This window comes from Aulostomus chinensis, chromosome 1 (genome assembly GCF_037954235.1).
Source record: "Aulostomus chinensis isolate RoL2024-O1b breed Wild chromosome 1, RoL_Achi_v1.0, whole genome shotgun sequence".
In the NCBI taxonomy this organism is placed as follows: Eukaryota; Metazoa; Chordata; class Actinopteri; order Syngnathiformes; family Aulostomidae; genus Aulostomus; species Aulostomus chinensis.
The window spans coordinates 42,405,209-42,477,297 of NC_141320.1; the positions used below are offsets into that span (position 1 = coordinate 42,405,209).

Consider the following 72,089-nt stretch of genomic DNA (forward strand, 5'->3'; position numbering starts at 1 on the left):
ATCACTGAGTTAATGAGCAACTATCACTACATTACTGTTAGCATCATTTTGAGTTCATTAGCAATTCTTCCGACATCACTGTTGCAATATTTTGAGTTTCGCAGCAATTCTTACTACATGACTGTCAGCATCACTTTGAGGTTATTTGAAACTTTCACTCCATTACTGTTAGCATCATTTTGAGTTCATTAGCAATTCTTACTACATCACTGTCACATCATTTTCAGATCATTAGCAATTCTTCTGACATCACTGTCGCATCATTTTGAGATCATGAGCAATTCTTCTGACATCACGGTCACATTATTTTAAGGTTCGTAGTAACTCTTACTACATTATTGTTGCATTATTTTAAGGTTCGTAGCAACTCTTCCTACATTACTTTCAGCATCACTTTGAGTTTATTAGCAACTATCACTACATTACTGTTAGCATCATTTTGAGTTTATTAGCAATTCTTACGACATCACTGTAGCATTAAATTGAGTTCATTTGCAACTCTTACTAAATGACTATCAGCATCACTGTGAGGTTGTTCGAAACTCTTACTACATTACTGTAAGCATCACTGAGTTGTTTAGCAACTATCACTACATTACTGTTAGCATCATGTTCAGTTCATTAGCAATTCTTACGACATCACTGTCCCATCATTTTGAGATCATTAGCAATTCTTCTGACATCACGGTCACATTATTTTAAGGTTCGTAGTAACTCTTACTACATTATTGTTGCATTATTTTAAGGTTCGTAGCAACTCTTACTACATTACTGTCAGCATCACTGAGTTTCTTCGCAACTATCACTACATTACTGTTAGCATCATTTTGAGTTCATTAGCAATTCTTCCGACATCACTGTCGCAATATTTTGAGTTTTGCAGCAACTCTTACTACATGACTGTTAGCATCACTTTGAGGTTATTCGAAACTTTCACTCCATTACTGTTAGCATCATTTTGAGTTCATTAGCAATTCTTACTACATCACTGTCGCATCATTTTCAGATCATTAGCAATTCTTCTGACATCACTGTCGCATCATTTTGAGTTCATTCGCAATTCTTCCGACATCACTTTTGCAATATTTTGAGGTTCGTAGCAACTTTTACTACATTATTGTCGCATTATTTTGAGGTTCGTAGCAACACTTAATACATGACTGTCAGCATCACTTTGAGGTTATTCGAAAGTTTCACTCCATTACTGTTAGCATCATTTTGAGTTCATTAGCAATTCTTCCAACATCACTTTCGCAATATTTTGAGGTTCGTAGCAACTCTTACTACATTACTGTTGCATTATTTAAAGGTTCTTTGCAACTCTTACTACATTACTGTCAGCATCACTTTGAGTTTATTAGCAACTATCACTACATTACTTTTAGCATCATTTTGAGTTTATTAGCAACCCAAACGAGTAGTGAGGGTTTGTTGGGAACGCCTGGCAGAAGAACCAGTCAGAACGATCTTTAACTCCCACCTCCGGCAGAGCTTTGATCACATCATGGGGGTAGTGGGGGACATTGAGTCCGAATGGGCCATGTTCCGCTCTGCCATTGTCGAGGCGGCTGCTGTGAGCTGTGGCCGCAAGGCTGCTGGGGCCGGCCGCGGGGGTAATCCTCGAACACGCTGGTGGACACCAGAGGTGAGGGGAGCCGTCAGGCTGAAGAAGGAGGCTTACAGGGCATGGCTGGCCTGTGGGTCTCCAGAGGCAGCTGACCGCTACCGGCAGGCCAAACGGTGTGCAGCTGTGGCGGTCGCCAAAGCAAAAACGCGGGCGTGGGAAGAGTTCGGTGAGGCCATGGAGAACGACTGTCGGTCGGCTCCAAAAAGGTTCTGGCAAACCGTCCGTCGCCTCAGGGGGGGAAGGCGGACACTTGCCCACACTGTTTACAGTGGGGGTGGGAGGCTGCTGACGTCAACTGGGGAGATAATTGGGCAGTGGAAGGAATACTTTGAGGAACTCCTCAATCCCACCAGCACGTACTCCATGGAGGAGACAGAGTCTGGGGAGTGCTTTGGGGGGGGGGGTCATCCAATCTCCGGGGCAGAGGTCGCCGAGGCAGTTAAACAACTCCGCGGTGGCAGAGCCCCGGGGGTGGATGAGATTGTTCGAAACTCTTACTTCATGACTGTCAGCATCACTTTGAGGTTATTCGAAACTTTCACTCCATTACTGTTAGCATCATTTTGAGTTCATTAGCAATTCTTCCGACATCACTGTCGCAATATTTTGAGGTTCGTAGCAACTTTTACTACATTACTGTAGCATTATTTTGAGGTTCGTAGCAACACTTACTACATGACTGTCAGCATCACTTTGAGGTTATTCGAAACTTTCACTCCATTACTGTTAGCATCATTTTGAGTTCATTAGCAATTCTTACTACATCACTGTCGCATCATTTTGAGATCATGAGCAATTCTTCTGACATCACTGTCACATTATTTTGAGGTTGGTAGCAACTCTTACTACATTATTGTTGCATTATTTAAAGGTTCGTAGCAACTCTTACTACATTACTGTCAGCATCACTTTGAGGTTGTTCGAAACTCTTACTACATTACTGTTAGCATCACTGAGTTTATTAGCAACTATCACTACATTACTGTTAGCATCATTTTGAGGTTAGAAGCAACTGTTACTACATGACTGTCAGCATCACTTTGAGGTTGTTCGAAAGTCTTACTACATTACTGTAAGCATCACTGAGTTAATTAGCAACTATCACTACATTACTGTTAGCATCATTTTGAGTTCATTAGCAATTCTTCCGACATCACTGTCGCATTATTTTGAGGTTCGTAGCAACACTTACTACATGACTGTCAGCATCACTTTGAGGTTATTCGAAACTTTCACTCCATTACTGGTAGAATCAGTTTGAGTTCATTAGCAATTCTTACTACATCACTGTCGCAACATTTTGAGATCATTAGCAATTCTTCTGACATCACTGTCGCATTATTTTGAGGTTCGTAGCAACTCTTACTACATTACTGTCAGCATCACTTTGAGTTTATTAGCAACTATCACTACATTACTGTTCGCATCATTTTGAGTTTATTAGCAATTCTTACGACATCACTGTAGCATTTAATTGAGTTCATTAGCAACTCTTACTTAATGACTGTCAGCATCACTTTGAGGTTGTTCGAAACTCTTACTACATTACTGTAAGCATCACTGAGTTTCTTAGCAACTATCACTACATTACTGTTCGCATCATTTTGAGTTCATTAGCAATTCTTACGACATCACTGTCGCATCATTTTCAGATCATTAGCAATTCTTCTGACATCAATGTCGCAATATTTTGAGGTTCGTAGCAACTCTTACTACATTACTGTTGCATTATTTAAAGGTTCGTTGCAACTCTTACTACATTACTGTAAGCATCACTGAGTTTATTAGCAACTATCACTACGTTACTGTCAGCATCGTTTTGAGTTCAATAGCAATTCTTACGACATCACTGTCAGCATCATTTTTAATTTACTCGCAACTCAAACCACATGACTGTCAGCATCACTTTGAGGTCATTCGAAACTTTCACTCCATTACTGTTAGCATCATTTTGAGTTCATTAGCAATTCTTACTAAATCACTGTCGCATCATTTTGAGATTATTAGCTATTCTTCCGACATCACTGTCGCATTATTTTGAGGTTGTTTGAAACACTTACTACATGACTGTCAGCATCACTTTGAGGTTGTTCGAAACTCTTACTACATTACTGTAAGCATCACTGAGTTTCTTAGCAACTATCACTACATTACTGTTAGCATCATTTTGAGGTTAGAAGCAACTCTTACTACATTACTGTTGCATTATTTAAAGGTTCGTAGCAACTCTTACTACATTATTGTCAGCATCACTTTGAGTTTATTAGCAACTATCACTACATTACTGTTAGCATCATTTTGAGTTCATTAGCAATTCTTACTACATCACTGTCGCATCATTTTCAGATCATTAGCAATTCTTCTGACATCACTGTCGCATTATTTTGAGGTTCGTAGCAACTCTTACTACATTACTGTTGCATTATTTAAAGGTTCGTAGCAACTCTTACTACATTACTGTCAGCATCACTTTGAGTTTATTAGCAACTATCACTACATTACTGTTAGCATCATTTTGAGTTTATTACCAATTCTCACGACATCACTGTAGCATTAAATTGAGGTTAGTAGCAACTCTTACTACATGACTGTCAGCATCACTTTGAGGTTGTTCCAAACACTTTCTACATTACCGTAAGCATCGCTGAGTTAATTAGCAACTATCACGACATTACTGTTAGCATCTATTTGAGTTCATTAGCAATTCTTCCGACATCACTTGCGCATTATTTTGAGGTTCGTAGCAACTCTTACTACATGATTGTCAGCATCACTTTGAGGTTATTCAAAACGTTCACTCCATTACTGTTAGCATCATTTTGAGTTCATTAGCAATTCTTACTGAATCACTTACGCATCATTTTGAGAGCTTTAGAAATTCTTCTGACATCACTGTCGCATTATTTGAGGTTCGTAGGAACTCTTACTACATGACTGTCAGCATCACTTTGAGGTTGTTCGAAACACGTACTGCATTACTTTAAGCATCACTGAGTTGATTAGCAACTTTAAGTACATCACTTTTAGCGTCATTTTGACTTCATTAGCAATTCTGACTACATCACTGTCGCATCATTTTGAGATCATTAGCAATTCTTCCGACATCACTGTCGCATTGTTTTGAGGTTCGTAGCAACTCTTACTACATTACTGTTGCATTATTTAAAGGTTAGTAGCAACTCTTACTACATTACTGTTAGCATCACTTTGAGTTCATTCGCAACTATCACTACATTACTGTGAGCATCATTTTGAGTTTATTCGCAATTCTTACTACATCACTGTCGCAACATTTTGAGATCATTAGCAATTCTTCTGACATCACTGTCGCATTATTTTGAGGTTCGTAGCAAATCTTACTTAATGACTGTCAGCATCACTTTGAGGTCATTCAAAACTTTCACTCCATTACTGTGAGCATCATTTTGAGTTCATTAGCAATTCTTACTACATCACTGTCGCATCATTTTGAGATTATTAGCTACTCTTCCAACATCACTGTCGCATTATTTTGAGGTTCATAGCAACTCTTACTACATGACGTTCAGCATCACTTTGAGGTTGTTCGAAACACTTACTACATGACTGTCAGCATCACTTTGAGGTTGTTCGAAACTCTTACTACATTACTGTAAGCATCACTGAGTTTCTTAGCAACTATCACTACATGACTGTTAGCATCATTTTGAGGTTAGAAGCAACTCTTCCTACAGTACTGTTGCATTATTTAAAGGTTCGTAGCAATTCTTACTACATCACTGTCGCATCATTTTCAGATCATTAGCAATTCTTCTGACATCACTGTCGCATTATTTTGAGGTTCGTAGCAACTCTTACTACATTACTGTTGCATTATTTAAAGGTTCGTAGCAACTCTTACTACATTATTGTTGCATTATTTTAAGGGTCGTAGCAACTCTTACTACATTACTGTCAGCATCACTTTGAGTTTATTAGCAACTATCACGATATTACTGTTAGCATTATTTTGAGTTTATTACCAATTCTCACGACATCACTGTCGCATTAAATTGAGGTTAGTAGCAACTCTTACTACATGACTGTCAGGATCACTTTGAGGTTGTTCGAAACTCTTACTACATCACTGTAAGCATCACTGAGTTTATTCGCAACTATCACTACATTACTGTTAGCATCATTTTGAGTTCATTAGCAATTCTTACTACATCACTGTTGCATCATTTTTAGATCATTAGCAATTCTTCTGACATCACTGTCGCATTATTTTGAGGTTCGTACCAACTATTACTACATTACTGTTGCATTATTTAAAGGTTCATCACAACTCTTACTACATTACTGTAAGCATCACAGAGTTCATTAGCAACTATCACTACATTAATGTTAGCATAATTTTGAGTTTATTAGCAATTCTTACGACATCACTGCAGCATTAAATTGAGGTTAGTAGCAACTCTTACTAAATGACTGTCAGCATCACTTTGAGGTTGTTCGAAACTCTTACTACATTAATTTTAAGCATCACTGAGTTTATTAGCAACTATCACTACATTACTGTTAGCATCATTTTGAGATCATTAGCAATTCTTCTGACATCACTGTCGCATTATTTTGAGGTTCGTAGCAACTCTTATTACATGACTGTCAGCATCACTTTGAGTTTATTAGCAACTATCACTACATTACTGCTAGCATCATTTTGAGTTCATTAGCAATTCTTACTACATCACTGTTGCATCATTTTTAGATCATTAGCAATTCTTCTGACATCACTGTCGCATTATTTTGAGGTTCGTAGCAACTCTTACTACATTACTGTCAGCATCACTTTGAGTTTATTAGCAACAATCACTACATTACTTTTAGCATCATTTTGAGTTTATTACCAATTCTCACGACATCACTGTAGCATTAAATTGAGGTTAGTAGCAACTCTTACTACATGACTGTCAGGATCACTTTGAGTTCATTAGCAACTATCACTACATTACTGTTAGCATCATCATGAGGTTAGTAGCAACTCTTACCACATGACTGTCAGCATCACTTTGAGGTTGTTCCAAACACTTACTACATTACCGTAAAATCACTGAGTTAATTAGCAACTATCACTACATTACTGTTAGCATCATTTTGAGATCATTAGCAATTCTTCCGACATCACTGTCGCATTATTTTGAGGTTCGTAGCAACTCTTACTACATTACTGTTGCATTATTTAAAGGTTCCTAGCAACTCTTACTACATTACTGTTAGCATCACTTTGAGTTTATTCGCAATTCTTACGACATCACTGTAGCATTAAATTGAGGTTAGTAGCAACTCTTGCTACATGACTGTCAGCATCACTTTGAGGTTGTTCGAAACTCTTACTACATTACTGTAAGCATCACTGAGTTTATTAGCAACTATCACTGCATTACTGTTAGCATCATTTTGAGTTCTTTAGCAATTCTTACAACATCACTGTCACATCATTTTGAGATCATTAGCAATTCTTCCGACATCACTGTCGCATTATTTTGAGGGTAGTAGCAACTCTTACTACATGACTTTCAACATCATTTGAAATTTTTCGAAACACTTACTACATTACTGTAAGCCTCACTGAGTTTATTAGCAACTATCACTACATTACTGTTAGCATCATTTTGTGTTCATTAGTAATTTTTACGACATCACTGTCACATCATTTTGAGATCATTAGCAATTCTTCCGACATCACTGTCGCATTATTTGGAGGTTCGTAGCAACTCTTACTACATTACTGTTGCATTGTTTTAAGGTTCGTAGCAACTCTTAGTACATGACTGTAAGCATCACTTTGAGGTTGTTCTAAACTTTCACTTCATTACTGAAAGCATCACTGAGTTTATAGCAACTATCACTCCATCACTGTCGCATCATTTTGAGATCATTGGCAATGTTTCCAACATCACTGTAGCATTATTTTGAGGTTCGTAGCAACTCTTACTCCATCACTGTCAGCATTACTTTGAGGTTATTCGAAAATTTCACTACATTACTGTTAGCATCACTGAGTTTATTAGCAACTACCACTACATTACTGTTAGCATCATTTTGAGTTCATTAGCAATTCTTCCGACATCACTTTTAACATTATTTTGTGGTTAGTAGCAACTCTTACTACACGACTGTCAGCATCACTTTGAGTTTCTTAGCAACTATCACTACATTACTGTTAGCATAATTTTGAGTTCATGAGCAATTCTTATGACATCACTGTCGCATCATTTTGAGATCTTTAGCAATTTTTACAACATCATTGTTGCATTATTTTGAGGTTATTAGCAACTCTTCCTCCATTACTGTTAGCATCATTTTGAGTTCATTAGCAATTCTTTCTACATCACTGTCGCATCATTTTGAGTTCATTAGCAATTCTTCCGACATCACTGTAGCATTATTTTGAGGTTCGTAGCAACTCTTACTACATCACTGTAGCATTATTTTAAGGTTCGTAGCAACTCTTACTACATTACTGTCAGCATCACTTTGAGGTTATTCGAAACTTTCACTACATTACTGTTAGCATCATTTTGAGTTCATTAGCAATTCTTACGACATCACTGTCACATCATTTTGAGATCATTAGCAATTTTTACAACATCATTGTAGCATTATTTCGAGGTTTTTAGCAACTCTTCCTCCATTACTGTTAGCATTATTTTGAGTTCATTAGCAATTCTTCCGACATCACTGTAGCATTATTTTGAGGTTTTGAGGTACCTTTGTTTGTAACCGATCTGCTGACCAGCGAGACGCCACCACGCACGGCTGTCAGCTCTGTAAAGGAGGGAGAGGAAGTGGAAAGGACGGAGAAGGGTCGGACCAGGTCTATTTCTAGGTTACCACTCACTATCGTCTGCCACACTGCCCCTCATGGTGGGGAGTGTAGCGCTATGCTGCCACAGTACATTTGTTTCATTCTTTTGCTCTTGCACTATAATTAAAATGGACTTGACTTGAGAATGTTTTGTTTCAAAATATAGATGAATTCCCAGATTTATAGGTAGCATGAGTATGAAGTTGCACTTGCACCCGGTGGGAAAATGTCCTCTGCATTTGACTCTAACTATTTAGGAGCAGTGGTAGCAGTGTCAGCCTGGGGGCTTGGTCAAGATCAATGACAGGAGTAGCAGACAGGTAATATCCATAGCATGCATGTTGTTTGAGAGGAGTAAGGGTACACTGTTGGTCTCTCACCTGATGCGCTGTCATCAGCACAAATGATCTGTTCCTAAACATCAAAATCTACCATCCCCCTGATTGTTTTTTACAACTGGAGTACTGGTTAACACTTTAGAAAGCCTTCATTCAGAGCTGTGAAGAACCTTGAACCTGATATCCCAGACATCAAAGTGGGCCACTAACTGGCCAGATGAAGCTATGCTAGGCTGCTTTATTCTGAAGAGCTAAAGTAGCAGCTTCTGAGAGGGATGCTAACCTGGATGTGTTCATCTCCTACTTTAATATCAGCGGCCCAACTTGGAGCTCTGACCGCCTCCAGCTTGTTGTTCCTGTTTCTGCTTCAGTCAACAGGGAACTCCAACCTGCAGTAGAATCTTCAACAACAATGGAATAGAAAAGTGAGGAAGAAAAACTAGAATAAACTTACAAAGCTGAGAAATGTTCATGAAGAAGAAAGGCACACGTTATGATTGAGGCCAGAAACTAAAACTCCACACCAAATGTACTTTGACTTGTAGGATAATGAACTTGAATGTGTTGAAACAGCAGATCAATGAATCCACTACCACACAACAAGATGATGACCCCCTACCACAAGATGGCGTCACAGATCCTGACGCTCTGAGCAGGAAACACAGAGCAAAACATAACAACAAAGCTCCTGTTGTTCCCTCCAGGAAAAACTGTGGCTCTGATGAGAAGAAGGATCCCAGCCTCCTCTGAGGATCCATGGCCGCACCTTTGGGTAGAAGGATGATGGGGTCGGCACCAGGAGGAACCCTGGTGTCTCCGATGCAGGGAAGATGGAGCAGTGAAGAGGCCACATTGTGGCGTCCTAAAGAGGACATTTGGTGGAGCCTGAGACAGCAAACATCACGCCCCCTTCATCAGAAGAACCACAGCACCAGAAGAAAGAATCCTGGCAGTGACGACAGGGAGGATCAGGGTGACCTCCTCACCTCCACCTTTGAACCTTCAAATGAACTTTAAAAAGCTTTAGAGTGGAGAAGGTTTTTAAAACCTTTTATTGTTTTTTCCTTTCATTCTCATTTGTGTGATTGTCTGATTTATTAGAAATAAACACTGTTTGCTGGGTTTCCATCGACTGTGATTCTCTTTTTGCATGCAAGTTGAAAGTTCTGCCAATAAAAACACAAGTATTTGAAGACCAAAGGAAGAACCCCCAAAGTCAGGACCCTGAGATCAAAGTAAGAGCTCTTATCTCAGAGGTCTGGGATATTTCCCATCCCATGGCCCTTCAAATAAGAGCCCTGTGTCACTGTGTCAAAGTTTTCAACCGTATTTGTTTGTTAAATTAAAACCAGACGACCACTGTGGTCCTTTTTACACGGTAAGTAAAGCACAGATGCCCTGGTGGACCTGTTGGCACCCTGGACTTTGAATCCAGTGACCTGAGTCCAAGTCTCCGTTCCAGCAGGTTTCCTGCAGCCTTCAGCAGAGCTGCCATGTTTCTCTGTAGAGAACTAAGTGATCCTCTCAGCAGGTTGAGGGCACCACCAACAAGTGAGGTATGAACCTCTGACTTCCTTCTTGTCAAACAGGAAACTCCTAATACCTCATTTGAGTAAAGTACCTCATATTCCTGACATCCAAGTAGTCGTGAAGTGGAGGAAGAAGGGAGGAGATCTCCAACAGGATCCTTCTTTCCTCTGTCCTCCTTGATCTCATGGATCACCACAGTCAAGGGGAGACCCAAGCTCCCGGATGGATCTGGCACTCAGGAACTGCTGAGTTTTCCAGTGGACTTTGTTCCATCCATGGTTCAGGAGCAGGACTCCTCCTGGTTAACCTGGTATCTTTCCACCCAACTGTGGGTTCTTGGAGAGTTTTTCATGTCATGTCAAGAAATCAGGCTGGTGGGTTTTTCAATGAGAGAAATTCTGGTAACTTAATTAAGTGGCATGTTTGTTGAAGCAGTAATTAACTGATAAATTAAGGAAGGCCTGGCCAGTCTTTGCTCCCAGGTCATACGATGGAGTTAGAAAGTCCTGAATCAATCTGGAGTTCCATGATTTCCTTGTGGTTCTTGTTCCTTTTGCCAATGTAGTCTGGAACAAGAGCAAGATGAACCTCCAAATAGCAACAGGTTGATTGCAGGTGATGTCAAGTGGTATTTAGAGGATCCTCCTCTTCGTGTTTGGTTCCATGGTGGAAGGGTGAGAACTCTGGATCCAGTGATCAGAGTTCAAGTCTTGGTGGGACCTTCCTGTCTGGAATGTGTCCCATGTAACAAACTGATCAAGAGATGCAATGTGGCTCTAATGTTCTGGTTCATTTCTTACTGCCATGAACACAGACTGTGTGTTTAATGTTAACAATAAATGCAACAACTAAGGAGCCAGTAGCTCCTGTGGAAAAAAATTCTACTTTGTCAGTGAATTAATTCAGTCTGGAACTGTCAGTGTCTGTCAGGATGGCCGAGCGGTCTAAGGCGCTCCGTTCAGGTCGCAGTCTCTCCTGGAGGCGTGGGTTCAAATCCCACTTCTGACAAAGGACATTTTCTCCAGATTCCTATGCATCCACAATGGTACATTCCAAACCCAGTTGAAGCTGCTCTCCACTGATGGGAGTGAGTGGTTGAACTGGCAGCAGAGGAGGCAAAGGAGCTTCCCTGTGACGTCCGAACATTGCCTGGTTTCCTCCAACATGGAGCAGCCACCAAAATCTAACTTCAATGTTGGATCAAAGTCTGGAATGGTGAGCACTCTGGACTCTGGGTCCAGTGATCCCAGTTCAAGTCTCAGAAGGACCTTCCTGTCTGCAATGTGTCCCATGTAACAAACTGATCAAGAGATGCAATGTGGTTCTAATGTTCTGGTTCATTTCTTCCTGCCATGAACTTAGACTGTGTGTTTAATGTTAACAATAAATGTAACAACTAAGGAGCCAGTAGCTCCTGTGGAAAAAATTCTACTTTGTCAATGAATTAATTTATTTGATATTGAAGTCTGTATCTTTCAGTGTCTGTCAGGATGGCCGAGCGGTCTAAGGAGCTGCGTTCAGGTCACGGTCTCCTTTGTGGAATGGTGAGCACTCTGGATCCAGTGATCCCAGTTCAAGTCTTGGTGGGACCTTCCTATCTGGAATGTGTCCCATGTAACAAACTGATCAAGAGATGCAATGTGGTTCTAATGTTCTGGTTCATTTCTTGTCCTTTAGAAAAATGAAATTAATTTTTTACTGCCATGAACTCAGACTGTGTGTTTAATGTTAACAATAAATGCAACAACTAAGGAGCCAGTAGCTCCTGTGGAAAAAAATTCTACTTTGTCAGTGAATTAATTCAGTCTGCATCTAAGTTTCTGTCAGGATGGCTGAGCGGTCTTAGGCGCTGCGTTCAGGTTGCAGTCTCTCCTGGAGGCGTGGGTTCAAGTCCCACTTCTGACAAAGGACATTTTCTCCAGATTCCTATGCATCCACAATGGTACATTCCAAACCCAGTTGAAGCTGCTCTCCACTGATGGGAGTGAGTGGTTGAACTGGCAGCAGAGGAGGCAAAGGAGCTTCCCTGTGACGGTCCAACATCGCCTGGTTTCCTCCAACATGGAGCAGCCACCAAACTGTAACTTCAATGTTGGATCAAAGTCTACTGATCCACCTGTCTCATATTGATGAGGTCATCCAGCCTGATGATCTCTAGGTTCTCCTTTGAGTGGTTCCCTCTGGGAGAGTTCTCTCTCATGAACTTGTGTGTGTGTTTGCTCGTATCCTGTTTCTCCTTGACAGCACTTTAGTGTTTTTACCACTGGTGTGTCATCTGTGGTTCATCTTTTATTTGACTTCTTTGTCAAAGATGAAGGTGTTTGTGGTCATCCATCAATCATGTGATGGCTCATGTGACTGTGAGTCTGATGGAGAGCTTGTAGCGTCTCTCACTCTGATCACTTCAGGCTATTGAAGCTACTCAGATGTAGCCTGACTAGCTCAGTCGGTAGAGCATGAGACTCTTAATCTCAGGGTCGTGGGTTCAAGCCCCACGTTGGGCGTTCATCTTGAACATCCCTGCTTGTCCTCTCACTTTCTGCAGCTGTGATTGGGAATTGTAAGAAAAATCTCTGAATGAACAACACAAACACAGACTGTGTCTGAAGTTCCACACCTGCACCCGACTCAGAATGAAAAACCAGTGTGGAATCAATTGTATCCACTGTCAATCCTGATTCCGGAGAAATTTCTTTGTGTGTTTTGATGGACGCGAGCCAAGCAGAAATTTCCCACAATGCAATAGGGCGGCGTTTGGTCAGTGTTGAGCAGGCGTCAGTCTGACAATGATGTCATTTTATTGTGTCATCACCTGACCAGACCCAAAAGTAGGCTCAGGTATCAGTTTCTTCTCAATGCTAATGTCTGCTAGCTTAGTCTGCTACTTTGATGGCTCTGCCTGCTCAAAGGTCCAGACCCCTGGATGTGGTGGTTCCTACCTGAACGTAGATTCTGTCAGCTCATGTTGTTAAATCAACTCACCAGGAACACCAGTAGATTTCAATGGACTGACAATGAGTCTCATTGAATGGGTGTCTCGTCCAACGAGAAACAATCAGTCTCAGGTTGAAGCTCATCAATGAGGTCTTGTGGATCAGTGGCTTGCATGAATGAATGAGTTGGAAGACTTCTTGGAAATTAAAGAGGATTTAATACAATTAAGAAAACCCTTAAGACAGAGTGATAATTCCAGCAGAGCAATTAAGGCCCATATTGAGTAGCAGGTATGAATTAGCCTTGATTTATCTGAGCTTCAAGTAGACGGCTAAGAGGCAGGTGGAAAGGTGTGTAGGATGAACGATGGTGACCTCCAACCAAATGAAGAGGACTGAGTGGAAGCTGACCAGCTCTACGGAGTCAGGCGGAGTTTGGCAGCGAGACAGGAGTCCAGGCCTGAATCGGTGAAAACCAACGTAACCGGCTTACGTTCTCAGCTGGATTCTCCCATCGATGTACGACGCCTCTCCAACGAACTGGTGGGAGGACGGCCTCCAAAGCCTCCACCTCGTCGACCGTGGCTCCCGCTGAGATTCGCTCGATGAAGAAGGGAAGCGCGTTGATTGGCTACCCTCTGGTCTCAGGCTGCTGGCTGCCTGGACTAAGCTGCTCTTCTCCGACACAAAGGTGGCTTCTCTCTCTTCAAGGCTCACAGGAGGTCAAGAGTGTAGCGACCGTGAGCCGAGATCGATGATGAATTACAAAAATAGAAAATCAAAAAAATAAATTTGTGGAATAGAAAAGAAAAGGGGAGGAGCCGGACCAGCTGCTCTAGGAGCTCACACACAAAGGGCAGAAACAAGAAGCACTGAAGAGAGCGCCAGCAGTGGATGGTGCCACCACTGTTACAGTAAACTGGTCCGCCTCAGAGCAGTGACCTTTGACCTGTGAGGGGTTGTTGGCCAATTAGCACACTTTGCTGTCTTCAGTCCTTCTCAGATATCAACAAATGAAGCTGGTTGAACAGACAGCAATCATCATCACTCAGAGACATCACCTGGAGAGGAAGACTGCTCCGAGTTCTGACAATGACAGTGAAGAGGCAAGGAGAGCTGGACAACCACAGACAGTGAAACATTCGGAACATCATGTTGATACACGCGTGTGTGTGTGTGTGTGTGTGTGTGTGTGTGTGTGTGTGTGTGTGTGTGTGTGTGTGTGTCAGAATCGGAATCAGAATCTTTTATTTTCGTTGTACGGGGGGGGGGGGTACAGTGACAATAGTTAGAGTGCTCTTCCAGAGCCACTGTGCACCACAGAATGCAGATACAAAGAAAAGATAGAAAACATAAAAGCAAGATAAAAGACACTGTTAGAACAGAAAGATCCATAAACCCACCAACCAGAGGTGTGTCTGGTACAGATGTGGAATTATTGGCTCACACAATGTTGAGGACACTGGAAGAAGACAAACAAAAAAGGCTGGTGTGATCCAGACCTTCATCAAAAATGGTCCTGGAGAACTGTTCAATGTGTCAGGACTTCTGTCCATTGTCTTCTGCTTATCCTGTTCAGGGTCATGGAGGGGTGGAGCCTATCCCAGCAGCTTTTGGGCGACAGGCCGTGTTCACCCTGGACAGGTCACCAGTCCATCACAGGGCCAACACATCCACAGACAAACATTCCAAGCCAGACTCAGGAGGATCTCTCCACCCTACAGACTGTAAAGGAACCATCAAAGATGGCAGTTGGAGTTCTGTGGATCTGTGCTGGATTCCTCGTCCTCACGGACAAGAAGTCTGTCTGAAATACGGCACTGATTGATGATCTTTTCATGAATCTGGAAAAGCTTCTAAAATTAAGAGGAAAACAATCCTATCTTCTTCATGTCTCAAGCCAAATCAAACCAAGAGTTCTTTTATCATATTTTTTTGACTGGTTGGTTGTTGAAAGAGAGCAGGACAGGACAGACAGCAGAAGACAAATATAGAGAAGGAAAGACAAAAGACAGAGAGAAAGGAGGGAGAGAATGACAAAAAGATGGGAACAAGATGAGGGTGAAAGACAAGCAGAGAGAAAGACAGAGGGACAGGGGGATGGAAGACAGACACACAACCAACAACAGCAGCAGCAATAATAGTAAACTAGCTGCCAATGATAACGTCTCCTGGTCGCTGAAGCAATCAACTTCATAATAGGAGGATTGAAGAGCCAGGAAATAAAATATTAGCACAATACTGATGTGAATGTTCGTGCAATACTGAGAACACTGATATGAAGACGACTAGTAGGGGCGGCACGGTGGTGCAAGAAGACAAACAAAAAAGCCTGGTGTGATCCAGACATCCATCAAAAATGGTCCTGGAGAACTGTTCAATGTGTCAGGACTTCAGAAGCTCCAATCCTCTCTAAGGTCCAGTGAGAGTGGAAGAGATTATAAATGAGAGAAGCAGGGCCCTCACTCAGAACTGAACCAGCTCAGTTGGGAGAGCCTTAGACTGAAGATCTAAAGGTCCCTGGTCCGATCCCAGGTTTCAGCAGAGGAGCAGCATTGACTTTACTTTCCAGTGGAGGAACTGCAGACATGAAGGAAACTAACATCTTGTCCTGTGCATTCTTGTGACATTCAGGACATTTTTGGAGCCTCTTGTTGGATTTTGCCACAGAGAATCAGAGCCAATCAAAAGCATGGTGGACTTCAACATGGAGGACTGAACAAGTCAAGAAAGCATCAGTTTGACCTTCACAGGTGTTTCTGTTCCTGTCTCAATGCTGTAGAAAGAGCCTGAGTAGCTCAGACGGTAGAGCATCAGACTTTTAATGTGAGGGTCCAGGGTTCAAGTCCCTGTTCAGGTGCTGTGGAGGTTCCAGTGTTTGACAACATGGTACTAGATGAAGTTTAGTGTTGAACAAACTGTCAACATCAAAAGTAGAAGTGTTCTTGTCTTGCCACTGTGAGACAGTCGCTAGAAAACTGACCAATAATAATTTCATGTGGCATGCAATTAACAAAAGACCTACATTGATGGTCGAGGGGGGCTGGAGCCTATCCTAGCATCTACGGGCCGGAGCCTGGACAGGTCGCCAGTCCATCACAGGGTCAGCACACAGAGACGAACAACCATTCATACCTACGGTCAATTTAGAGTGTCCAATCAGCCTCGTCCCCAATTACATGTCTTTGGACAGTGGGAAGGAGCCGGAGTACCAGAGAGAACCCACGCATTCAAGGGGAGAACATGCAGGCTCTACACAGAAAGATTCCCCACCCGAGCCTGGACTCAAACCCAGAACCTTCTTGCTGTGAGGCCACAGTGCTCACCACTGCACCATCATGCTGCCATGCTCTCTTCTGCTTTTCTCAATTGTCTTTCTTTCATGTCCTCCTGAGATCAAAGACAGAATTCTAGCTACTGTCAAAGCCCTGATGACATCATCAGGAATTCTGACTTTGATCTGGAGACTCTTGCTTTAATCTGAATTTGATCTGACTAATGTTTTAGTTTAGGTTGCATGATACCGACCACCTCATTTCTCCTGATGGACTGGTGACCTGTCCAGGGTGAACCCTGCCTCTTGAACAATGTCACCTGGGATCGCCCCCCCCCCCCCCGTGACCCTTAAAGGATAAGAACAGAAAGTGGATGGAGGGATGGACTCAACACTGAAATCAGCTGATCTGATCCACATTCTAATGTTTCCTGTCCCTCTTTAGGAGTCAATGAGAATAGTAGTGTATATAATAATGTATATCCAGGCTTGTAGTATCTTTCCAAAGCTTTTAGTATTTCTTGTTTCTACTTGTAGTTTTAGTGTCTGGATCTTTTCTTTTGATGTCCTGCTGTCTGCTCTTTGCTTTTGGAGCTTCCTTCAACAACTACCAGGCCTCCTGGGTACTGTAGGAAACATGGTCAAGTTCTTCTGACTTCTCCAGGAACGTCCTGCTCACATTGGTCTGTCTTCATTTTGACTCCTCCCACTGCCACAATGACCAGCCTTTATACTCTTGGTGACTGGGGCCCTGGTTGCTGCAGGCCTCAACACCAGCCTGTGGTTGTGAGCAGGGCAGAACAGAACTGACAGTATCTCTCATGCAGGACCTGGGTCAGCGCCTGGTGCCAGCTGGGGCACCGCTTTAACCTGGACCCCTGGAAGATCTTCTCCAGGAACTCGCCTTTTTCAATTGAAACAGCGTGAAACTTCAAGTAAAGAATTAAAATTATTTAATTCACAATGAGGCCTCTGTCATAAAACAAAGGAACAACTGACTACCTCACCATGACTTCACCCTGATAACCAGGCGGTAACGTGGTAGTCAGAGCAGCGATGCTCAGGTCTGTGGACTCAGAAGAGGGTTCTTCTTTTGGTCACAGGTTTGAAGATACCAGTGGAAGAGAAAGGAAAGGCTGTGAGAGACCTGCCACACCTCTCCAGTGACTTGGGACATGATGGCAGTGGTGGGATTTGAACCCACGCCTCCTCAGAGACTGGAGCCTTAATCCAGCCCCTTAGACCGCTCAGCCACACTACCTCACTGTGCTGCTCTCTGAGTTGGTCTGCTAAAGGCATGTTGAAGAGCAAGTAACATCATGATATAAAACTGATTCTGAAGGGGGACCCCTTCCCTCCACAGTCACAGGAAGTGACAACAGCGCTGCTAGAGGCAGGAAAGAAATGGTAAAAGGACTCAGTTTGTACAGAGCCTTTCTACCTCAGCAGCACTCAAAGAGCTGAACAATGTCCTCTCATTCACACACTCACACACTGATGCTGAAGGCTGCCATGCAAGGAGCCAACCTACTCATCAGAAGTATTTAGGGGTTCAGTATCTTACTCAAGGACACTTTGACATGGTCACTGGAGAAAGTGAGGATCAAACCAGCCACCCTTTGGTTGCCAGATGGCCACGCTACTCCTGAGTCATGTGACCTGGATAAGATGGTGAACTACAGCTGATCGCCATGCTAGCAAACCCTCTTTTGTTTGGTTTGGTTGTTGTTTAGTGACTGTGGATGAATACACAGGAGAAGTTGTGCATAAATTTGTGTTCCCTGTTCACTTGAATATCTGCAGGAGTGTGAGGTGGAAATACTACTTGGAGGAGAATGAGAGTTCAGTCTCAGCGCTATGACCTGTGCTGACACTAAAACATGTCAGCCCACAGAACAAAGATGGCAGTCCTCTGGGAAAGCAGGTACACCACACATACATGAAGAAACCCTACAGGAAACAAAGATGTTGCCAGAGACTTTTACTCTGTTTTTGTTGTTTACCCAAGAACAGGATTGGAGGGAGACTGATGGTCGCTGTTTGGGTTTTTGGAAAACAAGGAGGCTGTGGGTTCAAGCTGGATTCTCAGAGACTATTTCCCCAACCTCTACATTGGTATCTACTCTGTCATCCAGTCATGTGATTGAAGTCATCCAGTCACGTGACTGAAGTCATCCAGTCACGTGACTGAAGTCATCCATTCATGTCAGTGATGTCACTTGGCAGGACTCTCATTGCCGTCTCATTCCAGAAAAGAATCCAGACTCCACCTGTGGCTCCATGATAACTGATGGACCTCTGGTTGGAGGCTGGACGATGATGTTTGGACTGGAAGGAAAACTCCTTGTCCAAATTCCATTGTGTTCAAGTTTAAAGTCCCACAATAAGAAGTAGCTGAATCTGACAGGTGAAGGTTTGGAACTCCAAGATGGTGATGTTTCCTTGACTTGATGCTCTGACTGTCAGGGTAGATGACAGCTTCTTCTGCTGCTGCATCTGAGTGGCTATGATTGGAGCTTTTACCTTCCAAGGTTGTCTGGTTCCAGGTGAAATTCTAAAATTCCAGTCCCCAACCTTGGCTGTTCTGAAACTCTTCTCCTGAATCACTCCTGAGCTGCAGCAAGAACAAATACCAGTGCCAACCAGATCAACTTCATGGCTGCTAACAGCCTCAGACACTTGATTTCCATCAATCTGGAGCCAAGAAGGCCCTCACCTGTGGTTCTCCTCCAGGAGGGTCCAGGTTCTGCCATTGTGGCTCCTGGTGCCACTGCGAGAGAGCCTCAGCTGCACAGTGCAACATTTCAACAGGAGATTGACATTCCTCCAAATGTCCTGACATCTGATTCCAATGGTTCTGTTCCATATTTATATTTTAGAATAAATCACACAATGAAAGCTGCCTCAGCTGCTTTAAGAGAGAGAACAAGCTAAGAGATCTGAAACCAGTAAAATATGCTTTTCTGTGTGCAAACTAGTGAGGGGCATGGAAGGATATTTTACCACCAATACAGAACACAGACTTTAGTCATGTGATGAGATGGCGACTCTGATTATGAAGTTAATGGACAAAATGTGACTTGAAAGAAAACACATTAAAAAATACTAACTAAACTACTAACTAAGCAGCACAAATAACGTTTTCTTCTGCACAAATTTACTGGTATTAGACTGCATTTTTGTTAATGAGTGAATTGAAGGATGAACACAAATGGGTTTTTGAACCAAACACATTTCTTCAGTAGACTTTGATCCAACATTGAAGTTAGAGTTTGGTGGCTGCTCCATGTTGGAGGAAACCAGGCAATGTTGGGATGTCACAGGGAAGCTCTTTTGCCTCCTCTGCTGCCAGTTCAACCACTCACTCCCATCAGTGGAGAGCAGCTTCAACTGGGTTTGGAATGTACCATTGTGGATGCATAGGGATGTGGAGAAAATGTCCTTTGTCAGAAGTGGGATTTGAACCCACGCCTCCAGGAGAGACTGCGACCTGAACGCAGCGCCTTAGACCGCTCGGCCATCCTGACATACACTTAGATGCAGACTGAATTAATTCACTGACAAAGTAGAATTTTTTCCACAGGAGCTACTGGCTCCTTAGTTGTTGCATTTATTGTTAACATTAAACACACAGTCTGAGTTCATGGCAGGAAGAAATAATTTTCATTTTTCTAAAGGACAAGAAATGAACCAGAACATTTGAACCACATTGCATCTCTTGATCAGTTTGTTACATGGGACACATTCCAGACAGGAAGGTCCTTCTGAGACTAGAACTGGGATCACTGATCCAGAGTTCAGAGTGCTCACCATTCCACCATGGAACCACACACAAGGAGGAGGTTCCTCTAAATACCACTTGACATCACCTGCAATCAACCTGTTGCTATTTGGAGGTTCATCTTGCTCTTGTTCCAGACTACATGGACAAAAGGAACAAGAACCACAAGGAAATCATGGAACTCCAGATTGATTCAGGACTTTCTAACTCCATCGTATGACCTGGGAGCAAAGACTGGCCAGGCCTTCCTTAATTTATCAGTTAATTACTGCTTCAACAAACATGCCACTTAATTAAGTTACCAGAATTTCTCTCATTGAAAAACCCACCAGCCTGATTTCTTGACATGACATGAAAAACTCTCCAAGAACCCACAGTTGGGTGGAAAGATACCAGGTTAACCAGGAGGAGTCCTGTTCCTGAACCATGGATGGAACAAAGTCCACTGGAAAACTCAGCAGTTCCTGAGTGCCAGATCCATCCGGGAGCTTGGGTCTCCCCTTGACTGTGGTGATCCATGAGATCAAGGAGGACAGAGGAAAGAAGGATCCTGTTGGAGATCTCCTCCCTTCTTCCTCCACTTCACTACTACTTGGATGTCAGGAATATGAGGTACTTTACTCAAATGAGGTATTAGGAGTTTCCTGTTTGACAAGAAGGAAGTCAGAGGTTCATCCCTCACTTGTTGGTGGTGCCCTCAACCTGCTGAGAGGATCACTTAGTTCTCTACAGAGAAACATGGCAGCTCTGCTGAAGGCTGCAGGAAACCTGCTGGAACGGAGACTTGGACTCAGGTCACTGGATTCAAAGTCCAGGGTGCCAACAGGTCCACCAGGGCATCTGTGCTTTACTTACCGTGTAAAAAGGACCACAGTGGTCGTCTGGTTTTAATTTAACAAACAAATACGGTTGAAAACTTTGAGACAGTGACACAGGGCTCTTATCTGAAGGGCCATGGGATGGGAAATATCCCAGACCTCTGAGATCAGAGCGTTCACTTTGATCTCAGGGTCCTGACTTTGGGGGTCCTTCCTTTGGTCTTCAAATACTTGTGGTTTTTATTGGCATAACTTTCAACTTGCATGCAAAAAGAGAATCACAGTCAATGTAAACCCAGCAGACAGTGTTTATTTCTAATAAATCAGACAATCACACAAATGAGAATGAAAGGAAAAAAAATAAAATGTTTTAAAATCCTTCTCCACTCTAAAGCTTTTTAAAGTTCATTTGAAGGTTCAAAGGTGGTGGTGAGGAGGTCACCCTGATCCTCCCTGTCGTCACTGCCAGGATTCTTTCTTCTGGTGCTGTGGTTCTTCTGATGAAGGGGCGTGATGTTTGCTGTCTCAGGCTCCACCAAATGTCCTCTTTAGGACGCCACAATGTGGCCTCTTCACTGCTCCATCTTCCCTGCATCGGAGACACCAGGGTTCCTCCTGGTGCCGACCCCATCGTCCTTCTACCCAATGGTGTGGCCATGGATCCTCAGAGGACGCTGGGATCCTTCTTCTCATCAGAGCCACAGTTTTTCCTGGAGGGAACAACAGGAGCTTTGTTGTAATGTTTTGCTCGGTGTTTCCTGCACAGAGCGTCAGGATCTGTGACGCCATCTTGTGGTAGGGGGTCATCATCTTGTTGTGTGGTAGTGGATTCATTGATCTGCTGTTTCAACACATTCAAGTTCATTATCCTACGAGTCAAAGTACATTTGGTGTGGAGTTTTAGTTTCTGGCCTCAATCATAACGTGTGCCTTTCTTCTTCATGAACATTTCTCAGCTTTGTAAGTTTATTCTAGTTTTTCTTCCTCACTTTTCTATTCCATTGTTGTTGAAGATTCTACTGCAGGTTGGAGTTCCCTGTTGACTGAAGCAGAAACAGGAACAACAAGCTGGAGGCTGTCAGAGCTCCAAGTTGGGCCGCTGATATTAAAGTAGGAGATGAACACATCCAGGTTAGCATCCCTCTCAGAAGCTGCTACTTTAGCTCTTCAGAATACAGCAGCCTAGCATAGCTTCATCTGGCCAGTTAGTGGCCCACTTTGATGTCTGGGATATCAGGTTCAAGGTTCTTCACAGCTCTGAATGAAGGCTTTCTAAAGTGTTAACAATTCCATAAATAACACAAGCATTCAGTGACCCTTGATAAAAGGAGACTCACCATCAAGGTGGACCAGTTGAAGAACAAAAGGACTTCTCCACTATCACATTTCTCCTCACTGGTCCAGACTTGGGGGACCTCTGGACTAAATGTAGAGTTGAGGAAATGGGCTTGTGGTGGCCCAGCGGTCCACAGACCTCCTGTACAGTCACCAAGCGCTGGCAGACTCAATCCTAATGTCACAATAAGATGTTGTCTCTTCTGGAACAGCAGTTTAACGTTGTTGGCAGGACTCGAACCTGCGCGGGGAGACCCCAATGGATTTCTAGTCCATCGCCTTAACCACTCGGCCACAACAACTGCACTCCCATGAACATTAGTAGAGGATTGATATTCAACAATTTATCTTCACTGAAGCACAGTAGATTTTTTTTAAGGAAAAGAAGACAGGCAGATAGACACCTATGGTCAGTTTAGAGCAGGGGTGTCAAACTGATCCAGTAAAGGGCCGTGTGGCTGCAGGTTTTCATTCCAACCAAGCAAAAGCAACACCTGGTCCAACCAATGAGCCATGTGGACACAGCTTGATTGATTTAAGTAGATTTTTTGCTTGGCTGGAATGAAAACCTGCAGCCACACGGCCTTTTACTGGATCAGTTTGACACCTGTGGTTTAGAGTATCAGTCAGCCTTGTCCCAATTGTATGTCTTTGAATGGTGGGAAGAAGCCGGAGCACCCAGAGAGAATGGGGAGAACATGCAAACTTGCTATCCACTCCACCACTGTGCAGCTGCGAGTAAAACCTTCCTTTTAAAAAGGTGGGAACTTTGAGCAGATCCAGGATCAGTGGGAACAGACATCTGCTTCGACCAGTTGGGGGGAAGAGAGCAGGGGCCTCATGTATCAATACTTGCGTGGATCTCATACTAAAAACTTGCGGTCGCAAGAATGCAAAGTTGCTTACGCACCAAAAGATCCGGATGTATCAATATGTGCGGACGCCGGAATCCATGCACGTTTCCTTGATACATCCCAATCAGTGTGGAATTGAGCGCAGATGTTGGAGCAACCTGGCCCGCCCCCGTTACGCCCACTTAGAAATACGCAAATTCATTTAAATAGGGTCTCCGCTGTCGGCACTCACAAAATAATGTCAAAGAAAAAGAGGGTCACTGCGTGGAGCTGGAGGTGCTGGTAGGAGAGGTGGAGGAGAGACAGCAGATTGTGTTGGTCAGCCTGTCCAGTGGTGTCAGGATGAACAATGAAGGTTGAGAGTGGATAAGAAGTGAGAGGGTGAACGAGGTGGGTTCAGAGCAACACACCCCCACGGAGATGAAAACAAAGTGGTGGGACCTGTTATTGGCTGAAGTTCAACACTGTGCATCACTAAATGAAGAACTACAATAATCAGTTGGCTTCAATCTAAATTTAAATAACAATGTGGAAAATGGCACTAACAGGACCTCAAGGTGGAGGTCAAGCGGCGTACAGCTGCCCTCCGGAGGAGCGCCGGCCAGACAGGTGGGGGTCAGGGAGAGGGGCACCTGACGGAGTTTGAGCAGGTGGCGGCAGTCATGGGCAGCACCTCTGTGGGGGGATTGTCACCACCACCCACGCTGACTCCAACAGCCTGGAGGAGAAGTGGCAACTCCTTTTCTTAGCAACATTTCCACCTGCTTTGCCACAAATGTAAAGGCAACAAATACACAAAATCAGACATTAAATAAACCAATAAGTTTAATAGAAACTGATCCGTCAGCCATGCCGCCAACGTGCAGCACCCCTGCCGGCTCCCGCGCCAGCCCGTCCACGGGCTCAGAGTCATCCGCCAGGACCAGCGGCATTCGGGCAGCCCGTCCCCCGGCCCCAGCACCAGCACCAGGCCAACAAGCGGTAGACGGTCCTCCCGCCCACCTGGACCCAGCGGCACATCCTCCGGCCCACAGGGATCCAGAGGGAGGGTCCTCACACAGGCAGTCCTGCAGTCGCACGAGGACATTATTAGGGGAATAACGGGGATCATGAGCAGCTCGACCGCCTGATAAATGTTCTGGAACGTTTAGTGGACAAAATAAATTAATCTGGCTTCAGGAATCGTGTGGTAGCTTCTTACCCTTTCACACTGTGGAAATGAAATTCTGGCATGCGAGAACGGCTGCCCGGCCGGGATCGATGTCCATCCCTCCAGCCTCTGCGCATCGATGATCTGCACATTGGAGTGGAAACCCTTACGATGAACGTAAGCGTGTTCCTCATGGGACAGCATTTTTCTGGCAACATGAGTGCAGTCATTAGAGAATCCGGCTCTTGCTGCAGATTAATATTGGTCTGTTCAACGATCAGGTCCCCCACCCAGGGCCTGGCCCGGCCGAGGGTCGACTGACTCACCCCGGAATGGTCCGCCATCTCCCGCTGGAAGGCTTTTTGGACCCAATGTATGTGCGGTTATCAAAAAATGCCAGTTACCAAACACCGCCACAGGGTGTCGCCAACTGACCAAAGTGCAGTTAACGCAAGAATCGGCTTTCCGCCAACTTCTACGGCAGCTCTAGAGTTCGGGTGAAACAACGCAAGAATCGCAGAATTTTTCGCATTGATACATCTGAACATGAGCGTCGATCCTGGTTTACGCAAGTTTTTCTTGCGTAAACCTCGTTGATACATGAGGCCCCGGGACTGCTCCAAGCTGAGAGGGATCCCTCCTTTGAGCTCCATGGAGCTCCTGTTCCTGCTGTCACTCCTTTTGGTGGCCATTCTTGAAAAAACCCTTTCCACATATCCAGGGATGCTGGGATGCTCCAGATGTGGCTGATGATAGATCCGCCCCCTGTGTGGGTGGAGCCAAGAGAGTGGAAAAAGACTGTGAGACCCAGAAATCAGGGCTTCTTCTCCTCCATCTTAAGGTGGTTGGACTGAAGTCTCAGGTCTGACTCTGCATCTGGTCTCTGTGAGCCAACATCAATATTCTTGGACCAGAGAAACTGATGAGTATTTAGTGAACCTCTCCCCTGAGGTGGAACCATCCTGGGCAGAAGGAGAGGCAACAGTTCCTCCTTCAACACTTTACTGTGTTGTGAATAATCTGCAATTCCAGGGAGAGACGGTGTTCAGGAAGCTGCTGAAGGGTTTTCTTGTTGGCCTCACGTCTCCATTTGAGACGTCAGTTTCTGTCAGTGACACTTGGCAGTCATTAAGAGGGCCAAAGCCGTCCCGCTGGTCGCTACACGTCGTGTGCAGAGCCCTGGTCGTTTAGGTTGTCTCTTATTTTCTTCTTCAAAAAGTGAATCATTTCATGTAAAATAATTCATGTATGATATATTTTGTAAATGATCATGTTTTTATTACTGAATTCTCTCCTCGTGTTCCAGTGATAACTTGATGATGTAAACTTGATATTTAGACAATCTGGCAGCACAAAACCAGAAAATGCCACCCTATCATTTAAACTTCCTGTCAAATCAAGTACAAATGGACATGTTGCCTTTCTACTATTCAGACAAACCTTTCCTGTAGGGCTGGTGGCATAAAGGAGAACGCGTCTGACTTCGGATCAGAAGATTCTAGGTTCAACTCCTGGCCAGCTCGGTTGGAACTTCCTACTCAAGTGGGACCTTTGATAAAAGTCACTGAAATCCTCCAAGGTGGCTTCTCTTTGGTGCTTAAAGCATGTGACCAGGACCGCCTTCTTCCATCTGCGAAGTATCGCTAAGATTAGGAAGATCCTTTCCCAGAGTGATGCTGAAAAACTGGTGCATGCATTTATCACTTCTCGGCTGGACTACTGCAACTCTCTCCTGTCAGGATGTCCTAAATACTCTCTAAAGAGTCTCCAGCTGGTCCAGAACGCTGCAGCGAGGGTTTTGACGGGAGTTAAGAAGAGAGAACACATCTCTCCACTGGCTTCCTGTAGGATCTAGAATCGACTTCAAAGTCCTTCTGCTAACTTATAAGGCTCTCAATGATAAAGCTCCATCCTATTTGAAAGAGCTCATTAGTCCCTACTGTCCTACCAGAGCACTCCGCTCCCAGAATGCAGGTCTTTTAGTGACTCCCAGTATCAATAAAAACAGACTGGGAGGTAGAGCCTTTAGTTACCGGGCTCCTTTACTGTGGAACCAGCATCTCTCCATGGGTCAGAGAGGCAGACACTTTAACTACGTTTAAGTCCAGGCTTAAGACCTTCCTCTATGACAGAGCCTTCAGTTAGGACTGGTTCAGGTAGCTCTGAACCATTGATAGCTATGTTGCTATAGGCTTAGACTGCTGGGGGACACGTCAGGTTACATGGAGCCCTTCCCTCCTCTCCTCTCCTCTCCCCCTCTCTCCTCCTCTCCTCCCTGCACACTTTTGGAACTGTCATTACCATTACTTGTTGCACTTTGTAGTTTGGCCTTGGTTTCTCGCAGTCTCTGTGTTTCCACAGATCCACCAGAGCCCCAACCGCCGCCTGCATCGCCCCCCCCTCTTATTCCCTACTGTTACACTGGCCTGTGCTCCCCTTCCATGAACCAGTCTGCCATCCAGTCCCCCATCAAGCTGGCTTGCTCTCCCTGCCTCCCCTACCAGAAGCTTCCTTCTTCAGCTGTTATTAACATTTCCATGTTTCCCACATTCTGCATTGTAAACTGTTTTCTTGTCTGTAACAACATCTACTGCACGTCTGTCCGTCCTGGGTGAGGGAACCACTCAGCCACACTACCTCACTGAGCTAGTCAGTGAGTTGGTCTGCTAAAGGCATGTTGAAGAGGAAGTAACAATGATATCAAACTTATTCTGAAGGGGGACCCCTTCCCTCCCGCGGTCACAGGAAGTGACGACAGCACCGCTAGAAGCAGGAAAGAAATGGTAAAAGGACTCAGTTTGTACAGAGCCTTTCTACCTCAGCAGCCATGCTAGCAAACCCCCTTTGTTTGGTTGTTGTTGTTTAGTGACTGTGGATGAACACACAGGAGAAGTTGAGCATGAATCTGTGTTCCTGTTCACTTGAATACATGCAGGAGTGTGAGGTGGAAATACTACTGTTTATTTTTGCATCTCCACCTTCCAGATGCTGGTCTCCTTCTGGGGTCCTGACTGACCTCCACCTTGTGTTCTGGATCCACCTGAACTTATGGTCTTTCCAGCTTGTCCATCTGTTCAGCCTCACGTCAGTGTCCAACTTGACCCGAGCCTACTTGCACCCACAAACTCAGCCAGAAACCTGGGTTTCATGATTGATGACCAACTGACCTTTCAGGTTCATGTGGCCTCAGTTTCTCGGTCTTGCCGTTATGCCCTTTACAACATCAGGAAGATCAGACCCTTCCTGACCCAACAGACCACACAGATTCTGGTTCAGGCTCTTGTCATCTCACGCATTGACTACTGCAACTCTCTTCTGGCAGGTCTGCCTTTATGCTCATTCAAGCCTCTGCAGATGATCCAGAATGCAGCAGCACATCTGGTCTTCAACCAGCCCAAAAGGACACATGTCACCCCGCTGCTGGTTTCTCTTCACTGGCTTCCAGTGGCAGCCAGGATCAAATTCAAGGCACTTCTCTTGGCTTACAAAACAGTCACAAGAACGGCTCCAGCCTACCTGGAATCCCTGATCCAGGTCTACTCTCCTTCTCGCCCACTACGCTCTGCATGCGAAAGACGCCTGGTGCTTCCAGCCCAGCGCTGCTCCAAATCCCTAGCCAGACTCTTCACTTCTGTTGTTCCCAAATGGTGGAACGAACTACCGAACTCTGTGCGTTCTGCTGAGTCCCTCTCTACTTTTAAGAGACAATTGAAGACTCAATTGTTCAGAGAGCACCGAGGCACTTAACCTGACTCTTCTCCTCTTTGTCCTGTGGGGTAGAATCAGTCAGAGGGTCCAAGACCCAGCACTTAGTGATTATGTAGCACTAACTGTGTTGTATGTCTGTTATATTAAAAAAAAAAAAAAAAAAAAAAGGGGGGCGACACTTCTTCTGCCACTAGATGGCGGTACCTGTGACCAAGTCACCACTGTAGTACTTTTGCGCTTCCTTTGGACTTTTCCTTAATTAGGTCTAAATTCTTGCTTGTGTTGTACGTCGCTTTGGACAAAAGCATCTGCTAAATGAAATTGTAGAAAGGCAGTGACAATGACATCAAGACAAAACCTTGTCCTTACAAAGGTGATGGTCACGTGATTTAACCTTCCTCCTGTGTGAGGTTTTAAATGCAGCAAAGAACCTCATCAATTTGTTTATTGTATCAAGGCTTTTTGACTTTGTCAGGAACCTCTAGTTCAACCAAATCAAACCAACAAATGTTGTTCACTGAATGATCAAATAGTGAGGGTCTGTCTGGACCAGTGATCAAAATATGATAAAGCAACAATCAGAGCCAAACCTGAAGTCAGAAGTGCACTGTCAGCAACACTGCCAGCAGCTCCTCTCCCAGTCATGGGAGCTTCAGGGACTCTCATCAGCCTCGTTCTCCCATCGACCTGCACAACAACACAACAAACAAAGACGGCAGGTCCAGTGTGGTCCTGATAAGACCACTGGACTGCAGGGTCCCAGTATCACTGGTGACAATGGTTTTACCAGCTGGGACCTTGGACAAGAACTTCTCAGAGGAAACTCATCATGGAGGCTCAGTGAAGAAAACTAGACCTGAGCTGCCTGCTGGAACCTAGCAGGTGAAGGACAGAGCTCCACCTCTTTAGAGACACCACCACTGTGGGCTCATGTTGGCAAAAGAAGTGGGTCAGTTTTTGACACACGTATGTTGTTACACACGTAGACTTTTCCTCTGTTTTTGTTTTTTACTGGTTTTGAACCAGTAACTGGTTTCTGTTGGTTTGATTTGCTTGACTGGTTGTTGCTTGTTGACCTTCTGTCACACCCCAGACACGGGTATGGGTAGTGTGAGACCCAGACATTAAACCATTGATGGCAAAACACAACAGAGTTGCATAAGTTGTAACAATATTTCCCCAGTTGTGATACACAAATGTAATAAAGCAGCTATATACAGAAGGGACCAGAGGTCTGTAATAAAAATCATCAAAACGAAATAACGAGCTCAAAACAAAAGCATAATAACTCAGATACAAATCAAAATATTTAACGATGATCAAACATGTACAGTCTGTTTTAGCAGTACACTTTCAAGAATAAATCAAATATGCATATTCTGTGTTTTAGCAGTCACAATACTTTCAACAAGAATAAGTCAATGCGCATATCAACCATGGTTTACTCTTATCTTAATCAATAGAAAGAACATCATAACTTGGAAACAATAGAACTTTTGAGAAACAATATTCACCTCTGGACCTCAGCAATGAGCACCTCACCCCAGCAGAGTTAACAGCAGACTGCCTTGTAAGCCCACTCTCACCCCGTATATACTCTCATGGCCCCTCCCACCAGACAGACCAAAGACCAGTTAAGGGGAGTTGTATTGTTTTCCCAAATTGTTCTGTGTACCTTAACATACAGCAAAGAAACACCATGTCCTTCAGTGACCATATATATCTACTACTTTGCAATAAACAAATGTCCAGTGTCCTTCATTGACCAAACCCATTCACATGTCCATGTACTGTTCGAGTTCCCCTGTCTCCGGACAGGGAATGGTTCGCCCCAATTTGGGCGTAGCCTTCGACGCCTACTGAAAGGCTCCAGCCCCACCCTGACTCTTTTAGGATCCAGTTCAGAGCCCTGGTGAAGGAGAAGGTTGTGATTTGTTTGATGCATGGTTTTGTTGAATAAACGTCCTTTTATGTTGCTGGTTGTTTCCGGGTTTGTCCATGTTATCCCACCAAACAATTGTGCACTTATTGAGGTGGGTTAGGGACAAACAGTGACAGTGGGGTCTAGACTGTCACACCTTCCAAATCCATATTTTGGGTTCTGGCTTGTTCTGCTTTTCATTTTGTGTTTGTATTAAAGTTCTGTTGCTGAAAAAGAGACTTTTTTTCTCTTTTTCTTGAAGTAAATATATGAGGGTCTAAACTGACCCATAACACCATGGATGTTCCAATAGTTAATGATATTAAAATGAATACTAAATCAAACCAATCCATGTCAGAGATGTGTTCTAACACCCTCAGTAACGGTCAGGAAACACAACAACCTTTGGTTCATTTCTAGGATTTTCTTGAGGTTAATTTTACCATTTTTTTAACTGAAATCGAGGGTTTAGTGACTAAAAAAAGGTCCAGAGGCCAACAACTAAATATTCAAACCAATATTTCCATGGATAAGGAAGCCTGACAAGGTCACCAAGAGATGGAAACAACTTGGAGGATAGAAAATTGTTTTAGTTTATTTGACAGCTGATTGAAGACGTGGGTCAAAACTGACCGTTACCATAGAGATGGGAACAGAAAGCTGACACAAGAGGAAGGTTCCAGCTCTGAAAAAGGAGTTTGATCAAAATCTTGAACTGCCAGTAGAAATGTCCTTTTGTATGTTGACCTTTGTTGACAGAAGTCACTTTAGCTTGGCAGTGAAAAGAATGGCTGCTAGCTTGACAAAGAACTGCACAAACCAGGTTCAAGCTGGACTTTGGACCCTGGTATCTGCAACGACTCCATCAACTCCTAATCTAGCAGCTCTGCTGGGTCCAACTATTTTACAGAACATTTGACAGACCTGTGGAGCAGTGAGGACACACATGAGTTGATCACATGATCCACTGAAGTGCCATTTTATCTGCCACTGAGGTCACCAACATGAGCTGGAGTTGGGAATCTTGAACTGAACCTGGTATCACAGCGACACCTGCTGCTGCAAAATGGAACAGCAACACTGAACCAAGTACAGGATTGGAGGGAGACTGATGGTCGCTGTTTGGGTTTTTGAAGAACAAGGAGGGCGTGGCTTCAAGCTGGGTTCTCAGAGACTATTTCCCCAACCTCTACATTGGTATCTACACTGTCATCCAGTCACATGACTGAAGTCATCCAATCATGTGACTGAAGTCATCCATTCATGTCAGTGATGTCACTCTGCAGGACTGTCATTGCCGTCTCCTTCTAGAAAAGAATCCAGACTCCACATTTCCTCTTATCTATTATTGTGTTCCTCCCTCCTGGTCTTTCCTCTGAATTCTCAGAGTTTCCATCCAGTTCAGTTCTGACAGATTTAGTCATTAGTGTCAATAAATTTCCTTTTCTACACTGATTATATGTCAAGGTTTGTGTGGGGGGGTGGAGCCTATCACAGCTGACATTGGACATGAGGGTGGTTCACCCTGGACAGGTCACCAGTCCATCACAGGACCAACACATAGAGACAGACAACCATTCACTCTCACAGTCACACCTACAGTCAATTTAGAGTATCAATCAGCCTCGTCCCCTCTTGATGTCTTTGGACTGTGGGAGGAAGCTGGAGTACCAGAGAGAAACCACACAGGAACAGGGAGAACATGGAGACTCCACACAGGAACAGAGAGAACATGGAGACTCACACAGCTGGGGCTCCAATCTGGAACCTTCCTGCTGGGAGGCAGCAGTGCTCACCACTGCACCATTGTGTCCCCTGAAAATGCCACCAGATCGTTTGGATTCTCTGTAAAATGAAGTACACATGAACATGAAGAGGTTTTCACAGGGCTGGTGATCCAATGGATGGCATGACCATGGGCGCTGCTGGGGGGGGGGGGTACATGGGAACGATTCTAAGGGCCCGAGCACTGACAGGGGCCCTCAGTGGGGCTGTAAAGTTAAAAAAAAAAAGATACTTTAAAATGAGCTAATTAAACATGGTTGTCGATTTCCATTACTTTTTTCTTGAGTTCTTCATCACATTGTCATTTAACCCCCCCCCCCTCTTGCACAATGGTGCAGTCCAATTCAAACCCGCGAATGCCGCTCTGAGCTCCGTCACTCTGCCGCTGCTGCAGGTGTGCGCTCACTGCCGCTGAGTCGCTGATGGACGGTGTGAGAAACGAGCGGTAATAATGAAGTCTGGTTGGCTCAAACGAAGAGGAAGACGGGAGAAAGAAGAGAGGAAGAAAAGAGGCAGACAACTGGTCCCTCAGTTCTTCTCCAAGAAGGTAGGCTCACTGGCCTTGAGAGTTCTAAACGCTCGTGAATGAGAACAGGGTTCTGATGAACGCGGCCCGATGAGCCAACCAGGAGAACAAGTTTACAGCGAGCGGTGCAGTGCCAGTTCTCATTTAAAAACGCTGCCTTTGTCGTCACGGTGAACAAACAGCTGAAGTGGGTGAACTTGCGAGATAAACTGGACTCAGTACAAGATAAAATACTACGTTTTGCTGGTGCTGAACTCATGACTAATGGGTGCCTTCAATATGCACAGATTCAGCTTCAGGAGGACACGCCCACCCAAACTACTGGAACCAGGTTTGGAGAAGGAGCTAAGCAGTACATAAAGGCTGTAGGATTCTAGTTTTTAAGGCCCCGGTCCATCAGTGCTCTGCCACAAACCCAACTTGTGGGTTGGAGGCGTGTGGGTATCCCTATGTGGGTCTAATCTGTCACACATTCTTTATAGTTGATTTCTTTATTGTGTTACTTCCAGCCTTTATCACAGTTCAGTTAAATTATTGACTGTTAGGGGAACACATGGAAGGCTGAGTGTGAGTTCACTACAATGCATCTCACTGGCCTGCATCCCTGAAACAGTGCAGTCCATTCTGCCACTCTCCCTTCTGACTGCACTCGTCCTGATCTGCTCTATGCAGTCTATCAAATGCAACTCCAGAGCATTTTTGGAGAGGTTTGTGTGCACTTTGGATTTTTTTGCCCTCTGCCCGTTACGGTTGCTGGTGGAGGAAGGGCATTCAGTGAACTCAGACTGATCCTGAGTCACCTCAGGTCGACCATGGGGCAAGAGAGCCTGAAGGGTCCTGCAACACTTTCAGCTGAAAGGGAATTGGCTCGCTCACTGGACTTCAAATATTGAATTTGTGACTTTGCTACAAAGAAGACTCGGCGCCTCGACCTGGGCATTGAAGTCTTTACTGTGTGAGCAGTGTAAGTGAAGATGTCTTCATGTTGTTTGTATGTAGTGGAAATATTTTGGTGATGAACTTGAAGTACAAAAAGGCAGCAAATGGCAGGGAAAAGACAAAAAAGGATTGGAATTGCTTTTATCTCTGCACAGACTGGGACAGAAAAAAAGGCAGCCACTCAGTGAAAGCTGGAACCCCATTGAGACGCATTATTTTGAAACGTGGTGAAACCTCAACGAGCTGGTGGGAGAGGTGGGGTGGTGCTGGTGCTGGGGGCTTGTCTCACATGTTTTTGCCCCTCGACCCTCTGCCTGTACGTTGGGGTTTACCCTCGTGGACGAAAGGGTTGCTTCCCTGCGCCTTCGGGTCGGGGAACGTGTCCTGACGGTGGTGTGCGCGAATGCTCCGAACACCAGTTCAGAGTACCCACCCTTTTTGGAGTCCTTGGGAAGGGTACTGGATGGTGCCCTGGCTGGGGACTCCATTGTCCTACTGGGAGACTTCAACGCTCACGTGGGCAACGACAGCGTGACCTGGAGGGGTGTGATTGGGAGGGACGGCAGGCCCGACCTGAACCAGAGTGGTGTTCAGTTATTGGACTTCTGTGCAAGTCACAGTTTGTCCCTAACGAACACCATGTTTGAACATAAGGATGCCCACCGGTGCACGTGGCACCAGGACACCCTAGGTCGCAGGTCTATGATCAAGTTTTGGTCAGATTCTTAGTTCAAATCAACACAACATTCAGCACTTCAGAAAGTTTTCCACGCTTTGTAATTAAGTAACTTGTAATAAGTTTATACGTTTATTTAAAGTCACACAAACTCATGGTCCATGAACAGGCAATGAAAAGTCTGACAAAAAATGCAGTGATGATGATGGGGGGGGGGGGGGGGGATTTGGGGGGCAAAATTTGAATCTTTCAAGGGGCCCAAAATTTCTGGTGGCGCCCCTGGTCCGGTGGATGAATGCTGCTGCATTTTTCAAATTTATTTCTGTGCAGAAATAAATCACACCACCTGTTTGGGCGAATACCAAACACTGAGTCTCCTTCTCCCACTCAACACTCAACACAACGCAGAGCAGTAGCAAGGGTCTGCTGAGATGTAGGCCCAGACCGGCTCCATGTACACGAGGTGGTAAAAAGACTAACGCCGTGCAAGTGAAAAAAGCGTGATGCAACAAACAAAAACAAATGCATCATCACATTTTGCGCCGCAAACAGAGAAACGATGCATAGCACAACAGGAAGCGAACCAAGAAAGCGGCTCCAAAATGAAAACGCTGCAAAACCAGTTGCCCCCAACGGAAGTGCACCGAACCTGCAGGGGGCGCTCTCAGCCCAACAGCTCAATGCAGAGACGCGTAGGAGAGGAGACGAGACGGCTGACAGACGTTTGGTTTCCAAGAAGAGCGGGAAGAAAATCAAGTTACGGCATTGCGTGGTAATGTGATTTTATTTGACTGTTTACATAAAATTAACTTAAAATGCTAATTCAAAGATATCACGGTACAACGCCTCACATTACGGGACGTTCATGTTATTAACATGTTCACGCTGCCCCTTTGCTTGTCTATTGTGAGCCTGCTTGCTGGTAGCGATGAGATAAACTGAGATTAGAGACTGATTATCGTTCAAATACTACATTCAACCCTCTATCCCAGGCGTCCAAGCCTGTCCTCTTCTTTCTAATTTCAGATGTGCTGTCCATTCTGTGGCGCCGCAGGTAGTGACCACATTAATCAGAGCCAGGAGGAGTCCTGACGCCAGTGTGACACCAGAATAATCGGTCATCACGTCGGCCAACTCTTTCCACCCTGCTGGGAGTCTGAACCCTGACGTCTTCAGGAGTGGAGCACATGCAAATCAGAGAGATATCCTTTGACTGTTGGTAGATGAGCTGCTATCTGCTGCTGCTGCTGCTGCTGCTGCTGCCTCACGCTGTGGGGGCGGTGCTATGCTGAATCTCCATTCTTCTGTCAGGGTTTATTGGAGCCATAAGAGCACCTCAGTTTGTAGGAGCACCCTAAAATGCACATTTCTTCTACTGGTCTTAGCACACAGCTGTTTTGTGCTGATGTGAGGAATGTTTGTTGTTATTGTTTAGAGAACAAGTCTTCATGTAAAATGGTGTATTTTATGCAAAGAGAGAAAAATGGGGATTTATTCGCATATTTATTTTATTCTGAGTTAAAACACTAAAAATGTTGATTTCACCAAAAACTGGTGAGGTTATTGATTTAAAGCATGTTAAACATGTGAAATAGTTGATATTTTTATTGACACGTTGGTTAAACAGGAGCAGTTTCATATTTAATGGTATTCTTATTGTGTCAAAATATGCTGAGCGTATTTTTTTTTGTGTGAGTGTAAAATAATTTTACTGTGAATTCATTCAAGAATTGAATTCAAGAAATTGAACCACTAGAGAGAATCTTCATACAAGTACTTGCATTCAGCAGGACTGAGTGCTTTGCTAATCAGGTCTAAAGTTGTTCAACAACAGAGAAACAGAAGAGAGATCAGTCCTGAATGAATCACAACAGAGACTGGAAGCCTGTGTCTTTAGATCAGTGGGGGCGGTCCACAAGATTCCAGTAGATTCCAGAGATGGTGAGCCACCCAGCTTGATTCCAGACACCAGTGTCTACATGCTCTGGAATAGCAGGTGAACCATCTGCTCTGTGGTAGGATCACGCCAGGCATCTGGATTAGCACCAGCTACAGTTTACGGTAGAAAGAATGCACTCATTGCTACTTTCAATCTCAGGGATTATTAGCTTTGGAACTCACAGATCAAACCCCACTTGATCTGAAAGAACTCTGACCTGGAGCCCACGAACTTTCAAGGTTAACAAAAGTGAGAAAACTCACATGAGGACACTTTATTTTCTTAAAGGGCCCAGTTCATTATTGTTCATATGAATGTATTTTTGTGTTTTATGTGGTACAATCTTAGAATTACAAACCAAAATTAAAGTTGCAATCAACTGTAACATCTGGTGATAAGGTGGAGATGGCACTCGAACCCCTGCTCCACATGAACCCAGAGAGACATGGATATTCCAGGATTGGGTTACAAAAGCAAACAGAAACCTGCATCAGGAGGTTTTATCAGGGTCTGGGGTCAGAAGGAATAAAAACATGAGAGAATCAGGAACAACCTTCATCAGGAGGGTTACCAGGGTCAGGGGTCAGCAGGAATAAAAACATGAGAGAATCAGGAACAACCTTCATCAGGAGGGTTACCAGGGTCAGGGGTCAGCAGGAATACAAACAAGAGACAATCAGGAACAACCTTCATCAGGAGGGTTACCAGGGTCAGGGGTCAGCAGGAAGACAAGCAAGAGACAATCAGGAACAACCTTCATCAGGAGGGTTACCAGGGTCAGGGGTCAGCAGGAAGACAAGCAAGAGACAATCAGGAACAACCTTCATCAGGAGGGTTACCAGGGTCAGGGGTCAGCAGGAATACAAACATGAGACAATCAGGAACAACCTTCATCAGGAGGGTTACCAGGGTCAGGGGTCAGCAGGAATACAAACATGAGAGAATCAGGAACAACCTTCATCAGGAGGGTTACCAGGGTCAGGGGTCAGCAGGAATACAAACACGAGACAATCAGGAACAACCTTCATCAGGAGGGTTACCAGGGTCAGGGGTCAGCAGGAATACAAACAAGAGACAATCAGGAACAACCTTCATCAGGAGGGTTACCAGGGTCAGGGGTCAGCAGGAATACAAACATGAGACAATCAGGAACAACCTTCATCAGGAGGGTTACCAGGGTCAGGGGTCAGCAGGAATACAAACAAGAGACAATCAGGAACAACCTTCATCAGGAGGGTTACCAGGGTCAGGGGTCAGCAGGAAGACAAGCAAGAGACAATCAGGAACAACCTTCATCAGGAGGGTTACCAGGGTCAGGGGTCAGCAGGAATACAAACATGAGACAATCAGGAACAACCTTCATCAGGAGGGTTACCAGGGTCAGGGGTCAGCAGGAATACAAACAAGAGACAATCAGGAACAACCTTCATCAGGAGGGTTACCAGGGTCAGGGGTCAGCAGGAATACAAACATGAGAGAATCAGGAACAACCTTCATCAGGAGGGTTACCAGGGTCAGGGGTCAGCAGGAAGACAAGCAAGAGACAATCAGGAACAACCTTCATCAGGAGGGTTACCAGGGTCAGGGGTCAGCAGGAATACAAACATGAGAGAATCAGGAACAACCTTCATCTGGAGGGTTACCAGGGTCAGGGGTCAGCAGGAATACAAACAAGAGACAATCAGGAACAACCTTCATCAGGAGGGTTACCAGGGTCAGTGGTCAGCAGGAATACAAACATGAGACAATCAGGAACAACCCTCATCTGGAGGGTTTATCAGGGTCTGAGCGCTGAATCATGGCTTAAGAATCAAAGTGGCCTCTTATTTAGGGACTCATTGATGTCATCAGTTTGTTCTCTAGCAGTTGTGTTGACTTTTATCCAGGAGATCATTGTTGCTCCTCTAGTTCTTTATTACTTTCTGGGACTTTGTGTTCAATATCACATCTGAGGGGGAACTTCTTACCTCATGGTTCTTTTAAGTTGGTCTTTAATTGTTCTCAGTGGTTCTGGAGTTCCTGCTTGAGTCTCATGCCTTCACCAATGCTAGCAAGCTCTGCTCTCAGGGGTTCTGCCTGATGTCTTTTCTGCGCTGCGTCAGCCTCAGGTTGTCTTTCCTCGTGGTCACTGGCCTCTTCAACTGCTATCCCAGCGTCTACGGGTGAGAGGCGGGGTGCATTTTGTTTTCAGAATCTTAGCTCAGTTCTTGTGTAGAATCTTTGGTTTGTTTGTTTGTTTGGTTTGTCTTCTGTGAGAAAATCCAGTAGTTGTCGCTCACTTCGAGGAAAAAAAACAAATATTTTTAATACTTCATCTTTTGATTAATAAGACAATCTACAAATTCATTTAATTTCTGGATTTTTATTCTACCTACGAAGTCCATTTGTCACCATTATAGATCGACCAATCAGCATTAAGAATATAAACAATGACTCAAACTAATGGCGGTCTGCTGACGTCACATCCGTCACAGAGGCTCACTCCTGCACTCAGAGGTGGCCTTTTAGTTCCATCACTTCACGCTGTATTTACAGATTTATGATTGAGGGGAACAAACCACTCTGATGTCTGGGTTCATCAAGGATATCATTAAAGAAGTCCTAACTATCTGGCCAGTTAAATTGATCCTAACTGTTCTTCAGATGTTGTGCTGGTAATGTCATGTAGTTTCTTTTCCAATGTAACTTTGTCGTTCTGATGTGTGTATTTTTACTGCTCCAACAAATCTGTTCCTCTTCTGGGTAAATCAATCATTCAGGCAATCAATAACTGAGTGTCTCTGATGCTGTACTAAAGTATTGCAGTACAACAACACTCTGATCCTTCCTTTTCAAATGTTTTTATTGTGTTTCTCTTATCAGGTGTTCAAAATGATGACAATAAAAATCAAAAATTGATATTCAGCTTTGTTTCAACAATAATAACTGATCAGAAATGAGGCCTGATGGCTGCAATAGCAGCTTTGTGCTGTTCAGTGACTCCTGCTATAAAAAGGAGTCAAGGCGGTCTTAAAGATGTGAAAATGTTCCAAAGATCCTTCTTCATGTTGGTCCTGAACAAGATTGGTGACAGGCCTTTTTTCAAAGGAGCTCCAAAAGGCTCACTTAACCCTTTGAGGCCTGGCTGAGACACGAGGCCTGTTGACCTTTGACCCTGTTGCTCTTTTGCTCTCATTGGCCTCTCCAGTGGATACAGACCTGAAACTTTATGAAATCCTAATCTGGTGGAATAATTCTAGAACCCCCTCCCAAACAGGAAGTAGCTTCAGGAAGGAGGTGGGGCTTCAAAATTTTAAATATTGGTTTCTGGCAGAGGTGTGAACTCCTCCCAGAAAGCTCATCTCATTTGGAGCAACTTTGACCAGTTATGATGCTTAAGTTAAAGACTTTACTGGACTTTGCCACGCCCTTTATGGACAGCAGAAAGGACTTAGGGGGGTCAAACCAGCACAGATGTGATCCTTATGGAGGACAGAACAACACACTAAAATTTCAACTTCCTAGGTTCAAAGAGAAAAAACTATCCCCTTGTGAAACTGGGCAAAATCAGGGTCTGGGACTTCTGCACTCCGAGAGCCTTTTGGAGCAGAATTGAGGATCAAATCTGGGTTCTGGTGTTTGTACTTGGGCTACATCCACCAAACTTTACACACATAGTGTGATGCCCCAGAGTAGCATGTGCTGGGAATTTCAGCCATCTAGGTGCTAAGGGGCCCAAGCACGGTCCCGGGGCATCCACTAACCCTAAGGGGCTCCTCAAAGTCTGGCCCCTCTTCCCTGGTTTCATTTGAGCTGAAGCCACCAAAAGTCACACCAATGGTTGATGTCAGTGAGAGGACTGATTCTGACATTTTCAGCCATCCAGAAGTTACAGAGCTGAAACACAAGACCCCAAAGCCCCTTCCATGTTTGTTGCCAGAGATATCGTAGTCATGACTGTGCACCTCCTTTATGAAGAAAAACAAAACAACTACTGCTTTGGGGCTTGTGTTCAGGGTTATTATATTATATTATTATATTATGTTATGTGTGTAAAGTTTGGTGGATGTAGCCGGATGGGCCGGTGTGAGCAGGCATTTCAAAATATATATTTCTGGTAAAAACGCAGAAACAGCGGTTAGTTTGTTTTGTGTTAAAATGAGAAACAGACCCATCCAGTTGTAGTGCCACCACTCAGCGGCCGCCTTGCAGTCAGAAGCCATGAAGAATGTTGCCCAGTAAGAGGAAGGAGAAAGGAGGAGCCGAAAAAGAGAGACTCCAGAAAAGAAAAGCAGCCGAATTTCCAAAACTCGACGTGTTCTTTCCAGGGCTGGACTGGGAAGAAGAGACGTCAGGTGTTGGAACGTGTAGTGGAAGAAGAAGGTCTCTGAGTAGTGAAAGAGTATCACTCTTTTAACATGGTTACTGTCTTCCATGTAGAATACTGCACTTTATTTTAATTTTTGAAACTTCAAAATGTGCGCATACATCCTCTGGTATGGCGTGTGCTTACACATATTGTGTAAATAACCATGGAGGGCTGCCAGGGATGAGAAATGCCAGGGCCATTTTTTGGTCCCAGTCCAGCCCTGCTTCTTAACCTGCTCACGGTGTCCTGTCAGCTGTCTTCCCTCAAGGAGGTGGCCAGTCTTGCTCTGGAGCAGTTTCAAAAATAGGCCTCAGCACACTGCCTCTGTGCCATGCCTCTCTCATGCTCCTCTACTCTTTGGTGCACATGCCTCCAGTCTGTCAGGCCTCTAATGAAGACACTTGGATCACTGGGCTTGCTAAAAGCAGGGCAAACAAAACAAAACAAAGCATGACGTTGACCACAATAAGTCAGCCATTTCCACGTCGTGCCGTCCGTTCTAACGAAGAGCCTCTGGACAACAGGGTTTATGGAATCTTGTTGAGGATGAAACTTTAAAAAATCAGTCCTCTGTGTGGAAGAAGGGCGACTAAAATAGTCTCCAACTGTCTGATCTGACTCCTCCACTTCCATTGCAACAGCATGGCTTGACTAAGAGAAAGAGAGAGAGCTGAGAGATTTCATTGGACGAGCCCAATGTCCTTCAAGAAAATCAACCAATGGGCCGCGTTTCGCGTCTCCGATACCGTTACGGTCGATTAAAAACTATACACTTTTGAAAAAAAAATTATGACATTTATGGGCCGGCCCAAAGATATGCATCGGCCAGATGGCCAGTCCAGCCCTGGGTTCACCCTTGATGGGTCACCAGTCCATCCCAGGACCAACACACACAGACAGACAACCATTCACACTCACAGTCATTTAGAGTGTCCAGGTAACCACTACCCTCTTGATGTCTTTGGACTTTGGGAGGAAGCTGGAGTACCAGAGAGAACCCACACAGGAACAGGGAGAACCTGCAGGAGGGGTGGAGGTCGATGAGTCCTGGAGACGTTCAATAATGTCCACAACTTTGGCACCAGGAAGACAGCAGGTGATGGCTCCTGGGAGTTCAACAGACCTGATGATTGAACCACCAATCACAAGGATTTCAGCCTCCATTGTAAACAGAGAGTTTAGATGAGAGAGAACCTGCTGTCAGCCTCACCAGTCAGGGCAGTGGCAGAGGCAGCAGAGTTGAATGAAGCAGGACCACCTGGCAGGTCTCAGCTGGAGGTGATGACATCACTGGCCTCAGTCCTCACCAGTGCTCTGCCTAGCAACAGGGACGATGGAGAGAAACCAGTAGAAGCGCTCTGAGAGTTGGAGACAGCAGGAGGAGAGAGACCACGACAGAGTCACCCATGGGAAACTGTTGGATCCACTCAGGACAGGCTGGACAGACACAGATCAAAGACAGAATTGATGATGATGTCATCAGGAGGCTTTGATAGTGTTTTTATTTGTACCTAGAATTCTGTCTTTGATCTCAGGAGGACATGAAAGAAACCCAATTGAGGAAAGTAGAGGAGAACATTCAGCTTCATTAGAAACACTTGAACTGTTGAACAGTAGAATTTGTTTGAAACAGTTTACAACACTGAGTGACAGGATTGAAGAGGGAAGGTTTTTGTGTTTTCAGTTTAATTCTAACTTAAAACTGGGCATGAACATTTTTAGTCGTTCATATTCTAACATACAGAGGAAGTCATGACATTCCCTTTTTTTTAACCTGTCCTGTTCAGGAAATGGAAATGGAAATTTAGCTGCTATGTTGAATCAGAAAAACCTTTTAAAGTCTACTTTTGCTTCAGTCAGAAAGTGGACTGTTGTTAACTCTCACAATGGTTGGTGATTGTGGAGGAAGACAAAATCCTTATGAACCTCTTTTTAACAGACACACATTTCTAAAGATGCAGGTTCATTTTATTTTGATCTTTTAGCAGAGGATGGTTTTGATCCATCGACCTCTGGGTTCTGGGCCCAGCACGCTTCCTCTGCACCACTCTGCTCTACCATTGATGGTGCCAGGAGGCCTAAAAACACAAAACACCAATTCAATCCAGGACCTTGGATCCTAAACTGAAACTCCATCACATGGTGGCTCTGCTGGGGCTCCCACAGGTGAGTGAGGCTGAGCTCCAGTCTGCTCTGAGGAGGCAGCAGACATCTGCACCACTCAGAGGTTTGGTTGGTGTCTTTGACAAAATCCCAACAAACTAAAATCCTGTTGAATCAGGAAGTTCTAGTTGAACTCTCATCCACGTCACATGACCAAGAAAACCTCCTCTTTCATTCAGACCAGAACAGACAAACATAGAAACATTGTTTCAGCTTCTGATCAAACAATAACATGTTCTTGTTTGTTTGCCATGTTCTATTAATCAGACTGATGATCTCTGGATGTTCTAGGAGGTGTGTCTGTTTCTGATGAAGCCTGTTTGGTCTGGGGGGGTTAAGATGGTGGGGCTGTTTCAGCTCTAGTGCTGAAGGCTTTCACCATGACAGTCAGACTCTCCTCTGTCCTTCATGGTCCCTCAAATGTGCAGTGTGGACCTCACACACTGAAATTTAGCCTGAAAACTCTTCATGAAAAGCAGGTGCCTCAGAGTCTCTGTGGCGCAATCGGTCAGCGCGCTCGGCTGTTAACCGAGAGGCTGGTGGTTCGAGCCCACCCAGGGACGATGAACAGGCTCTACTGGTGCTTAGGAGTCGCTGTGTTAATGATCTGAATGTGGACAGACAGATTGACCCTCCACAGCAGACTCATGTCACAGATCTCTGGATGAGACGCTTCAGTGTTAAATTTAGTCGTCGTGTGTCATGCAGTGTTGAGGAGGCCTGCTGGCTGTGGGTAAAGTGGGGGCTCAGAGTTTGTGGAGTCGGCTCTGGAATGAAGGGGGTCACTGTTTGGTTCTCAGATGCTCCAGCTCACGTTAGCGAGATGGTGGAGAAACCAGTGAGAGCTCTGCCAGCTGGAGCCTCTTGGGTCCTGGGAGGCTTCACTCCTGGAGGTGGAAATGATGAGGAGTTTTAAAATCTGCTCCTCTTTCATGCTGACTTGTTTTCTTGGGTTCCCTCTTTCATTCATGTGTGATTTTAGTCTCAGCTCTCTAAACCTGAACGGAGCCAGAACCCATTTTAAAAGAGCTGCTCTTTTAAACTCCTGGAGATCAAGAGGATCCTGCCATGTTTGTCCAGGAGACCCACAGCACAACAGTCAGTGAATGGGGGTCATTTGAAGTCCCAAGTCCAGTTGGAGCAGAGGCTGGAGTTTGATTCTCCAGGAGTTTTTGTTGTTGTTTTTTTACCAGTTTCTTTTGGTTTGGAGGAAATCATTCCAGGTGTTTGAAAGAAGGTGAGAGCAACTTTGGAAAATGTTCAACTGGTGTTTTTAAATGTCTTTGCACCAACAAATGGTGGACAGGACAGCTTTTGAGACATTTTAATGCCACCGTTCAACAGTGAATCTGCTGGTTTCCTGTTTTTAGGAGCTGATGGGAGCTGCACAGAGAAGCTCTTTGAGACAGGAAGCATTCAGAGCTCCACCCTGCTTCTTCCAGCAGGATCCACAGATCCACCAACACACCAGCTGTTTGATGAGTGGAGGCTTTTGACCAGGATTCCTCGACAGCACAGCTGGACTCACGCAACAGCTAACTTGTTAGCACCGACTAGACAGGAGCGCTTCTATGGTTTTACTCAGTGGTTCAATATTTTTAAGAGATGTCCCATTCAGCCTGTGGGTTTGAGTGATCACTCTTCAGTTTTACTGTTTTATTTTTTTATTTTTATTTTATTTATTTATAAAAGTTGCTCCGAACCTCAAAATATTGCGACAGTGATGTCGGAAGAATTGCTAATGAACTCAAAATGAGGCTAACAGTAATGTAGTGATAGTTACTAATCAACTCGGTGATGCTTAATGTAATGTAGTAAGTGTTTCAAATAACCTCAAAGTGATGGTGACAGTCATGTAGTAAGAGTTTCTACGAACCTCAAAATAATGCGACAGTGATGTCAGAAGAATTGCTAAAGATCTCAAAATGTTGCGACAGTGACGTAGTAAGAATTGCTCATGAACTCAAAATGATGCTAACAGTAATGGAGTGAACGTTTCGAATAACCTCAAAGTGATGCTGACAGTCTTGTACTAAGAGTTGCTATGAACCTCAAAATAATGCGACAGTGATGTCGGAAGAATTGCTAATGATCTCAAAATGATGCGACAGTGATGTAGTAAGAATTGCTAATGAACTCAAAATGATGCTACAGTGATGTCGTGAGAATTGCTCATAAACTCAAATAATGCAAACACTAATGTAGTGATAGTTGCTAATAAACTCAAAGTGATGCTGACAGTAATGTAGTAAGAGTTGCTACGAACCTTAAAATAATGCAACAATAATGTAGTAAGAGTTGCTACGAACCTCAAAATAATGTGACAGTGATGTCAGAAGAATTGCTAATGATCTCAAAATGATTCGAAAGTGATTTAGTAAGAATTGCTAATGAACTCAAAATGATGCTAACAGTAATGGAGTGAACGTTTCGAACAACCTCAAAGTGATGATGACAGTCATTTAGTAAGAGTTGCTAATGAACTCAATTTAATGCTACAGTGATGTCGTGAGAATTGCTCAACAACTCAAAATGATGCTAACAGTAATGTAGTGATAGTTGCTAATCAAGTCAGTGATGCTTACAGTAATGTAGTAAGTGTTTCGAATAACCTCAAAGTGATGCTGACAGTCATGTAGTAAGAGTTGCTACGAACCTCAAAATAATGCGACAGTAATGTAGTAAAAGTTGCTACGAACCTCAAAATATTGCGACAGTGATGTCGGAAGAATTACTAATGAACTCAAAACGATGCTAACAGTAATGTAGTGATAGTTGCTAATCAACTCAGTGATGCTTACAGTAATGTAGTAAGTGTTTCGAATAACCTCAAAGTGATGCTGACAGTCATGTAGTAAGAGTTGCTACGAACCTCAAAATAATGCGACAGTAATGTAGTAAAAGTTGCTACGAACCTCAAAATATTGCGACAGTGATGTCGGAAGAATTGCTAATGAACTCAAAATGATGCTAACAGTAATGTAGTGATAGTTGCTAATCAAGTCAGTGATGCTTACAGTAATGTAGTAAGTGTTCCGAATAACCTCAAAGTGATGCTGACAGTCATGTAGTAAGAGTTGCTACGAACCTTAAAATAATGCGACAGTAATGTAGTAAAAGTTGCTACGAACCTCAAAATGATGCGACAGTGATGTCGGAAGAATTGCTAATGAACTCAAAATGATGCTAACAGTAATGTATTGATAGTTACTAATCAACTCGGTGATGCTTAATGTAATGTAGTAAGTGTTTCAAATAACCTCAAAGTGATGGTGAAAGTCATGTAGTAAGAGTTTCTACGAACCTCAAAATAATGTGACAGTGATGTCAGAAGAATTGCTAATGATCTCAAAATGATTCAAAAGTGATTTAGTAAGAATTGCTAATGAACTCAAAATGATGCTAACAGTAATGGAGTGAACGTTTCGAATAACCTCAAAGTGATGCTGACAGTCATGTACTAAGAGTTGCTAAAAACCTCAAAATAATGCGACAGTAATGGAGTAAAAGAAGCTCCGAACCTCAAAATATTGCGACAGTGATGTCGGAAGAATTGCTAATGAACTCAAGATGATGCTAACAGTAATGTAGTGATAGTTGCTAAGAAACTCAGTGATGCTTACAGTGATGTAGTAAGAGTTTCGAACAACCTCAAAGTGATGCTGACAGTCATTTCGCAAGAGTTACTAATGAACTCAATTTAATGCTACAGTGATGTTGTGAGAATTGCTCAAAAACTCAAAATGATGCTAACAGTAATGTAGTGATAGTTGCTAATAAACTCAAAGTGATGCTGAAAGTCATGTAGTAAAAGTTGCTACGAACCTCAAAATATTGCGACAGTGATGTCGGAGGAATTGCGAATGAACTCAAAATGATGCTAACAGTAATGTAGTGATACTTGCTAATAAACTCAAAGTGATGCTGACAGTCTTGTACGAAGAGTTGCTATGAACCTCAAAATAATGCGACAGTGATGTCGGAAGAATTGCTAATGATCTCAAAATGATGCGACAGTGATGTAGTAAGAATTGCTAATGAACTCAAAATGATGCTACAGTGATGTCGTGAGAATTGCTCATAAACTCAAATAATGCAAACACTAATGTAGTGATAGTTGCTAATAAACTCAAAGTGATGCTGACAGTAATGTAGTAAGAGTTGCTATGAACCTTAAAATAATGCAAAAATAATGTAGTAAGAGTTGCTATGAACCTCAAAATAATGTGACAGTGATGTCGGAAGAATTGCTAATGATCTCAAAATGATGCGACAGTGATGTAGTAAGAATTGCTAATGAACTCAAAATGATGCTAACAGTAATGGAGTGAAACTTTCGAATAACCTCAAAGTGATGCTGACAGTATTGTAGTAAGTGTTGCTATGAACCTCAAAATAATGCGACAGTAATGTAGTAAAGGTTGCTACGAACCTCAAAATATTGCGACAGTGATGTCGGAAGAATTGCTAATGAACTCAAAATGATGCTAAACGTAATGTGGTGATAGTTGCTAATCAACTCAGTGATGCTTACAGTATTGTAGTAAGTGTTTCGAATAACCTCAAAGTGATGCTGACAGTCATGTAGTAAGAGTTGCTACGAACCTCAAAATAATGCGACAGTGATGTCAGAAGAATTGCTGAAGATGTCAAAATGATGCGACAGTGATGTCAGAAGAATTGGTAATGATCTCAAAATGATGCTAACTGTAATGGAGTGAACGTTTCGAATAACCTCAAAGTGATGCTGACAGTCATGTAGTAAGAGTTGCTCCGAACCTCAAAATAATGCGACAGTAATGTAGTAAAAGTTGCTACGAACCTCAAAATATTGCGACAGTGATGTCGGAAGAATTGCTAATGAACTTAAAATGATGCCAACAGTAATGTAGTGATAGTTGCTAATCAAGTCAGTGATGCTTACAGTCATGTAGTAAGTGTTGCTACGAACCTCAAAATAATGTGACAGTGATGTCGGAAGAATTGCTAATGATCTCAAAATGATGCGACAGTGATGTAGTAAGAATTGCTAATGAACTCAAAATGATGCTAACAGTAATGGAGTGAAACTTTCGAATAACCTCAAAGTGATGCTGACAGTATTGTAGTAAGTGTTGCTACGAACCTCAAAATAATGCGACAGTAATGTAGTAAAGGTTGCTACGAACCTCAAAATATTGCGACAGTGATGTCGGAAGAATTGCTAATGAACTCAAAATGATGCTAAAAGTAATGTAGTGATAGTTGCTAATCAACTCAGTGATGCTTACAGTATTGTAGTAAGTGTTTCGAATAACCTCAAAGTGATGCTGACAGTCATGTAGTAAGAGTTGCTACGAACCTCAAAATAATGCGACAGTAATGTCAGAAGAATTGCTAAAGATGTCAAAATGATGCGACAGTGATGTCAGAAGAATTGGTAATGATCTCAAAATGATGCTAACAGTAATGGAGTGAACGTTTCGAATAACCTCAAAGTGATGCTGACAGTCATGTAGTAAGAGTTGCTCCGAACCTCAAAATAATGCGACAGTAATGTAGTAAAAGTTGCTACGAACCTCAAAATATTGCGACAGTGATGTCGGAAGAATTGCTAATGAACTCAAAATGATGCTAACAGTAATGTAGTGATAGTTGCTAATCAAGTCAGTGATGCTTACAGTCATGTAGTAAGTGTTGCTACGAACCTCAAAATAATGCGACAGTAATGTCAGAAGAATTGCTAATGATCTCAAAATAATGCGACAGTGATGTCGTGAGAATTGCTCATGAACTCAAAATGATGCTAACAGTAATGTAGTGATAGTTGCTAATAAACTCAAAGTGATGCTTACAACAATGTAGGAAGAGTTGCTACGAACCTCAAAATAATGCGACAGTAATGTCAGAAGAATTGCTAATGATCTCAAAATGATGCGACAGTGATGTCGTAAGAATTGCTAATGAACTCAAAATGATGCTAACAGTCATGGAGTGAAACTTTCGAATAACCTCAAAGTGATGCTTACAGTCATGTAGTACGTGTTGCTACGAACCTCAAAATAATGCGACAGTAATGTTGTAAAAGTTGCAACGAACCTCAAAATATTGCGACAGTGATGTCGGAAGAATTGCTCATGAACTTAAGATGATGCTAACAGTAATGTAGTGGTAGTTGCTAATCAACTCAGTGATGCTTACAGTAATGTAGTAAGTGTTTCGAATAACCTCAAAGTGATGCTGACAGTCATGTACTAAGAGTTGCGACGAACCTCAAAATAATGCGACAGTAATGTAGTAAAAGTTGCTACGAACCTCAAAATATTGCGACAGTGATGTCGGAAGAATTGCTCATGAACTTAAAATGATGCTAACAGTAATGTAGTGGTAGTTGCTAATCAAGTCAGTGATGCTTACAGTAATGTAGTAAGTGTTTCGAACAACCTCAAAGTGATGCTGACAGTCTTGTACTAAGAGTTGCTATGAACCTCAAAATAATGCGACAGTGATGTCGGAAGAATTGCTAATGATCTCAAAATGATGCGACAGTGATGTAGTAAGAATTGCTAATGAACTCAAAATGATGCTACAGTGATGTCGTGAGAATTGCTCATAAACTCAAATAATGCAAACACTAATGTAGTGATAGTTGCTAATAAACTCAAAGTGATGCTGACAGTAATGTAGTAAGAGTTGCTACGAACCTTAAAATAATGCAACAATAATGTAGTAAGAGTTGCTATGAACCTCAAAATAATGTAACAGTGATGTCGGAAGAATTGCTAATGATCTCAAAATGATGCGACAGTGATGTAGTAAGAATTGCTAATGAACTCAAAATGATGCTAACAGTAATGGAGTGAAACTTTCGAATAACCTCAAAGTGATGCTGACAGTATTGTAGTAAGTGTTGCTACGAACCTCAAAATAATGCGACAGTAATGTAGTAAAGGTTGCTACGAACCTCAAAATATTGCGACAGTGATGTCGGAAGAATTGCTAATGAACTCAAAATGATGCTAAAAGTAATGTAGTGATAGTTGCTAATCAACTCAGTGATGCTTACAGTATTGTAGTAAGTGTTTCGAATAACCTCAAAGTGATGCTGACAGTCATGTAGTAAAAGTTGCTACGAACCTCAAAATAATGCGACAGTGATGTCAGAAGAATTGGTAATGATCTCAAAATGATGCTAACAGTAATGGAGTGAACGTTTCGAATAACCTCAAAGTGATGCTGACAGTCATGTAGTAAGAGTTGCTCCGAACCTCAAAATAATGCGACAGTAATGTAGTAAAAGTTGCTACGAACCTCAAAATATTGCGACAGTGATGTCGTAAGAATTGCTAATGAACTCAAAATGATGCTAACAGTCATGGAGTGAAACTTTCGAATAACCTCAAAGTGATGCTTACAGTCATGTAGTAAGTGTTGCTACGAACCTCAAAATAATGCGACAGTAATGTTGTAAAAGTTGCAACGAACCTCAAAATATTGCGACAGTGATGTCGGAAGAATTGCTAATGAACTTAAGATGATGCTAACAGTAATGTAGTGGTAGTTGCTAATCAACTCAGTGATGCTTACAGTAATGTAGTAAGTGTTTCGAATAACCTCAAAGTGATGCTGACAGTCATGTACTAAGAGTTGCGACGAACCTCAAAATAATGCGACAGTAATGTCGTAAAAGTTGCTACGAACCTCAAAATATTGCGACAGTGATGTCGGAAGAATTGCTCATGAACTTAAAATGATGCTAACAGTAATGTAGTGGTAGTTGCTAATCAAGTCAGTGATGCTTACAGTAATGTAGTAAGTGTTTCGAACAACCTCAAAGTGATGCTGACAGTCATGTAGTAAGAGTTGCTACGAACCTCAAAATAATGCGACAGTGATGTCGGAAGAATTGCTTAAGATCTCAAAATGATGCGACAGTGATGTCGGAAGACTTGCTAATGAACTCAAGATGATGCTAAATGTAATGGAGTGAAACTTTCGAATAACCTCAAAGTGATGCTGACAGTCATGTAGTAAGTGTTGCTACGAACCTCAAAATAATGCGACAGTAATTTAGTAAAAGTTGCTACGAACCTCAAAATATTGCGACAGTGATGTCGGAAGAATTGCTAATGAACTCAAGATGATGCTAACAGTAATTTAGTGATAGTTGCAAAGAAACTCAGTGATGCATACAGTAATGTAGTAAGAGTTTCGAACAACCTCAAAGTGATGCTGACAGTCATTTAGTAAGAGTTGCTAATGAACTAAATTTAATGCTACAGTGATGTCGTGAGAATTGCTCAACAACTCAAAATGATGCGACAGTGATGTCAGAAGAATTGGTAATGAACTCAAAATGATGCTAACAGTAATGTAGTGATAGTTGCTAATAAACTTAAAGTGATGCTGACAGCAATGTAGAAAGAGTTGCTATGAACCTCAAAATATTGCAACAGTGATGTTGGAGGAATTGCTAATGATCTCAAAATGATGCGACAGTGATGTAGTAAGAATTGCTAATGAACTCAAAATGATGCTAACAACAATGGAATGAAACTTTCGAATAACCTCCAAGTGATGCTGACAGTCATGTAGTAAGTGTTGCTACGAACCTCAAAATAATGCGACAGTAATGTAGTAAAAGTTGCTACGAACCTCAAAATATTGCGACAGTGATGTCGGAAGAATTGCTAATGAACTCAAAATGATGCTAACAGTAATGGAGTGATAGTTGCTAATCAACTCAGTGATGCTTACAGTAATGTAGTAAGTGTTTCGAATAACCTCAAAGTGATGTTGACAGTCATGTACTAAGAGTTGCTACGAACCTCAAAATAATGCGACAGTAATGTAGTAAAAGTTGCTACGAACCTCAAAATATTGCGACAGTGATGTCGGAAGAATTGCTAATGAACTTAAAATGATGCGACAGTAATGTAGTGGTAGTTGCTAAACAAGTCAGTGATGCTTACAGTAATGTAGTAAGTGTTTCGAATAACCTCAAAGTGATGGTGACAGTCATGGAGGAAGAGTTGCTACGAACCTCAAAATAATGCGACAGTAATGTAGTAAGAGTTGCTACGAACCTCAAAATAATGCGACATTGATGTCAGAAGAATTGCTAAAGATCTCAAAATGATGCAACAGTGATGTAATAAGAATTGCTAATGAACTCAAAAAGATCCTAACAGTAATGGAGTGAAAGTTTCGAATAACTTCAAAGTGATGCTGACAGTCATGTAGTAAGTGTTGCTACGAACCTTAAAATAATGCAACAATAATGTAGTAAGAGTTGCTACAAACCTCAAAATAATGCGAAAGTAATGTAGTAAAACTTGCTATGAACCTCAAAATATTGCGACAGTGATGTTGGAAGAATTGCTAATGAACTCAAGATGATGCAAACAGTAATGTAGTGGTAGTTGCAAATCAAGTCAGTGATGCTTACAGTAATGTAGTAAGTGTTTCGAACAACCTCAAAGTGATGCTGACAGTCATGTAGTAAGAGTTGCTACGAACCTCAAAATAATGCGACAGTGATGTCGGAAGAATTGCTTAAGATCTCAAAATGATGCGACAGTGATGTCGGAAGACTTGCTAATGAACTCAAGATGATGCTAAATGTAATGGAGTGAAACTTTCGAATAACCTCAAAGTGATGCTAACAGTCATGTACTAAGAGTTGCTACAAACCTCAAAATAATGCGAAAGTAATGTAGTAAAAGTTGCTACGAACCTCAAAATAATGCGACAGTGATGTCGGAAGAATTGCTAATGAACTCAAGATGATGCTAACAGTAATGTAGTGGTAGTTGCTAATCAAGTCAGTGATGCTTACAGTAATGTAGTAAGTGTTTCGAACAACCTCAAAGTGATGCTGACAGTCATGTAGTAAGACTTGCTACGAACCTCAAAATAATGCGACAGTGATGTCGGAAGAATTGCTAATGAACTCAAGATGATGCTAACAGTAATGTAGTAAGAGTTTCAAACACCCTCAAAGTGATGCTGACAGTCATTTAGTAAGAGTTGCTAATGAACTCAATTCAATGCAACAGTGATGTCGTGAGAATTGCTCATAAACTCAAAATGATGCTAACAGTAATGTAGTGATAGTTGCTAAAAAAATCAAAGTGATGCTGACAGTAATGAAGTAAGAGTTGCTACGAACCTCAAAATAATGTGACAGTGATGTCAGAAGAATTGCTAATGATCTCAAAATGATGCGACAGTGATTTAGTAAGAATTGCTAATGAACTCAAAATGATGCTAACAGTAATGGAGTGAACGTTTCGAACAACCTCAAAGTGATGCTGACAGTCATTTAGTAAGAGTTGCTACGAACCTCAAAATAATGCGACAGTGATGTCGGAAGAATTGCTTAAGATCTCAAAATGATGCTACAGTGATGTAATAAGAATTGCTAATGAACTCAAAAAGATGCTAACAGTAATGGAGTGAAAGTTTCGAATAACATCAAAGTGATGCTGACAGTCATGTACTAAGAGTTGCTACGAACCTCAAAATAATGCGAAAGCAATGTAGTAAAAGTTGCTACGAACCTCAAAATATTGCGAAAGTGATGTCGGAAGAATTGCTAATGAACTCAAGATGATGCTAACAGTAATGTAGTGGTAGTTGCTAATCAAGTCAGTGATGCTTACAGTAATGTAGTAAGTGTTTCGAACAACCTCAAAGTGATGCTGACAGTCATGTAGTAAGACTTGCTACGAACCTCAAAATAATGCGACAGTGATGTCGGACGAATTGCTTAAGATCTCAAAATGATGCGACAGTGATGTCTGCAGAAATGCTAATAAACTTAAAATGATGCTTACAGTAATGTAGTGGTAGTTGCTAATCAAGTCAGTGATGCTTACAGTAATGTAGTAAGTGTTTCGAACAACCTCAAAGTGATGCTGACAGTCATGTACTAAGAGTTGCTATGAACCTCAAAATAATGCGACAGTGATGTCGGCAGAAATGCTAATGAACTCAAAAAGATGCTAACAGTAATGGAGTGAAAGTTTCGAACAACCTCAAAGTGATGCTGACAGTCATGTAGTAAGTGTTGCTACGAACCTTAAAATAATGCAACAATAATGTAGTAAGAGTTGCTACAAACCTCAAAATAATGCGAAAGTAATGTAGTAAAAGTTGCTACGAACCTCAAAATATTGCGACAGTGATGTTGGAAGAATTGCAAATGAACTCAAGATGATGCTCACAGTAATGTAGTGGTTGTTGCTAATCAAGTCAGTGATGCTTACAGTAATGTAGTAAGAGTTTCGAACACCCTCAAAGTGATGCTGACAGTAATGTAGTAAGAGTTGCTACGAACCTCAAAATAATGTGACAGTGATGTCAGAAGAATTGCTAATGATCTCAAAATGATGCGACAGTGATGTAGTAAGAATTGCTAATGAACTCAAAATGATGCTAACAGTAATGGAGTGAACGTTTCGAATAACCTCAAAGTGATGCTGACAGTCATGTCCTAAGAGTTGCTACTACCCTCAAAATAATGCTACAGTGATGTAGTGGGAGTTTCAACTATTCTCAAAAGGATGCTTCAGTGATGTAGTGAGATTTGCTACTAACCTCAAAATGATGCTGCAGTGATGTAGTGAGAGTTGCGACGAACCTCAAAATGATGCTTACAGTGATGTAGTAAGAGTTGCTACGAACCTCAAAACCTCAAAATGATGCAGGGTGACTTTGTGGAAAGTCTTGCACTCCCAACACATTCATTCTCACGAATGCAGTGACAGGTCAGAGCCAAGGGAGCCTCCATGTCCACAGATGTCCACATGGCAGCTGGACTTCCTTTTTCACTCCTTCCCGTTCCTCCTGGTACTTTTTGTTTGTTTGATGGTCTGAAAATGACACCCAGAGTAAATCAATACATTGAAATTAGAGATGAAATAAACTGGAGATATCAACTACTGCTTTAGATCATTTCCACACAAACCTTTCTGGTTGGCAAACATATGAGGCTCAAGGACCTGAACCAGTTCCCTGAACCCTTCCCTCTCAACAGTGCTGAGGGGCTGGCAGTCCTTCAGGATGAAATTCAGCAGAGCCTCATCCAGCATCTGCTTCCTGGAAGCTGGATGGTTAAAGATGAAGGAGAGAAGAAATGAAGAGGAATTAATGATCAATGAAGCAACTGTGAGTCAGTTGGAGAGTGGCTGTATACCTGAGTTCATCCTGGTGGATCTGGGACTTCATTCTCATGCCTGGCCCCATCATGCCTCAGCACTGAAGAGGTGCTTTTGTTGAGATGAGACGCTTCTGTCCAACAAATGCCACATTCAACCTGCAGAAAAGAACATGAGTACTCAGCTAAAAGTTCCTTTCTTCATGGTGACTGGTGTTTCTTAGTCTTAGACCACCAGGTTTCCAATGAGGTGTATCGGATACGTTGTTGTGTGCCGCTGAAATCCGTCCAATTCCGGCGTTGTTTCCTCATGAAATGTGTTTGCCTTAAAGCTCATTAAAGTGTTGAACCACAATATCGTTCACCATAACTTAGTCAACTTCAAGATAACCTACTTCTACATTCCAGTCCCGGCTGCTCCTGTTCTGCTGCAGTCCAGAAAACAACAACCCGATACAATTGGCGCTCCTTCCCACAGCTCCGGCCCGGATCCGCATAGTTCCGCTGACTGACTGTGAGACGCGCTCCCTCCAGGGTGGCACAGCCCGATGGGGGTCCTTATCTGACACGGGGGCGTAAAACAGGTGAGATAGAAAGGCCTGGTTTATTCTGCGTCGAGGGAACGCGTTGCTCTGCAATACACCGCCAAGCCGCTAGGGGGTGTGGCTTTGTCTTTGTATTGTTTACGGGGCTCTTGTCGGATTCCTCGGTTTTCTTCCGGTCACAGACAACAATTGTTGGCCATTTGTCAGTCTTTGTAGTGCCGCGAAGAGGCGTTGTAGAGGTGGTCGTACTTGAGCACCTCCTCGATAATCCTTTCTTCAGCTTGGTTCATTTTTTCTTGGAGCTTTTACCACAGAAACTTTGAAAATGGCGGTGTTGTGTTGCGACTGAACCGGAAATGACGTTTTGGGCGAATACTACTCGACACAGAAGCATAAATCAGGCTTAAATCAGGCTTTATAGTCCAACAGGAAGTTAGCATGTCAGGGATGAGACACGCTTATCGTCCAACAGGAAGTTAGCATGTCAGGGATGAGACACGCTTATCGTCCAACAGGAAGTTAGCATGTCAGGGATGAGACACCCTGATAGTCCAACAGGAAGTTAGCATGTCAGGGATGAGACACCCTGATAGTCCAACAGGAAGTTAGCATGTCAGGGATGAGACACGCTTATCGTCCAACAGGAAGTTAGCATGTCAGGGATGAGACACCCTGATAGTCCAACAGGAAGTTAGCATCTCCATGGTTCCCTTGACCAGAAGCCAGTGGGATCGTTCCATTCTGACATCTTGATTGACATTTGTCCTTCTCTTAGCTAAATAGCTGGCAATCATTTGAAAAAAACCTTGATTTACTTTTTGTATTTTGATCTTCAGCTCATTTGCATACTTTTGTTAAAATTCTCCCCCTTTTGTCTTTTTTTTCTGCTGTTTTGAGCACAAAGTCCACCTGGTTCCTAAAGACCAGTTCAGCATGGACTACGTTGAACCTTCAGTCCGCTGCATCAGCACCCATGGACGGTTCCCCCCTGACAGGAGGATTCTGGTGAGGAACATTAGTGGGACAGCGCTCTTGTTAGAACGGTTCTGATCCACCTTCCCTCCCCCTGTAGCTCCTCCTGTGTCCCCTCAGCGCTCTTGTTAGAACGGTTCTGATCCACCTTCCCTCCCCCTGTAGCTCCTCCTGTTATTTAGATTTATTCTGGGTCAACATCTGCATCTGTTGAAGTCCTCAGTCTCCATGCAGGTGGTGTTGTTCCAGATAAAAGGTCTCAATAACAGCATCACTCCAGGTGAAACCATTCCAAAGAAGGCTAAGTGGAGCTGGCATATCAGCCCCCAATGGAAGCCTGCTGCTGCTGCCAAGCTCTCCATGTCATCATGGAAAAGTTGATTGTTCAACTCAATGTTTTTCCCATTGGGAGGAGATTTGTTGTTCCACCATGAAGTCTTTTCTGGTGATGAGTTTGTGTGTTGTAGTAGCATGAAGATATCTTGTTATCATGATCAACTCATCTGGCCTGGTGGAAGAACGCTGCTGTGTTTGGATTCAGACGAGTCAAATCTGAACCAGGGACTTGGAGTTTTATCCTCGGTCTCCGGACTCATAAAATGGAGACCGGCCCAGTTTGACACTTTTGAACTCCTCCATGATGTTCAAATCTCATGACTGAGATTCGTGATTGGAAACATCGGTGGTTCAGGAAAGAAAACATGTACCATTGAACATCGCTCTCATCCTTCTACTCAGAACGCTGCGGTGGACTCCACCGTGTCCAGGCTTTGGGCAGATACGTCTTCATCCTCCACCACCACCAGCCGCTCCACCCCACCCACCCTGTGCAGGTCTACATTACCAGGGTCGGATCTGGCAGGGTGGAGGATCTTTGATTCATCTTAGCTTTCCTGATCCGGCTGTTTGAGAAACATTCAAATGGAGATGGTTGTTTGTGTCTTTCAGGCCACACCAACGCCTCCTTCTGTCCCCACGCTTACGGCTGCCGAAACGTGCCGGTGTCTGAAAACCAGATCATTGTGGATGTGCCGGACCACCAGGTCCTCCTCACCTGCAGGTTCCTGCAGGCAGAGCCCTGTGGTGGTAGGTTTCCTGCTCCTCTGCTGGACTGATACCCTCTCCCTTTCCCGACACGTATCTGCTGTTTCTACTCTGTGCCTCCTTCTCCTCTGTCAGGCCTGGACTTCTTCCTTCTGTCTCTCCAGGATTACGTCCTGGTGGTGCCTGAGAGCAGCTCCAGCTCCAGCTCCCTGAACCAAGAACCACTGGAGAAATCAGACCACTTCATCAGCAACTGTGGCCTCAACAGCTTTCATGTCAAGTCGGTGTCTCTCAGCCTGAGTTGGTCCCTGTTCTGTATCCCTGAATGTTCCAGAGGAACTGAACTGGGCCTGACTGGGACGCTTCTGTCTGCTCAGATTTGGGTTGTGAATGCATTCAGATGTCATTTACAAGCATTGGAACTAAGGACCTGAGCCTCAAGAATATTTAGTTCTTGATTTACTTTCTCTTGCAGGGTTTCATTTTGTGCTAATTTTCTTTTGAAGATCTTTGTTTTTTGTTGTCCTTCCATTTAGCAAGTTTGGCTAAGAACCTTTTCCCCACTAAACTAATTTTCCTAAAATGTCTCGCTAACGTTTCCTTTTTCTCTGTCGTCCCTCCTGTCCTTCGTCTCCATTCTGTCTCAGCTCAGCTGTGTCTCTTGGGCTCTCTTCACCAACGGCGCCCTGCCTTGTGCCTGCCATGAGGTTGGAGGTGAGAGTGACACCTGCGAGTCATTTGGTGGTCGGTGCCGCTGCAGGCCCCACGTGATTGGCCGAGACTGCTCCATGTGGGCCGCGGGTTGCTGGGGATTCCCCACTGCAGACGTGAGTGTCAGATTGGATGAAGGATGAGTAATAAGGGCTTTTAATGATGAGTGAGAGGACGGACCAAACCAACCTGTCCAACCATCAGAGGACAGTTTGTTGTTCTAGTTTCAACTCTTCCCACATGACTGTCAGCATCACTTTGAGGTTATTCGAAACTTTCACTCCATTACTGTGAGCATCATTTTGAGTTCATTAGCAATTCTGACGACATCACTGTCAGCATCATTTTTAGGTTACTCGCAACTCAAACCACATGACTGTCAGCATAACTTTACATAACATTAACATAACATAATACATATAACATTACTGTTAGAATCATTTTGGGATCTTTAGCAATTCTTACTACATCACTGTCGCATCATTTTGAGATCATTAGCAATTCTTCTGACATCACTGTCAGCATCATTTTGAGATCATTAGCAATTCTTCCGACATCACTGTCCCATCAGTTTGTGATCATTAACAATTCTTTTGACTTCACTGTCGCATTACTTTGAGGTTCGAAGCAACTCTTACTAAATGACTGTCAGCATCACTTTGAGGTTATTCGAAACACTTACTACATTACTGTAAGCATCACTGAGTTAATTAGCAACTATCACTACATTACTGTTAGCATCATTTTGAGTTCATTAGCAATTCTTACGACATCACTGTCGCACTCATTTTGAGATCATTAGCAATTCTTCCGATATCACTGCAGCAATATTTTGAGGTTCGTAGCAACACTTACTACATGACTGTCAGCATCACTTTGAGGTTATTCGAAACTTTCACTCCATGACTGTTAGCATCATTTTGAGTTCATTAGCAATTCTTACTACATCACTGTCACATTATTTTGAGGTTCGTAGCAACTCTAACTACATGACTGTCAGCATCACTTTGAGGTTATTCCAAACACTTACTACATTACTGTAAGCATCACTGAGTTGATTAGCAACTATCACTACATTACTGTTAGCATCATTTTGAGGTTAGAAGCAACTGTTACTACATGACTGTCAGCATCACTTTGAGGTTGTTCGAAACACTTACTACATTACTGTAATCATCACTGAGTTAATTAGCAAATATCACGACATTACTGTCAGCATCATTTTGAGTTCATTAGCAATTCTTCCGACATCACTGTCGCATCATTTTGAGATCATTAGCAATTCTTCCGACATCACTGTCGCATTATTTTGAGGTTCGTAGCAACTCTTCCTACATGACTGTCAGCATCACTTTGAGGTTATTCGAAACACTTACTACATTACTGTAAGCATCACTGAGTTGATTAGCAACTGTCACTAAATTACTATTAGCATCATTTTGAGTTCATTAGCAATTCTTCCGACATCACTGTCGCAATATTTTGAGGTTCGTAGCAACTTTTACTACATTACTGTCGCATTATTTTGAGGTTCGTAGCAACTTTTACTACATGACTGTCAGCATCACTTTGAGGTTATTCGAAAGGTTCACTCCATTACTGTTAGCATCATTTTGATTTCATTCGCAATTCTTACGAAATCACTGTCGCATCATTTTGAGATCATTAGCAATTCTTCTGACATCACCGTCACATTATTTTGAGGTTCGTAGCAACTCTTACTACATGACTGTCAGCATCACTTTGAGTTTATTAGCAACTATCACTACATTACTGTTCGCATCATTTTGAGTTTATGAGCAATTCTCACGACATCACTGTAGCATTGAATTGAGTTCATAAGCAACTCTTGCTACATTATTGTTGCATTATTTTAAGGTTCGTAGCAACTCTTACTACATTACTGTCAGCATCACTGAGTTTCTTAGCAACTATCACTACATTACTGTTAGCATCATTTGAGTTCATTAGCAATTCTTACTACATCACTGTCGCATCATTTTGAGTTCATTAGCAATTCTTCCGACATCACTGTCGCAATATTTTGAGGTTCATAGCAACTTTTACTACATTACTGTTGCATTATTTTGAGGTTCGTAGCAACACTTACTACATGACTGTCAGCATCACTTTGAGATTATTCGAAAGTTTCACTCCATTACTGTTAGCATCATTTTGAGTTCATTAGCAATTCTTACTACATCACTGTTGCATCATTTTGAGATCATTAGCAATTCTTCTGACATCACTGTCACATTATTTTGAGGTTCGTAGCAACTCTTACTACATTATTTTTGCATTATTTTAAGGTTCGTAGCAACTCTTAGTACATGACTGTCAGCATCACTTTGAGGTTATTCGAAAGTTTCACTCCATTACTGTTAGCATCATTTTGAGTTCATTAGCAATTCTTACTACATCACTGTCGCATCATTTTGAGATCATTCGCAATTCTTCCGACATCACTGTCTCAATATTTTGAGGTTCGTAGCAACTCTTACTACATCACTGTAAGCATCACTGAGTTTCTTAGCAACTATCACTACATTACTGTTCGCATCATTTTAAGTTCATTAGCAATTCTTACTACATCACTGTCACATCATTTTGAGATCATGAGCAGTTCTTCCGACATCACTGTCGCAATATTTTGAGGTTCGTAGCAACGTTTACTACATTACTGTCGCATTATTTTGAGGTCCGTAGCAACTCTTACTACATTACTTTCAGCATCACTTTGAGTTTATTAGCAACTATCACTACATTACTGTTAGCATCATTTTGAGTTTATGAGCAATTCTCACGACATCACTGTAGCATTGAATTGAGTTCATAAGCAACTCTTGCTACATTATTGTTGCATTATTTTAAGGTTCGTAGCAACTCTTACTACATTATTGTTGCATTATTTTAAGGTTCGTAGCAACTCTAACTACATTACTGTCAGCATCACTTTGAGTTTATTCGCAACTATCACTACATTACTGTTCGCATCATTTTGAGTTCATGAGCAATTCTCACGACATCACTGTAGCATTGAATTGAGTTCATTTGCAACTCTCACTAAATGGCTGTCAGCATCACTTTGAGGTTGTTCGAAACTCTTACTACATTACTGTAAGCATCACTGAGTTTCTTAGCAACCTTCACTACATTACTGTTAGCATCATCTTGAGTTCTTTAGCAATTCTTCCGACATCACTGTCGCAATATTTTGAGGTTCGTAGCAACTTTTACTACATTACTGTCGCATTATTTTGAGGTTCGTAGCAACTCTTACTACATGACTGTCAGCATCTCTTTGAGGTTATTCAAAACTTTCACTCATTACTGTTAGCATCATTTTGAGTTCATTAGCAATTCTTACTACATCACTGTCGCATCATTTTGAGATCATTAGCAATTCTTCCGACATCACTGTCGCAATATTTTGAGGTTCGTAGCAACTTTTACTACATTACTGTCGCATTATTTTGAGGTTCGTAGCAACTCTTACTACATGACTGTCAGCATCTCTTTGAGGTTATTCGAAACTTTCACTCATTACTGTTAGCATTATTTTGAGTTCATTAGCAATTCTTCCTACATCACTGTCGCATCATTTTGAGTTCATTAGCAATTCTTCCGACATCACTGTTGCATTATTTTGAGGTACGTAGCAACTTTTACTACATTACTGTCGCATTATTTTGATGTTCGTCGCAACACTTACTACATTACTGTAAGCATCACTGACTTGATAAGCAACTATCACGACCTTACTGTTAGCATCATTTTAAGTTCATTAGCAATTCTTCCGACATCACTGTCGCAATATTTTGAGGTTCGTAGCAACTTTTACTACATTACTGTCGCATTATTTTGATGTTCGTCGCAACACTTACCACATGACTGTCAGCATCACTTTGAGGTTATTCGAAAGTTTCACTCCATTACTGTTAGCATCATTTTGAGTTCATTAGCAATTCTTCCGACATCACTGTCGCATCATTTTGAGATCATTAGCAATTCTTCCGACATCACTGTCACATTATTTTGAGGTTCGTAGCAACTGTTCCTACATGACTGTCAGCATCACTTTGAGGTTATTCGAAACACTTACTACATTACTGTAAGCATCACTGAGTTGATTAGCAACTATCACTAAATTACTATTAGCATCATTTTGAGTTCATTAGCAATTCTTCCGACATCACTGTCGCAATATTTTTAGGTTCGTAGCAACTTTTACTACATTACTGTCGCATTATTTTGAGGTTCGTAGCAACTTTTACTACATGACTGTCAGCATCACTTTGAGGTTATTCGAAAGGTTCACTCCATTACTGTTAGCATCATTTTGATTTCATTCGCAATTCTTACGAAATCACTGTCGCATCATTTTGAGATCATTAGCAATTCTTCTGACATCACCGTCACATTATTTTGAGGTTCGTAGCAACTCTTACTACATGACTGTCAGCATCACTTTGAGTTTATTAGCAACTATCACTACATTACTGTTCGCATCATTTTGAGTTTATGAGCAATTCTCACGACATCACTGTAGCATTGAATTGAGTTCATAAGCAACTCTTGCTACATTATTGTTGCATTATTTTAAGGTTCGTAGCAACTCTTACTACATTATTGTTGCATTATTTTAAGGTTCGTTGCAACTCTTACTACATTACTGTCAGCATCACTTTGAGTTTATTCGCAACTATCACGACATTACTGTTCGCATCATTTTGAGTTTATGAGCAATTCTCACGACATCACTGTAGCATTAAATTGAGTTCATTAGCAACTCTTACCAAATGACTGTCAGCATCACTTTGAGGTTGTTCGAAACTCTTACTACATTACTGTAAGCATCACTGAGTTTCTTAGCAACTATCACTACATTACTTTTAGCATCATTTTGAGTTCATCAGCAATTCTTCCGACATCACTGTCGCAATATTTTGAGGTTCGTAGCAACTTTTACTACATTACTGTCGCATTGTTTTGAGGTTCGTAGCAACTCTTACTACATGACTGTCAGCATCACTTTGAGGTTATTCGAAACATTCACTCCATTACTGTTAGCATCATCTTGAGTTCATTAGCAATTCTTACTACATCACTGTCGCAGTATTTTGAGATCATTCGCAATTCTTCTGACATCAATGTCACATTATTTTGAGGTTCGTAGCAACTCTAACTACATTACTGTCAGCATTACTTTGAGTTTATTAGCAACTATCACTACATTACTGTTCGCATCATTTTGAGTTTATGAGCAATTCTCACGACATCACTGTAGCATTGAATTGAGTTCATAAGCAACTCTTGCTACATTATTGTTGCATTATTTTAAGGTTCGTAGCAACTCTTACTACATTATTGTTGCATTATTTTAAGGTTCGTAGCAACTCTAACTACATTACTGTCAGCATCACTTTGAGTTTATTCGCAACTATCACTACATTACTGTTCGCATCATTTTGAGTTCATGAGCAATTCTCACGACATCACTGTAGCATTGAATTGAGTTCATTTGCAACTCTCACTAAATGGCTGTCAGCATCACTTTGAGGTTGTTCGAAACTCTTACTACATTACTGTAAGCATCACTGAGTTTCTTAGCAACCTTCACTACATTACTGTTAGCATCATCTTGAGTTCTTTAGCAATTCTTCCGACATCACTGTCGCAATATTTTGAGGTTCGTAGCAACTTTTACTACATTACTGTCGCATTATTTTGAGGTTCGTAGCAACTCTTACTACATGACTGTCAGCATCTCTTTGAGGTTATTCAAAACTTTCACTCATTACTGTTATCATTATTTTGAGTTCATTAGCAATTCTTACTACATCACTGTCGCATCATTTTGAGATCATTAGCAATTCTTCCGACATCACTGTCGCAATATTTTGAGGTTCGTAGCAACTTTTACTACATTACTGTCGCATTATTTTGAGGTTCGTAGCAACTCTTACTACATGACTGTCAGCATCTCTTTGAGGTTATTCGAAACTTTCACTCATTACTGTTCGCATTATTTTGAGTTCATTAGCAATTCTTCCTACATCACTGTCGCATCATTTTGAGTTCATTAGCAATTCTTCCGACATCACTGTTGCATTATTTTGAGGTACGTAGCAACTTTTACTACATTACTGTCGCATTATTTTGATGTTCGTCGCAACACTTACTACATTACTGTAAGCATCACTGACTTGATTAGCAACTATCACTACCTTACTGTTAGCATCATTTTAAGTTCATTAGCAATTCTTCCGACATCACTGTCGCAATATTTTGAGGTTCGTAGCAACTTTTACTACATTACTGTCGCATTATTTTGATGTTCGTCGCAACACTTACCACATGACTGTCAGCATCACTTTGAGGTTATTCGAAAGTTTCACTCCATTACTGTTAGCATCATTTTGAGTTCATTAGCAATTCTTCCGACATCACTGTCGCATCATTTTGAGATCATTAGCAATTCTTCCGACATCACTGTCACATTATTTTGAGGTTCGTAGCAACTGTTCCTACATGACTGTCAGCATCACTTTGAGGTTATTCGAAACACTTACTACATTACTGTAAGCATCACTGAGTTGATTAGCAACTATCACTAAATTACTATTAGCATCATTTTGAGTTCATTAGCAATTCTTCCGACATCACTGTCACAATATTTTTAGGTTCGTAGCAACTTTTACTACATTACTGTCGCATTATTTTGAGGTTCGTAGCAACTTTTACTACATGACTGTCAGCATCACTTTGAGGTTATTCGAAAGGTTCACTCCATTACTGTTAGCATCATTTTGATTTCATTCGCAATTCTTACGAAATCACTGTCGCATCATTTTGAGATCATTAGCAATTCTTCTGACATCACCGTCACATTATTTTGAGGTTCGTAGCAACTCTTACTACATGACTGTCAGCATCACTTTGAGTTTATTAGCAACTATCACTACATTACTGTTCGCATCATTTTGAGTTTATGAGCAATTCTCACGACATCACTGTAGCATTGAATTGAGTTCATAAGCAACTCTTGCTACATTATTGTTGCATTATTTTAAGGTTCGTAGCAACTCTTACTACATTATTGTTGCATTATTTTAAGGTTCGTAGCAACTCTTACTACATTACTGTCAGCATCACTTTGAGTTTATTCGCAACTATCACTACATTACTGTTCGCATCATTTTGAGTTCATGAGCAATTCTCACGACATCACTGTAGCATTGAATTGAGTTCATTTGCAACTCTCACTAAATGGCTGTCAGCATCACTTTGAGGTTGTTCGAAACTCTAACTACATTACTGTAAGCATCACTGAGTTTCTTAGCAACCTTCACTACATTACTGTTAGCATCAACTTGAGTTCTTTAGCAATTCTTCCGACATCACTGTCGCTATATTTTGAGGTTCGTAGCAACTTTTACTACATTACTGTCGCATTATTTTGAGGTTCGTAGCAACTCTTACTACATGACTGTCAGCATCTCTTTGAGGTTATTCGAAACTTTCACTCATTGCTGTTAGCATTATTTTGAGTTCATTAGCAATTCTTCCTACATCACTGTCACATCATTTTGAGTTCATTAGCAATTCTTCCGACATCACTGTTGCATTATTTTGAGGTTCGTAGCAACTTTTACTACATTACTGTCGCATTATTTTGATGTTCGTCGCAACACTTACTACATTACTGTCGGCATCACTTTGAGTTTTTTAGCAACTATCACTACATTACTGTTAGCCTCATTTTGAGTTGTTGAGCAATTCTCACGACATCACTGTAGCATTAAATTGAGTTCATCAGCAAGTCTTACTAAATCACTGTCAGCATCACTTTGAAGTTTTTCGAAACTCTTACTACATTACTGTAAGCATCACTGAGTTTCTTAGCAACTATCACTACATTACTTTTAGCATCATTTTGAGTTCATCAGCAATTCTTCCGACATCACTGTCGCAATATTTTGAGGTTCGTAGCAACTTTTACTACATTACTGTCAGCATTACTTTGAGTTGATTAGCAACTATCACTACATTACTGTTAGCATCATTTTGAGTTTATGAGCAATTCTTACGAAATCACTGTCGCATCATTTTGAGATCATTAGCAATTCTTCTGACATCACCGTCACATTATTTTGAGGTTCGTAGCAACTCTTACTACATGACTGTCAGCATCACTTTGAGTTTATTTGCAACTATCACTACATTACTGTTCGCATCATTTTGAGTTTATGAGCAATTCTCACGACATCACTGTAGCATTGAATTGAGTTCATAAGCAACTCTTGCTACATTATTGTTGCATTATTTTAAGGTTCGTAGCAACTCTTACTACATTATTGTTGCATTATTTTAAGGTTCGTAGCAACTCTAACTACATTACTGTCAGCATCACTTTGAGTTTATTCGCAACTATCACTACATTACTGTTCGCATCATTTTGAGTTCATGAGCAATTCTCACGACATCACTGTAGCATTGAATTGAGTTCATTTGCAACTCTCACTAAATGGCTGTCAGCATCACTTTGAGGTTGTTCGAAACTCTTACTACATTACTGTAAGCATCACTGAGTTTCTTAGCAACCTTCACTACATTACTGTTAGCATCATCTTGAGTTCTTTAGCAATTCTTCCGACATCACTGTCGCAATATTTTGAGGTTCGTAGCAACTTTTACTACATTACTGTCGCATTATTTTGAGGTTCGTAGCAACTCTTACTACATGACTGTCAGCATCTCTTTGAGGTTATTCAAAACTTTCACTCATTACTGTTAGCATCATTTTGAGTTCATTAGCAATTCTTACTACATCACTGTCGCATCATTTTGAGATCATTAGCAATTCTTCCGACATCACTGTCGCAATATTTTGAGGTTCGTAGCAACTTTTACTACATTACTGTCGCATTATTTTGAGGTTCGTAGCAACTCTTACTACATGACTGTCAGCATCTCTTTGAGGTTATTCGAAACTTTCACTCATTACTGTTAGCATTATTTTGAGTTCATTAGCAATTCTTCCTACATCACTGTCGCATCATTTTGAGTTCATTAGCAATTCTTCCGACATCACTGTTGCATTATTTTGAGGTACGTAGCAACTTTTACTACATTACTGTCGCATCATTTTGAGTTCATGAGCAATTCTCACGACATCACTGTAGCATTGAATTGAGTTCATTTGCAACTCTCACTAAATGGCTGTCAGCATCACTTTGAGGTTGTTCGAAACTCTTACTACATTACTGTAAGCATCACTGAGTTTCTTAGCAACCTTCACTACATTACTGTTAGCATCATCTTGAGTTCTTTAGCAATTCTTCCGACATCACTGTCGCAATATTTTGAGGTTCGTAGCAACTTTTACTACATTACTGTCGCATTATTTTGAGGTTCGTAGCAACTCTTACTACATGACTGTCAGCATCTCTTTGAGGTTATTCAAAACTTTCACTCATTACTGTTATCATTATTTTGAGTTCATTAGCAATTCTTACTACATCACTGTCGCATCATTTTGAGATCATTAGCAATTCTTCCGACATCACTGTCGCAATATTTTGAGGTTCGTAGCAACTTTTACTACATTACTGTCGCATTATTTTGAGGTTCGTAGCAACTCTTACTACATGACTGTCAGCATCTCTTTGAGGTTATTCGAAACTTTCACTCATTACTGTTCGCATTATTTTGAGTTCATTAGCAATTCTTCCTACATCACTGTCGCATCATTTTGAGTTCATTAGCAATTCTTCCGACATCACTGTTGCATTATTTTGAGGTACGTAGCAACTTTTACTACATTACTGTCGCATTATTTTGATGTTCGTCGCAACACTTACTACATTACTGTAAGCATCACTGACTTGATTAGCAACTATCACTACCTTACTGTTAGCATCATTTTAAGTTCATTAGCAATTCTTCCGACATCACTGTCGCAATATTTTGAGGTTCGTAGCAACTTTTACTACATTACTGTCGCATTATTTTGATGTTCGTCGCAACACTTACCACATGACTGTCAGCATCACTTTGAGGTTATTCGAAAGTTTCACTCCATTACTGTTAGCATCATTTTGAGTTCATTAGCAATTCTTCCGACATCACTGTCGCATCATTTTGAGATCATTAGCAATTCTTCCGACATCACTGTCACATTATTTTGAGGTTCGTAGCAACTGTTCCTACATGACTGTCAGCATCACTTTGAGGTTATTCGAAACACTTACTACATTACTGTAAGCATCACTGAGTTGATTAGCAACTATCACTAAATTACTATTAGCATCATTTTGAGTTCATTAGCAATTCTTCCGACATCACTGTCACAATATTTTTAGGTTCGTAGCAACTTTTACTACATTACTGTCGCATTATTTTGAGGTTCGTAGCAACTTTTACTACATGACTGTCAGCATCACTTTGAGGTTATTCGAAAGGTTCACTCCATTACTGTTAGCATCATTTTGATTTCATTCGCAATTCTTACGAAATCACTGTCGCATCATTTTGAGATCATTAGCAATTCTTCTGACATCACCGTCACATTATTTTGAGGTTCGTAGCAACTCTTACTACATGACTGTCAGCATCACTTTGAGTTTATTAGCAACTATCACTACATTACTGTTCGCATCATTTTGAGTTTATGAGCAATTCTCACGACATCACTGTAGCATTGAATTGAGTTCATAAGCAACTCTTGCTACATTATTGTTGCATTATTTTAAGGTTCGTAGCAACTCTTACTACATTATTGTTGCATTATTTTAAGGTTCGTAGCAACTCTTACTACATTACTGTCAGCATCACTTTGAGTTTATTCGCAACTATCACTACATTACTGTTCGCATCATTTTGAGTTCATGAGCAATTCTCACGACATCACTGTAGCATTGAATTGAGTTCATTTGCAACTCTCACTAAATGGCTGTCAGCATCACTTTGAGGTTGTTCGAAACTCTAACTACATTACTGTAAGCATCACTGAGTTTCTTAGCAACCTTCACTACATTACTGTTAGCATCATCTTGAGTTCTTTAGCAATTCTTCCGACATCACTGTCGCTATATTTTGAGGTTCGTAGCAACTTTTACTACATTACTGTCGCATTATTTTGAGGTTCGTAGCAACTCTTACTACATGACTGTCAGCATCTCTTTGAGGTTATTCGAAACTTTCACTCATTGCTGTTAGCATTATTTTGAGTTCATTAGCAATTCTTCCTACATCACTGTCACATCATTTTGAGTTCATTAGCAATTCTTCCGACATCACTGTTGCATTATTTTGAGGTTCGTAGCAACTTTTACTACATTACTGTCGCATTATTTTGATGTTCGTCGCAACACTTACTACATTACTGTCGGCATCACTTTGAGTTTTTTAGCAACTATCACTACATTACTGTTAGCCTCATTTTGAGTTGTTGAGCAATTCTCACGACATCACTGTAGCATTAAATTGAGTTCATCAGCAAGTCTCACTAAATCACTGTCAGCATCACTTTGAAGTTTTTCGAAACTCTTACTACATTACTGTAAGCATCACTGAGTTTCTTAGCAACTATCACTACATTACTTTTAGCATCATTTTGAGTTCATCAGCAATTCTTCCGACATCACTGTCGCAATATTTTGAGGTTCGTAGCAACTTTTACTACATTACTGTCAGCATTACTTTGAGTTGATTAGCAACTATCACTACATTACTGTTAGCATCATTTTGAGTTTATGAGCAATTCTTACGAAATCACTGTCGCATCATTTTGAGATCATTAGCAATTCTTCTGACATCACCGTCACATTATTTTGAGGTTCGTAGCAACTCTTACTACATGACTGTCAGCATCACTTTGAGTTTATTTGCAACTATCACTACATTACTGTTCGCATCATTTTGAGTTTATGAGCAATTCTCACGACATCACTGTAGCATTGAATTGAGTTCATAAGCAACTCTTGCTACATTATTGTTGCATTATTTTAAGGTTCGTAGCAACTCTTACTACATTATTGTTGCATTATTTTAAGGTTCGTAGCAACTCTAACTACATTACTGTCAGCATCACTTTGAGTTTATTCGCAACTATCACTACATTACTGTTCGCATCATTTTGAGTTCATGAGCAATTCTCACGACATCACTGTAGCATTGAATTGAGTTCATTTGCAACTCTCACTAAATGGCTGTCAGCATCACTTTGAGGTTGTTCGAAACTCTTACTACATTACTGTAAGCATCACTGAGTTTCTTAGCAACCTTCACTACATTACTGTTAGCATCATCTTGAGTTCTTTAGCAATTCTTCCGACATCACTGTCGCAATATTTTGAGGTTCGTAGAAACTTTTACTACATTACTGTCGCATTATTTTGAGGTTCGTAGCAACTCTTACTACATGACTGTCAGCATCTCTTTGAGGTTATTCAAAACTTTCACTCATTACTGTTAGCATCATTTTGAGTTCATTAGCAATTCTTACTACATCACTGTCGCATCATTTTGAGATCATTAGCAATTCTTCCGACATCACTGTCGCAATATTTTGAGGTTCGTAGCAACTTTTACTACATTACTGTCGCATTATTTTGAGGTTCGTAGCAACTCTTACTACATGACTGTCAGCATCTCTTTGAGGTTATTCGAAACTTTCACTCATTACTGTTAGCATTATTTTGAGTTCATTAGCAATTCTTCCTACATCACTGTCGCATCATTTTGAGTTCATTAGCAATTCTTCCGACATCACTGTTGCATTATTTTGAGGTACGTAGCAACTTTTACTACATTACTGTCGCATTATTTTGATGTTCGTCGCAACACTTACTACATTACAGTAAGCATCACTGACTTGATTAGCAACTATCACTACCTTACTGTTAGCATCATTTTAAGTTCATTAGCAATTCTTCCGACATCACTGTCGCAATATTTTGAGGTTCGTAGCAACTTTTACTACATTACTGTCGCATTATTTTGATGTTCGTCGCAACACTTACCACATGACTGTCAGCATCACTTTGAGGTTATTCGAAAGTTTCACTCCATTACTGTTAGCATCATTTTGAGTTCATTAGCAATTCTTCCGACATCACTGTCGCATCATTTTGAGATCATTAGCAATTCTTCCGACATCACTGTCACATTATTTTGAGGTTCGTAGCAACTGTTCCTACATGACTGTCAGCATCACTTTGAGGTTATTCGAAACACTTACTACATTACTGTAAGCATCACTGAGTTGATTAGCAACTATCACTAAATTACTATTAGCATCATTTTGAGTTCATTAGCAATTCTTCCGACATCACTGTCGCAATATTTTTAGGTTCGTAGCAACTTTTACTACATTACTGTCGCATTATTTTGAGGTTCGTAGCAACTTTTACTACATGACTGTCAGCATCACTTTGAGGTTATTCGAAAGGTTCACTCCATTACTGTTAGCATCATTTTGATTTCATTCGCAATTCTTACGAAATCACTGTCGCATCATTTTGAGATCATTAGCAATTCTTCTGACATCACCGTCACATTATTTTGAGGTTCGTAGCAACTCTTACTACATGACTGTCAGCATCACTTTGAGTTTATTAGCAACTATCACTACATTACTGTTCGCATCATTTTGAGTTTATGAGCAATTCTCACGACATCACTGTAGCATTGAATTGAGTTCATAAGCAACTCTTGCTACATTATTGTTGCATTATTTTAAGGTTCGTAGCAACTCTTACTACATTATTGTTGCATTATTTTAAGGTTCGTAGCAACTCTTACTACATTACTGTCAGCATCACTCTGAGTTTATTCGCAACTATCACTACATTACTGTTCGCATCATTTTGAGTTCATGAGCAATTCTCACGACATCACTGTAGCATTGAATTGAGTTCATTTGCAACTCTCACTAAATGGCTGTCAGCATCACTTTGAGGTTGTTCGAAACTCTTCCTACATTACTGTAAGCATCACTGAGTTTCTTAGCAACCTTCACTACATTACTGTTAGCATCATCTTGAGTTCTTTAGCAATTCTTCCGACATCACTGTCGCTATATTTTGAGGTTCGTAGCAACTTTTACTACATTACTGTCGCATTATTTTGAGGTTCGTAGCAACTCTTACTACATGACTGTCAGCATCTCTTTGAGGTTATTCAAAACTTTCACTCATTAC

The 72,089-nt window shown here is 42.0% G+C and overlaps 4 non-coding genes across 4 annotated transcripts; 2 read left to right on the forward strand and 2 right to left on the reverse strand.

Moving 5' to 3' along the window:
* Positions 1–12,755: 12,755 nt before the first annotated feature.
* trnak-cuu (transfer RNA lysine (anticodon CUU)) lies at positions 12,756–12,828 on the forward strand. The gene has a single exon. It is a non-coding gene; the product is annotated as a tRNA-Lys (tRNA).
* Positions 12,829–19,975: 7,147 nt separating this feature from the next.
* trnal-cag (transfer RNA leucine (anticodon CAG)) lies at positions 19,976–20,058 on the reverse strand. The gene has a single exon. It is a non-coding gene; the product is annotated as a tRNA-Leu (tRNA).
* Positions 20,059–22,685: 2,627 nt separating this feature from the next.
* Positions 22,686–22,767, reverse strand: trnas-aga (transfer RNA serine (anticodon AGA)). Its single transcript has one exon. It is a non-coding gene; the product is annotated as a tRNA-Ser (tRNA).
* Positions 22,768–42,963: 20,196 nt separating this feature from the next.
* trnan-guu (transfer RNA asparagine (anticodon GUU)) lies at positions 42,964–43,037 on the forward strand. The gene has a single exon. It is a non-coding gene; the product is annotated as a tRNA-Asn (tRNA).
* The last annotated feature ends 29,052 nt before the right edge of the window (positions 43,038–72,089 follow it).